This window comes from Nansenia antarctica (genome assembly GCF_963989245.1).
Source record: "Nansenia antarctica genome assembly, chromosome: 9".
Classification (NCBI taxonomy): Eukaryota; Metazoa; Chordata; class Actinopteri; order Argentiniformes; family Microstomatidae; genus Nansenia; species Nansenia antarctica.
Genome location: NC_137679.1, coordinates 20,199,630 through 20,271,718, shown reverse-complemented (window position 1 = coordinate 20,271,718; position 72,089 = coordinate 20,199,630). Strand labels below are relative to the sequence as shown.

The 72,089-nt window shown below is 43.6% G+C and overlaps 2 protein-coding genes across 2 annotated transcripts; both read left to right on the top strand.

Moving 5' to 3' along the window:
• Positions 1 to 19,412: 19,412 nt before the first annotated feature.
• Positions 19,413 to 45,183, top strand: sema4ba (sema domain, immunoglobulin domain (Ig), transmembrane domain (TM) and short cytoplasmic domain, (semaphorin) 4Ba; the record flags this gene model as incomplete). The annotated part of the gene is made up of 14 exons (XM_080539239.1): positions 19,413 to 19,533; positions 32,324 to 32,484; positions 32,612 to 32,674; positions 33,280 to 33,378; positions 35,340 to 35,451; positions 36,049 to 36,165; positions 36,495 to 36,652; positions 40,602 to 40,783; positions 41,259 to 41,409; positions 41,874 to 42,084; positions 42,216 to 42,331; positions 42,667 to 42,824; positions 43,299 to 43,390; positions 44,411 to 45,183. The coding sequence occupies 14 exons, from the start codon at positions 19,413 to 19,415 to the stop codon at positions 45,181 to 45,183; spliced, it is 2,514 nt and encodes an 837-aa protein (XP_080395365.1).
• Positions 45,184 to 49,715: 4,532 nt separating this feature from the next.
• On the top strand, positions 49,716 to 59,772 carry rasef2 (RAS and EF-hand domain containing 2; the record flags this gene model as incomplete). The annotated part of the gene is made up of 17 exons (XM_080538759.1): positions 49,716 to 50,023; positions 50,384 to 50,533; positions 53,759 to 53,849; positions 54,323 to 54,418; positions 54,531 to 54,608; positions 54,735 to 54,850; positions 55,227 to 55,295; positions 55,525 to 55,606; positions 55,800 to 55,870; positions 55,954 to 56,155; positions 56,345 to 56,440; positions 56,573 to 56,723; positions 56,858 to 56,939; positions 57,853 to 57,967; positions 58,292 to 58,405; positions 58,492 to 58,568; positions 58,842 to 59,772. 17 exons carry the CDS (start codon positions 49,716 to 49,718, stop codon positions 58,939 to 58,941), a joined length of 1,998 nt encoding a protein of 665 aa, XP_080394885.1. The 3' UTR covers positions 58,942 to 59,772.
• Between the last annotated feature and the right edge of the window lie 12,317 nt (positions 59,773 to 72,089).

The window sequence follows — 72,089 nt, the reverse complement described above, 5'->3', positions numbered from 1 at the left end:
TCTCTCTCTCTCTCTCTCTCTCTCTCTCTCTCTTCTCTCACCCTCTCTCTCTCTCTCCTCTCTCTCTCTCTCTCTCTCTCTCCCTCTCTCTCTCTCTCTCTCTCTCTCCTCTCTCTCTCTCTCTCTCTCTCTCTCTCTCCTTCTCTCTCCTTCTCTCTCCTATCTAAGTACATGGGGTAGAGTGGGTGTGTGCTGACACGAGACAGACTCTCTCCACAGTACGTTTTTATCACAAGGTGATAGCAGGGCAAGGGGGTCGTTAAAGAGCCGTCTCTGCATTTCCTCTGTGCATGTGTGTGTTTAGATACTGGTGCTTAAAGACAAGCCGCCTTAGTATTTCCTCTGGAAACACAGCTATTTACCTGGGTGTGTTCACATTTAAAGGGCTGCCCGGCTTGTGCGTGATTGTCCATAGTAGAGCAGAGGGTTTTCACAGTGGAGCTGCCCGGCTCAAAGTCTCCACCTCTTTGAGCCAATGAACAACTCTGGAACACAGTTGAGCGTGTGACTGGGGATGACTGGGCCTCTCTCTCTCTGCAGATAGGAGTGAGTGAAGTGAATGTGGCAGTTCAGTGCAGTTAAGTCCTCTCCCTGCCCTGGAACTTTCCATGAACTCGGTGGCGTGTGGTAAAGTTGGCTGTGTAAATGAGGAGGGAAAGAAGAAAAGAGAGAGAAAAAAAAAAACAAGAGACATGAGGTCTCATTTGAAAGTGTGTTGGGGTGATTATGGCTTTCCTGTGTGTGTGTGTGTGTGTGGGTGGGTGGGAGGGCTCTGTACCAGGGTTGTTGTGGTGGCTGCGAGCTGCGGTGCCAGTCAGGGGTAGATGATGTGGGGCTGGCAGAGCCATGGGCGGGCCAGAGTGTGCAGGTGTTAGTGTGTGAAATTCAACCCTCTCACCCACACTCTAGCTGGCAACAGTGTCGTGTGACTAATGCCTGCCAATGTGCCAGAGGTGTGTTCCTGACAACAAGAAATGGAAAGTAAATCCAGCCTACGAAGGAGTCGACAAACCAGCCTTTGTTATCGTGATTGCTACAACTTTCTTTGGAAAGTGAGGGTTTTTTGCAAGCACTTAAGTACCGCTATGATAGGCCCGAGTAATATGTGCCGTTAATTCGGGGATGTGCGTGTTCATTTGATCCTGTGCTGTACTGTTGTGGAGACGGATTAACAGACAGGTGGGCATTGGAGATGCAGCCATCCAAACCACAGCCATGAAGCCATGATTTAACAGACATAAACTAATAATAATAATAATAATAATAATAATAAACTAATAACTAAAACAGTTTCATAATGCAGTATAAAGTAGCATTCATGTATTTATATATATATTTTTTTTTACAAATAGAGGCCGGGAGTTCCTCTCACAGTGAGTGGGTAGAATGATGGATATCTTCTTTGAAACAGAGCACATTTAGTTTTCTAAACTTCTATCCTGGTTGGAAACATGTTGATTTGTGTGTGTGATGCAGCTTTGCGAGGAAGAAGAAAAGCCTGCCTGTGCTGATGACCTTGCCCCGGTGTTTTCTTTTGGTCTGATCCGTAAAGACAACAGCTGGCAATAGCATTCAGGGTACTGAAGCCTTGACAATGAGCTGCCTGTATGACACTGTCAGAAAGAGTTTGGCTCGTTGGTAGAGGACGGTGCCTGTTATATCAATACCTCAAATCCAGACTCCAGCTAGTCACTTCTAGCAGCCCGAAAGGGAGATGGAAATTTCATTATGTGTAAAAGTCTATATACTTTTGCAGTAATGCAGGGGGCATAACCTACAGGGTAGACTATCAACAACAAATTGACTTGCTACAAAGGTAAAGAGTTAGGAAATGACATTAGAATACTGAAATAAATTGTTTGGAAGTTGTGAATGTAAACATTTATGAAATGTGTGAAGTCATTTACATGTTTGCATTACATTTTGCACATACTTTCATCCAAAGCGACATTTAATGTAGCACTAGGCCTACTAGCAGAATATCCACCTCTCTCTCTCTCTCTCTCTCTCTCTCTCTCTCTCTCTCTCTCTCTCTCTCTCTCTCTCTCTCTCTCTCTCTCTCTCTCTCTCTCTCTCTCTCTGTGTGCGGTGGAGGGGCTTTTTTTGCTATTCCAAATAGGGGGGGCACAGAGGGGGCACAGAGGTAAGAAAGAAAAACAGTGCTTCTGTGCAGTGAAGCCTCTCAATGTGAGTGCACTGGACAACCTGTTACAGATTAGGCCTGGTGAAAAAAAAGAGAAGAAATAGACCAGACTGTAGTATCTCTGCTCTGAGTAAGCCCCTTCCTCGGCCCCACTGGAGCACATGCTTCCAATCACAGTCATCTTATCCCAAGGGCATTTTCTTCAGTATTAGGCTTACTCTGATGCCCCCTCTTCATTTAGCTTAGCGCTACCCCAGTGTGTGTGTGTGTGTGTGTGTGTGTGTGTGTGTGTGTGTGTGTGTGTGTGAGTGTGTGTGTGTGTGTGTGGTGTGAGTGTGTGTGTGTGTGTGTGTGTGTGTGTCTGTCTCTATGAGTGTGCTTGTGTGTGTCTCTCTCTCTCTGTGTGAGTGTGTGTGTGTGTGTGTGTGGATCCCAAATTAGGTCAGGCAATTTTCTCTGATCGTAAAACAACAAGGAATGCAAATAAACGTCCGACCTCAGAGCACATCCCCCTCGCAAGTGCCGCGATCCTAGCTCAGTGCTACAGTACAGTAAACTGAGGATCCTAGCTCAGTGCAGTGCTACAGTACAGCAAACTGACGATCCTAGCTCAGTGCAGTGCTACAGTACAGCAAACTGACGTGAGTGAGATAAAACACTGTCTCTGTTTGGTCTCATCAATCATCGTCATGGCTGCCATGTCTGTTTGTGAAACCCAGCTGTGGTAGAGGTGCTCTGATAACTGCTGCCCTGCTGCAGGGGTGGATACTGTAGTATCAGTGTGAGAAGGGTTAACAGTAGGCAGGAGTGAGGGGAGGGAGGGGGCTGTGTGGACTGTGGAGTGGCCTGCCACTTGTAACCTAAAGGTTAAACTTGGGCCTTCAGGGAGTCCTATTACTGTGTACTCACTGATGGGAACTCTGCAAACATGCATTTCTGGGATCACAGCGGTCTCCTCTGTTTCCCCAGTCCGGCGCTGTTGGCATGACGTGGGAAATGTGCCGTGGACATGGATCCTAGCCAGGAAAGCTCTGTTTGCACGTCTGTCTCCGAGACCCTCCGATTTGCCTTTTAACCCCTGGGAGACATGAAGGAAAACACGGCTAACATGCGTAAGCGGGTGCCTCAGGGTTTCACATCGTTCGCCAGGGGGGCCGTATTTTAACTGTACTTAAAAGTCTGTGGAATTACCTCTGGAAAGACATGTGGAATATGTTTACATGGGTGTCAGCGTTTCTCATGTGTCTCTCGCGTGAGAACCGCAAAATCGTCTTTTTCAGGGGACGCTCTGTCCGTCACCCTCGGCTTCCCACCTGTTCTCCTTGCGTGTCCATGTTACAAGCATTATACAGTTCTATTTAAAACATTGGCGAGATGTGGAATGTAGAGGTCTGTACCTCTCTGGCTACGGCTCGACCTTGTAAGGTGGGTGGGGGGGCAGCTAGCTAAATGTGTTGGTGTGTGTAAATGGTGCGTACTGCAAATGTGTCTGTGGTCGGTGTTTTGTTGTGGTGGGGTGTGTCTGTGCGCTCCTCTGACACCCATGTAGGAGCTGGGATGATGAATAGAATCAGCCCGGGCGAGCCGCCCCTCCCCCACTGCAGTGATCCGATATCTCGGAGCATTCCAGGTTGTGCCCTTTCCTCCTCTAATGGAGCTCGCCGACTGACCCTCCCAGACATTCCAACTGCAGCCCGCTGATCAGACACTTTTAATTGCCTTTTTACACTATAAACAAGTCCTTTTTTTAAGACCCTACGTTCTTATCAATTAGGCGTAGTCAATATTTAACTTGGACGTTTAATTGCAGGATTGTGTTGTTGTTGTTGTTGTTGTTGTTGTTGTTGTTGGACAGTGTTGTCCTCCTATAACCTTGGTCGTCCCTAATGGAGATCGTTGGGTCACATGTTGTTCTGTTAGCGGTTGGAATCCCGGCAGATAGTTAGGAGTGGGAGACCTGCACAGAAGAGGACAGAGAGGGAGGAGAGATGCTGGTGTTTGGTCGTTTCATGCATAGCTGGAATTCACAAACGGGAGTGAGTGGGTAAGGGGAGAGTGAGTGAGTGAGTGGGTGAGTAAGGGGAGAGTGCTGGTTTCATCCCCCCAGTGCATATCTTTATCTCTCTCTCTCTCTCTGGCTGTCTGCAGGCATGAAAGAAGACCAGCACTGCTCCCTGTGTCGCGTCTCGCTCTGTGAGCATGACGCAGACCAGAGCTGTAACATTTTACAACCCCTCGCCGAAAGTCAAAGTCTCTGCCAGCTTTGCCTTTCTTATTGTAATGCTGGCGAGCCCTGACTTAAGTTAGCCTTGTGTTAGGTTAGCACATGACAGCTCATGACCCACTTAGCAACACTTTTGCTCAAACAGTATATAAAAAGAGACATAGTTCACTTTTTGCACACCCATTTAATATAGAAGTTAGAAAACAAACGAATTGTACGACGTGATCTTTTTCGCAATTATGATAACACACGGTGCTCTCATGCTTTTCTGCACAGCCTGTGTGTGTTTAGCACTGCAGATACAGAGCGAGGTGAAGCGGAGGCGGCTGTCTAAAAGCGTCTTGTAGCAGAGTCGAAGCTATCTGAGGGCAAGCGGTCCGTGCAGGTGCTCCAGGTGAGAGCCACAGAAGGGACTGTGTACAGGGACAGTGTACAGTGCAGTCTGAATAATTGATTGGACTGGATCGAAGATGTGATATATTAAGACACAGGGTAAGACATCTTGTGCCCTTTTAAAATACTAACATCGTACCCTGTGGTGTGAGTGAGCGCAAGGCTCAGATCCCCCCCCCCCCCCCCCCCCCCCCCCTCCAACCCCGTCTGGCATCTGTCCACCAGTGTCTGGGCAGTCTGGGAGACAGTTATAGATACGGTGCTGCTGGGTCCAGCAGGCCTCTTAGACATCTGGGGAAGTGAAGCTGCTTAGCATGCAGGTAGCAGCTCACAGGAACTAACACTGTTGATGCTTTGATGCTCATTTTACCCCCACGGCTGCCAGCGATGTAGAGGACGGGGGAAGCAGCGTCTGGTCTAATTGGTTCAGGTCACAGAGATGTCTTCATGCTTCCTGCTCCATAATACAGCATTGCTTTAGTCTGTCAAACACTTTTTACATGCTCATTTTGAATTGATGTTCTTTAGAAAGGGTTATCTTTTTTTATTATTGTTATGGAATCTCCAAAAGAAATAGCTATGACATGTATCTATTTTTCTAGTGAACAAAAGTATTATTTATTTTTTAACAGATTACCCTGAAGTTGAAGGATGTTTTAGGAGATTGGGATGTTTTTTAAATGGCCTTAAATGGCTTCAGCTATATATGCTCATTGTCTGAATTATGTCTTCTTGAAATTAATGTTTGTCTTCCTTTGCCCTCTAATCAGCTGTCTTGACTTTAGCTTACAGGCAGAAAAACTTTTGTTTATTCAGACACCGCTCTAAGGTCAAGGAAATCTCATAACCGGATTACTACAGTATCTAGTCTACCTGATAAAATTACCAAAAATTAGCATACAACATGTTTTTCGTACTCCTCAAGCCTATGCAGAGGAGCCAGTTCTGTCAGAGTACAATTATAGTTTGACATGCCTCGACCTCTGTGTTGTGAAAGTAGGTGAAGATGTCTGAGGACGTGTGATGTGGGTTCTTATACCGTCCTGAAGAGGCTTGTCTTCCCTAGAACACATCATTTCACTGCCATCTCTCCATGACATCAGCTCCCACCTCCATGCTGCCAGATGCAGGGCCCAGAGTGTTGTGTGGACGTGTCAGGACTCTGATTGGATCTCCCACCGCACGCACTCTCTACTGAAGGCCCTTCACTGCAAACAAAGGCCACAAGAACTTCAAGGGTCTTTTTGAAGTTCATTCCACTCCGTACTGCATTAGCTAACAATCCACTGCAGAATCAGTGAAAGTTTGCTACCAAGCAACACCCACTGGCAGCAATGTAATACCATGGCTATGGGTTCTAATGATTTTAATTAAATATTGTTGGCCCTTTGGTAGATCTTGGAGAAACTGAATTTCTACAGCCTCTTTTCACATTTCCAAGTTTCAAGTAGGCCATTTCACGTATTCTACACTGTTATAGTTGACCACACCATGTGACTAAAGAGATCTGCCCGTATTTACCTGCAACCAGCTGCACTGTCAGCTGATAATCCCCTTATTATGCTTCTCTGGTTAAATAGAGCAGCCAGTCAACCTTTAAAAGTGCAATCAGGTATTAGTACATTGATTCTGGGACTTTTAAATTAAATATTTATAACCATTGGACTTTGAAGAATGCAACTTATACTGTAAATTCCTCATGAACTTAGTTCAACTGTCTTACCCATATCATTTCGATCTCATGGATGGATTGCATCCATTGCTCTGTTTATTAAATTGAGAGTGGTAACATTATCCAGCCCCTTCCCTAAACAGTTTACCAAAAAAGTGTCAGGGAAATCGCTTTTTGTTGTTTGAATCCCAGATTGACCCTTTAAACCATCTGATCGCCAATGGATCAATGTGACCCCTCATAACCTTTTTACTGTGGAATGTGAACCGAAAATAGTGAAGAAATGCGACGGCCCATTTTGGATATTATTTTCAATTTTGCCTAAAACTGAACATTGTAGGGCCAGCCATTGGCTGGGTTGTTATTACGCTATAGCATTGCATGACTAACATGTTGACACTTTGAGTGACAGGACCTCATCTCCTCCAGATGGATTGCCAACCAGGCCCTGTGGGGTCAAAGACGGTTGTCTAGGATGCATAATGCCACTGAGTGGAATTTACCCGAAATATCTGTGTTGTAAAGGATTCACAAGATAGCAGAGATGACTGGGATACCAAGGCCTTGGTGACCACTGGAGTCTGTGGGCTAAGGAATGAACAGCATGCTATTGATCTCTCCCAAAGTGAGGTCACTTCACATGGGGGGCCCAGCACCCCACACATGGACCTCACAAATGAGGTGAAACACCCTAGACACAGACTTCGCCAAAAGGGACGTCTGTCTGCCAGATAAAGACAACCAAGGGGCTTTGGCTGGTGCTTGATATCATCTCCCACACATGTCAAGGCTACAGTGCAGACAAAGCAGAGCAGCAGAGGAAGGAGAAGAACCTCAGACGTCAGCAAGTCAGAGTGTCTGCATGTTGCTGTTTCCCCAGTATCAGTTGACTTCCCATTTGCATATCTCTGTAAATGGATTTAGTCAACCTGATTGGAAAAGAATATCTGACAGTCAATCTTTGCAGTGTAACAGGGTTTGGAGTTCTTCCTCAAAATGCTTAGAGAGCATTTTAGGCCATCAGCAGCCAGCCCAAAGAGAAACCTCTTATCATATTGAGCACAGCCTGAGTACAAAGGTAGAGCAGTATGCGTATTATAGTAACTTTAGGATTCAGCTTAAACATGATTTTTATATGACTGGTTTCAGGGTCAGCTTTTCTTGAACATGATGCCATTCACCGTCCACACAATTTGCAAACTCGTCCTATATCTAATAAGGAACAACTAGGAGTGCATTGTTTTGATAATATTGTATTATAGTATTATTGTATGCAACTTGCACCTTTCAGACATGATGAATAATCAATCGTATCCTCACTGTTCCAGTATATTGCTCATATTGAGTCAGTTTCTTTCACTGTACATCATATATGGGTATTAACAACACACATGCAGTGGGAGGGGCATGTCATTGGCAGATACGGTACCGCCCCCGTAGGGGCGCAGGCATATGTCGGTAACAGTCGGTGGGTGGAGGAGGAGGGAGGTGGAGAAGGAGGTAGAGGAGGGAGAGGAGGCGGGGGGGTGTCTGAGGGCTGTGTCAGTGATGGGCATGTGGAGGAGCAGTGTTGTCCTGAACCCTTTATCAGCCTTCCACAGTGATGGATGGGCTAAGCACACTGCCCATTGCCCAGTAGCCTGAGCATCTGTCTAAGCCTCTAAGCCACTGGAATGTGTGCAACCGCTCTCTTTGGACATCAAGAGAGGACAGCCACGCTGCTTTTGTTTACTGCATTTCAAGAATGCCACACCACATTTTTGATTTCATAGTGGACAACAAAAGATTAAATTCCAGTTGTTTGAATGATGTCTATGATCTCATAGCTGAGGTGCACATGCCCTCACTGCCTCAGTGCTGTGATATCATTAAGCCTAAATGACAAATCTGTGATATCATTAAGCCTAAATGACAAATCTGTGATATCATTAAGCCTGAATTACAAATCTGTGATATCATTAAGCCTACATTACAAATCTGTGATATCATTAAGCCTAAATTACAAACCGGTGATATCATTAAGCCTACATTACAACTCTGTGATATCATTAAGCCTACATTACAAATCTGTGATATCATTAAGCCTGAATTACAAATCTGTGATATCATTAAGCCTACATTACACATCTGTGATATCATTAAGCCTACATTACAAATCTGTGATATCATTAAGCCTGAATTACAAATCTGTGATATCATTAAGCCTACATTACAAAGCTGTGATATCATTAAGCCTACATTACAAAGATGTGATATCATTAAGCCTACATTACAAAGCTGTGATATCATTAAGCCTACATTACAAAGCTGTGATATCATTAAGCCTACATTACAAAGCTGTGATATCATTAAGCCTACATTACAAATCTGGGATATCATTAAGCCTACATTACAAATCTGGGATATCATTAAGCCTACATTACACATCTGGGATATCATTAAGCCTAGGCTACATTACAAATAGTGAAGTGAAGTGAGAGTCACATTGAGAGTGGGTCAGAGAGTGATCAGCCCTCATTGATTCACATTCTGAAATGCTTTTTAGTCTATCTTTTGTTTACTCTTCTATCTATCTATTTACTCAACATGTCACCTAATCTCTAATCACCTAATCACCTAAACTAAGGGTGTTTTATTAGAGATTCATTTGAATATGCAATATGAATATTATTTATGTTTGTTCCATCTAGTGATCAATAACTATTGATTGTTTGAGTGATTATCCTATTATAAAATTGCTAAATTGAACATTGAATTATGTATGTGCTTGTATATGTTGTAAAATCTTGATTTGTTATTTTAAAGGCAATAATTGCAATAAACCTTTACAGCAATAATGAAACGGGGTCCTGCCATGATTAGGTCAACTGTCATAAAGTCAGTCAGGACTGAAAGAAAACAGGAACTAGTACATTAGCAGGCTTATCAGCGCTTCGTCCGGCAGGGTCAATATTGCCCCCACAGTGAATGCAGAGAGACAGATATGGGGAGATAATTCCAAACAATTGGAGACATTTAGAACGGGAGCAAGTGTTTAAACAGGCCTGACCTACTTACTGCAGCCAGGACTTTAACAGCTCCTCACCTGTGTCCCGCAGACGCCATGACCCCTCATAAAAAACAGCAGGGCTTGATATCTTTAACAGCTCACTCAGAACGCTATGGAAATGTAGCACTGAGCACACTTTGTGAGAGGTTGTTGTATAGTTGAATGGATACCTTTTACTGCTATTTCTATATTTATTTCCTATTTATTTTCTCTGGCAGACTTTGATAAGATATACATTGTATCATAATAATAATATCTAACAGTGTAGGTCTATGGTATTATTATTTTTTTTATTTTTTATTATTTTCTGAGTGGGGTAGTCCCACTCATATTTTTCATTTTTTTTATTGATAGATAAAGTGGAGAATTAGACAGGAAGGATGGGTGAGAGAGAGAGGAGGGATGACATGCAGAATATGTCCCCGGCCGGATTCGAACCAGGGACCCTGCGGTTACATGGTCGACGCTTAACCCTCTACGCTACCTAAGCGCCCCAGGTCTATGGTATTTAACAATAATCTATGTATTTAAGATTGCTCAGCTTCCCAGATCTAGTTCTCCTTTAATCTTGAGGCTTCATGAAGACCGTGGCCCTGTTTGCCATTCTGAAATCCCACGCCCTCAGTCTTGTATAGTGTATGAGAATGTCATCACTGGATACCCAGAGACATTTAGCCATGCTCTATCCCCACCCAGCACAAGAGGCCTGCACCAGGGGCCAGTTAATACTAGAGTCAGAGAGGAGAGCTGTGACCTCAGCCAGCACTTAACTCCTGTCCCACTACTGCTTGTTAAACTCATCTGAGATGATAATTGCTCAGACTGCATGTTGAGCATCCCTGTGAGCGTTGAACGCCAGGAGGCTCAACAGATTCTCTCGGAGAAAAGTGTTTTGACTTTTCTAACAGCTGCTGATGAGGACGGAGAAAGGGGAATACAACTTTGATTCAGTTAAATATATCATAATCACAGCAGCACACTTAGGAAAAAGACGATCATCTGTGACTTGTGCATGTATTCGTAAAGTACAATTTGTGAAAAGTGCACCCGTTGGAGCCCAATCATTGCGAGCTTTGACGGAGTATGAGAGAAGATACTGTAACATGATTGCAATAGGCAAACCCTTCGTTCAGTCATTTCAAAGGATTGAGATTCGCAGCCGAGTCGTTTTATAGCTCAGCGAATACACTTCCTTATCTGGGTCTGAACACCTCCTCCGGACTCATTCATGCCTCAGATCCCATCCCCCCCTGTGTGGACAAACAATAAAGTTATAAACCATATAATTGTATTATCATCACAGTCAGTGTGTACCATTAAAACAAAGGTCAGCATTAATTATTGATCCAGGTGATTAAATACAGGAAGGCTTTTATTTCAGCCATCTAAAAATGTCTCTGGTGGACACATATTATACACACATTATACATTGTATATTATTGTATTCAATAAAAAGGAAAAGGGAATATAATGGCGAAGGTGTTGGGCATACCAATGGGGAATATCTGTTGCTCGTGAAGGGCAGACAATTATACATCTTTTGTTGAATGATTTTGAATATGTTTGATATACCCTTTTGAGTGGACCTGGAGGATCCATTGAATTCAGCCTTCGATGTGCTCTCAGAATCTCTTTATTATTAATACTACTTGATCTTTTCAGTTTGTAAAGTGTCTTTGAGTGTCTAGAAAAGCGCTATATAAGTCTAATGTATTATTATTATTATTATTATTATTATTATTATAGAATCACTTACCATAAACTCACTGGGGAACACACCATGGAGAACACGTGGGAGTGCATATCAAATAGCAAGCGGTCCCACATACATATTATGTGATACACTGAAGCGGAAGTACAGTTGTCTCTATGCACAATACTGGGTGTGACAAGTGGGAAATATGGATAAAAGAATTAGGCCACTTCCGCAGAATCAACAAGGTACCTTCCAAAAGTAGATCAGCTCTCAGTACAATTCCTGTAAGAGTATGTGATCATACAGAAAATGGGTCCTTCTCTTACCTTTTCTCAGTTTCCCTCAGCATTAAACGTGTTTTGAAACTTTATTCATGACAACACACAAAAGGTTTTAAGCCGCATTTAGACCCTGTCTGATGTGTTTTGACAGGGAGGCCTCCGTGCCAGGAAAAAAAAAGTCTTGGCTGCAAGGGGAAGGGAGGTTATGAGTGCCGACTCTGTCTCGACTCAGTTCATCCAACACTGCTCACAGGACAAAACTGCCCACAGCACAGATTCTTAATGGGCATACACAGTAATTAGGTTATTTCTTCGAGTTAGGATTTTTAAGATCCCCTGATATCATGCTGTCTTTACCCACAGAACCTCTGATAAAGAATCAATATGGTATAATAGATGCAGGCAGCAAAATAGTTAGATAGGATGCCATATGCGTGCATACTCTCTAAGATAGATCAGGTGGAGTTCTCCTTTCCCAGTAATATCAATGTACTGGCCCCTCTATAGAGACGAGCCCCTGCTGGTCACCCCTCACCCTCCACAGCCCTGATAGTGATAGCAGGCCTGCCTACAGATACAGCAGCATAGCTACTTTACATTTCATCAATGAGCTGCTTCTGCTGGCTCCACATCTGTTATGGAAATTTGCACAGGGGGGGAATTGGAATGAAATGGAATCCCATCTCCAATATTTTCACTTCTGAGAGCTGGTTGATTCAGGCACTTGTGCAGGTTTCAAAGACAGAGGTGATGAAATATTCTCATCCACTTTCACAGTCATATATTACATTAACCCTATCAATACACTTGCAGTGGCTATCCTCAAATTTGAGCCTTTTTTTCCTTTTTCTAGTCAGCAGTTGTAATAAAATTAACATCTACTGACCATGTGTCAAAAGTCCCGGTGGTAGAGGAAGCTTGATGAATTCTACACTCCCTAACCTTAAGTTCAAAATGTCCCCTATCTCTGTTCGATAGTTTAATAAGATTTTAATTAGGCAATTAAAGGCCTTTGAAATAGCATATGGTCATAATTACTGCTGGATAGTTCACTCAGGAATGAAGGAGCCATTAATTACTCTAAGCTGGGCCTGGGGATTGGACTTGAAGTGGGCCAAGCAGGGATGACGTGGCCTTTTTCAGACCCCTCAGTCACCTCATCACAGAGACTGGCTGCAGACTTTCCACTCAATACAGGAACTGGAGAAGAGTTCCAACAGGAACGACGATGTGCGTAATGGGAGTAGTATCCGGAAGACAATGTGATGATATCTGCTCCTCCGTGGAAATTTCCGGAATTGCTTTGTCAGCCGCTATGTCGCCGATGCTGCGACTCCTGTCTGAAATGCTTCTTCCATTCCGTATCTCTTATCTCCCCCCAGCGGTATCTTCCGATCTGTGTGACTGGTTGGGAAAGACGCTGGGAGTGTTGCCGTAGGACTGTGTCAACGCTCCTCTCCCACAGGGCCGTGATTCAGCCTCTCCATACGTCCATATGTGCTGTCCTCTACACGTTAAAGCCCCTCCTGACAGATGACACATCCTCCACATCACACATCTGCTCCTTCCCTTCCCCGTCCCTCCCTCTCTCCCTCCCTCACACATCTGAGGCTCCTTCACCAGCGTGGAGAAGCAGAGGTGTTGATCCCAGGCCGAAGGCCACATCTGGCAACATGAGACCGGTCCGACCCAGGTGGTGTGACTGACGCAGATGGCCCGTGCTTGTGTTTACAGATGTGTTTATAGATGATAGGCATGCCGGAAGCGGGGGGAGGGAGGGAGGAGGGTGGCTTATTTATCAATCAAGTTTTTTGGACAACAGTCTTCACAGAGTGGAATTCAGGAAGCCTTGACCCCTCCCTCCCGACTGGAATTGTAAACCTGATAGTCATACCACCTGTTTCAGCAGTAGGCTCTAAGCACTGCTATTTATACGACTCACAGAGTTTATATGGAGTGCTAGAGTATCCTGTGAGAGACTTGTGTGCAACACAGTGATATACACTGAGTTTAACTGAAGGCACTGTACTCCAGGAAATGACTGGTACTGTAAATGATATGGGGAGTTTCCCAGTTTGGTAAATATAAATCTTATTTCCTCTCAAGTCAGCCCCTTCTATGAGGTATTCTGATACTGTGAGAAAGTAATTATTCACATTACTCTGATCTTTTCATAGAACTATATACCATAAACATTTGATGGAGTTAATCTATCAAATTTGGCTGAAGGCTTTCACTCTGTTTTGAATGAACTCACGTCACTCAACCACTACATTGGCTTTCTGGAAAGGCAACGGAAACATTCATGTTTCTAAAGATAATATCATTAAGACACTCCACCATGCTGGCTGACAAGCTGTCAGTTGAGCCTCCCTCATAAGCACTCCTCTCCATTGATTTGCTGCTTTGTTGGCCTTTGTTTTATTTTCATCTCAGCCTTGTGAATGAATCAGTTCTCATGTGTCTGTCTGGTTACAGTATTGACTTGCTTCTAGTAGACAGAGCACTACACAGTGATGCTGACAGTGACTGAGAAAGGACCGCTTGATTTATGGGTCACCTCCTCCCCCAATGAATCCCTTAGAGTGAATGGACAGTCGAAACTGTTTCCATTGCTCATACTGTGGTACTCTATGCAGTGTCAGTCTGGAAAGAAAGCCTCTTTGTGCCATAATGTAGACACTTCCCTCCTACCACTTAATATGAATCATTATCTGTATACAAGAGGAAGTAAGATGTTTATTTTGCTAAAGAATAACGTCAAACACTATTAGGTAAGACAATTAAGTATCTCTCCACAATTGTATCCAAAAAGGAATGTATCCTGCTGAATGGGAAACCAAATGTTTTTTTTTTTACTTTGACATTTACTAGCTCAAAGGAATCCTCAAACGTGATTGTGTTTTAATGAAAAAGCACTCGAAAAGATAAGGTATCATGACCTCAAAGAGATTATAGTGAGACAATGGGATGATTCAGTATTACCTTCAGATAAACCATAGTGGAGAGATAAGGACAATACATAGTTGCATATGAATCTCTGCTATCAGAGTTGCTTTCTCACTCATGTCGAGTTCAGCTTTCCTCACGTTTTCGGCTAAACTCATGTTGATACATACGATACACTGATCCACGTATCACTGTCAAACAAATAGGAAGATAAATGGAGCCAATATTGCTCATTGGTCAGTTGGGATTTGCTCCTCACTAAGGGCTAATGATGCTAGTGGCTGGCTCCCCTGCTGGTGTAGCTTCACTACAGCCTTGCCTACTGCACGCACCCAGCCACACACCGCTCAAAGGCACTTGGCAGGAGGTCCTGTACAGCCAGACTAGGTCTCTGAAAGGGGGATACAGCCAGGGCCAAGGTAGGATTATGGGTTTTTAAAAATCCTTCACATTTGCATTAGACTTATTTAGACGTATTTGTATACACGTTTCTGTCTTTGTTGCAGTCGGGTGACAAGTAAGTAAGTGTCTTTTGAAATGGGACACCAGCGGCAGTGTTGACAGAGTAAAAACATGTATCCCATCTCATCCAGATGCTCCTGATTAATTCATTAGGAACCCGATATGAGGGGCTCCATGTGTGGGCATGTACAGGTGGCAAGGCTCTCTCTACCTGAGGGGCTTTCTGACATTGATACATTCATATCATTTGTTATTCATTATTACCTGTAAATAAAGCCTCTCAAGGCTATATCGACAATAAAACAAAAAACTGTTCAACACAATAAAGAAGATGACAAATACCTCTCTGGGGAAAACTAACTTGTAACTTAATTTGTCCGTCTATTCATAGTCAGTGTTATTCCAAAATAAGTGCACTTTGAGAGTCAAGCGACAGAATCCATAATGAGTTTCAGAGTCAATTCCCCAGTGGGATTCTCAAGTGTGTTATCACAGGTGTAAAAGTAACCCCTTTTTGTCTCTCCCTCTTTATTCGGTGTCTGCCTCAGCATTCTACCTCCTATCCTAACTGTGCCTCTACAGTTTCACACAGAGAGGTGCTTTGGCCCCCCGACTAGTATCAGGCAGTGTTGCCAGATTGGGCATATTCCCGCCCAATTGGGCTACTTATGATCACACTGGGTGGCTTTTAGACTGTGGTTAGGCTGGAAAACAATCCCATCTGGCAACACTGGCATCAGGTTGATTATTGACTGGAGTCATGATAGAAACCAGAAATAGCTTTGCTAGTTTTTGATATTGACTTGCAAACTGCAATGTAACAGAACCTCCTCTTGGTTGTATTTAAAGGACTGCCCCCTGGGGCAGCAGTCATGGAAACCACTTCAGTGAGCTGCCTGTGTAGATGTAATGTGTCTGTATCAAGTTACATACTGTCACTAAAGAAGCCATGCCCTTTTCCACACTGTTGTTAATCTATGTCACATTGTTGACGTTATTATACAATTATTACATACAAAGTGCCCTTTTGGTTTTGTCTTCATGCTTTCATGTGTCTTATTGTGGACTACCTGGGCAGAAGGGTCATCAGTCAGTTTCTTCTCTGGCACATAAAAGAGTGGCTATCACTGATCCATTAGTCAGTAGAGAAGTGCCGAAGCTGTGTGCAAACATATTTAATCACTGAAGCTTATCCTGTGGGCATTTGGCCCTTTCATTTCCATCAAACCCCACCACAAATAGCTGGCAAACAACCTTAACTCACTTGTTCCAATTTCCTCTAATACGCTTTCAAGAGGACATAATTGAAAGCATACAGGACCAGAAACGCTTTTATGTACCATGAAAACAAGATGTCTTATAAGAAGATCAATTATGAATAAACACATGATCGCTTTTCTCTTCTCTCGCTGCAACAGAATGGAAACAGGGCATACTGTGTCAACATTTTGCAGCTAACATAACCCTGTTTCCTTGTGTATTTGTGTTACTGCTTACTTCATGTATGCTACTGTATGAAATGGAAAAAAAGTTAAGTAAAAGTAGAGTAAAAGTAGAGTAAAATCTCAAAGCTACAGCACAGTGGGACCGTGCCTCGACAGCCTCTGCAATAGGAGCCGTTATCTGAGAGGGACACTCCTTTTCATTGTCTTGGAGTCGAAACAACAGCAACTAATGGCTCCAAGAAATGCTCTTGTTGCATTTCTGTGCCACACAGACACACATCCAGCAGATAAAGACAGCAGCTGTCAGGGCTTGAGGGTGTTTTGTCATAAAACGACACTATCAAATTAACCTGACCTTCGTAGGCTACCTCACACAGGGAAATGTTTGCCCTTAAGAGCCAAGCTAATTTATGGCTCACTATGTTGTGACTCATTACTAAATGATATCTCTTTTTGCGCTCATGATGTGTTTACCCTTGGAGACGGAAACTGAAAGCAGAGCCATAGTACAGTACCCGGCGTCTGATGTTAACATGTAGTGAAAAGGGCAGCCTGAGCCCCCTATCGCTAAGCCGTGCCCCAAAATAGAAATTGTCCAATCATATCACAGCAAAAGTCACTACAGGCAGAAAACTCGTTAATATCTGATGGTGAAAAGCTTCTAGACAAAATATTCTTGTCATCTTTAAAAATCATGTGTATTACTTGCTGTGGTAAATCAGAAATGTGCCCGCCAAACTCCCGCCATTGTAAGTCATTGAATGTCATTGAGTCAGAAGGCCTTCGACACAGTAGATCACCACATACTGTTAGATAAACTGAAAGCAATTGGGTTCGATAGAACATCGGTGGGCTGGATGCAATCCTACTTAGAGGGGAGGGAACAGGTGGTTAGTGTGAACGGAACACTGTCCCCCCCCCTCCCAGTGACCTGCGGCGTTCCATAAGGAAGCATATTGGGACCTTTACTGTTCCTAATATATGTGAATGACATGTCATCAGCATGTGATTGCAATTTGTTCCTGTTCGCGGATGACTCGGCTCTGCTGGTCTCTGACAGGGACATATTGCAGGTGGAAAAAGCGCTAAGCACTGAACTGAGTAGAATCTGCATCTGGCTAGCTGACAATAAACTATCAATACACCTAGGTAAAACTGAAACCATCCTATACGGATCCCCATCTAAACTCAGAAAGGCTGAAAATTTTAAAATAAAAGTGGGTAACATTAATATCACAAGAAAAGAGGATATTACATACCTGGGCTCCATCTTAGAGGCAAATCTTTCCGGAGATAAAATGGCAGCAAAAGTAATCAAAAAAGTGAACCATAGAACTAGATTCTTGTACAGGATATCCTCACTTGTCAGTAAAAACACACTGAGGACCCTATCAGGAGCTCTCATTCAATGTCACTTCGACTATGCCGTAACATCATGGTACTATAGAACCACAAAGGCCCATAAAACAAGACTCCAGACAGCCCAAAATAAACTGGTTAGGCTTCTGCTAGGCCTCAACCCTAGGACACATCTAACCGCTGCTCATTTTTTGAGCCTTGATTGGCTACGAGTAGTTGACAGAGTGCAGCAGCTTGCACTGGGCCTGGTCTTCAAGATACGCTACACCACAAAGACACCCAAGTACCTGTCAACATACTTCCAAAAAGTGAACAACGTCCACACATACAACACCAGAGGAAGCTCCACGAACCACGTTCAACCGCGTTGCGCCACAAACAAGGGGTTAAACTCGTTTGCAAACTATGCAGTAAAAATGTGGAACGCCCTTCCTATAATCTTAAAGGAGTGCAAAACACTGCCCACCTTCAAAACCACTCTCAAAAAACATTTACAGGAGGCTGCAATCCGTAACTGGACCCTCTAAATCAAAAATCAGATTAAAAGACCCGAACTACCCACTGTACATACTTTGTGTTTTGTCCCCCGCCCCCACCTGTGGTGTATGTCCCCACCTGTCCTACCCGCTGTACATACCTGATGTTTTGTTGTATTGTATATCTAGTATTGTTCTTCCCATGATGGATGTATTTTTATCTTGTAGATAGTAATAGTTATTTGTCTGTATTATCGTGTAGATAGTACTAGTTGTTTTTTTTTTCCCTGTCTGTCTTACATGTAACGATGAATTGAAAATCAAGGACCCCAATTGAAATAAGCCAGTGGCTTTCTTGGGTTTTTATCCTTTTAGTTGACCTTGTATGTAATATGTACTTTCATGTACCTACTTCTGCAAATCTTCTAATAAAGTTTTCAATCAATCAATCAAGTCACGGTCAGTCAGTCACTGTCAGTGAAGCGTTGTTTGTTTGTCCGAGTTTTCAAAGGGGGCGTGGCTTAGGGACAGGTCCATAGAGAAGGGAGGCTTTTTGTCTCTGTCCTGTTGCACTCTGTTTCTGTCTATCTGTCAAGTATGATCTGATATGAGCGTTAACAGGACAGATGATGTGTTTGTTTTCCTCCAGGTATAGAGTGCACTCTGCCAATCTACTAACAACAGACGTGGCCATAGGCTAGGAAATGAATACACATCCACTCAGTTACGTAAAAAAAAAAAAAGAGGAAAATTACACTCAACCTGTCCTGCCATGTAGCCAGTAGCCTTTATGTCTGAAACCGTTGTGGATACTGAAACGTGTGTGCTATGGGCAACTGAATGTTTTTTTTTGTTTTTCTTTACAAAGAAATGTGCCATGATTCCAGGAGAGAAACCCTGCACACTGTACCCCAATCTGAATGAATGTTCTTTTGTGTGTGTGCAGATCTCAGCCGAGACCCAGGGGTGGTGTGTGTGCATGGAGGCTGATTTGAGAAGGCTGGCTGCCCTGGGAGGCTCGTTCTGAAGGTCAGAGGTCGTCATTCCGAGCCCAGCGGCCGTCTGCAGCCGCGGGAGGAACTCCTCTGCTTCATTTTCACAACAGTGCACAGGTCTCCCATTCAGGAGCGGAGTGCAGCCCTACAGGAAGAGAGGGAGAGGGGGGAAAAATAAACACAGGGGAGAGAAAAAGACACTCTTCATGAATTCCCCAAAATCCTGAAAGGCAAACACTGCGCTGTTGGCTGGCAGTCCCGAGGAGCCATGTGGACAATAAGTATGGCCTCGCTCTGTCTCCCCGCCCTCACTCTGCTACTACTGGCCGGCTTTGTTCAAGCAGCCGCCACCGAAGACGACGTCACTCCACGCCTCAGCTTCTCCTACAGTAAGTGACGTCACCTCCGTAACTCCATAATAACAAGGACCCTGGGTCCTTAGGGTCATGTGTCTATGTCTGTCTCGTCCTCCTGTTGTGTGTCTTCGGTTCTCCTTCTGGATCAGTCACAGTGAGAAACCTCTCTCTGCATTCCTTGGAACATTAGTGAAACAAAGAGAGAGAGAGAGAGAGAGGCCACCGTGTCTACCCTGCCGCCGTGCCCTCCTCGCTGACCCGTGTAGGTAGATCATCCATTTAGTGAAGAGCGTGTAAGGGAGCTGGCCTCCTGGCTCCTAGGGCCTGTGTTATTCATCTATAAATAAGTGTCGGCGCAGGGGTTTGTCGACTTGTCGTACACGGCTCGTCCAGGGTGCTGAGAGCTCTGGAGGTTCCTGCGGGCTCAGGCAGGGCTTTGTGGGATACTTTCCATGGACAGTACTAGTAGGTGTTGATGTTCATACACAGACAAACAAGAGCAGGGCTGGTTCCTTTCTTAGACTCTGGCTCTGTGGGCTCAGGGGTGAGGATCGGTGTTCACAGCGGGACGGAGCTGGAACACAACATTTACATAACTGGACTGCTGCTGGAAAGCCTCTGATATTTCAGGATAGGGCTGCCCTGACGATGAACGGTCTCCTTCTGAAAGAGAGAGCATGCTCTGCAAGGTTTCTTTGTAACACATATTGTAACTTGATTGTATTATGTCATTTATTCTCAGTATTATAGGCTCCTGTCAGTTATAATACACACATGTGGTGTCTGGTTCCCATTGATTGACTTCTGCTATCATTGTAAGACATTTCAATGCCTTTGCAAAAAGCTAAAGGAACATTCACAACTGAATGCTCAATTGTGTGAAATGTTTCAAATCCATACGGTTTAGACTGTGCATTGCCCCATGTCTAAACCTTAATGGTTGTAAAGCCAGCTTAATCCCATGCAATGAATGGCAGTTCCCATCAGTGTGGGTCTGTCAAGTTTCAGCAGGTCAGAGGTAATTACAAAATGAACCACGGCCTTCTACTGGGACTTAGTCAGGACAATGTAACACGGTCTCCACAGACATAGGGGGTTGGTCTTGCACTTTTCTAACGCTCCTATCTCTCTTACACGCGCTACTAATGGTTTGTTTAAACAGTTGACTGTCTTAAGCACTATGATTTGTTTATACATATCAACACACTCCTGCTGTCAGTGCAGATGTATTTCTCTTCATATTCACCTGAGCATGAGAATCATGAATGACATGACTAAGTGCTTTTCCATTCTCACAATCTAAAAGTGCTCCCTGATTATTAATCTGTATGAAGTTTGACGGATTGCGGAAGAAAAAATAAGGAAGAAAAAGAGATATAACGGCAGTACAGAGGATGTTAGCTTAGTGACGCTCCGCCAGGCTTGATAACACATAATGTTAAAGTTTAGCTTTATGTTCACATAAAGCTAAAGCAATGGATGACTCTCATGCACATTGATGTGAACCACATTGATTATTTGATTTGACACCCAATTAATTAAATACAGCAAATGGTGTTTGGAGGGCAGGGGCTCAAGCCTGAAACGAGGACACCCCTTTAAATCCAGCAATAGATTGTTTTGTTGTTGCCCCAAAGCATCCTGTAGCATCTCTGTGTTTATAGAGGAGCCTAATTTATTTGGGAGCGGGGGCACCAACAGTGATGCAAATCCACTGTGCCGCTATTAGGGATATAGCTTGTAACTACAGCTCCCCCATGACTCAGCTACTGGGATCAGTTGTAGTTCTTTCAGCACGACTCTGGCAGAGAAACCGTCTGCTCAGACTACATTGTCAAACGATCTGCATCTACCTTAAGCCCAGTGTGGTTCATGTGAGCCCTGGCATGGATTAAAGTGGGTCACCTAACCCTCAGGTGTGTGCCCTGGCTGCCTGTCTGAGCCTGCATCCCCTCTCCTGCAGGACCTCCATAGTAACAGGTAATCTCTCTCACCTGCCAGCCTCCACAAAGCCCACAGCACTGCCCTGACGGAGCGTTTCACAACAGCACACACCATCAATCACACACTGAAAAGGCCCTTCAGCTTCACACTTCTCCTTTTCTGACAGAGAGACACACTTTTTTTCGGGTGAAGCACGGATCTTGAACACTACCATAAAACACGTCAAACCAAAATGTCATTGTTCTGCTCAGTGGTACCCATGAGAGATGTACAGTACAGAACAGCTCAGGCCAATCATTTCTTTTATTTTCCCTTGTGTTGGCAGGTCATGTTCTGTTCAGAATCGTTTTGTGAATTGTTTCTCAGAAGATTCAATGGTTCAATTAGGTATCCCCGTAAGCACATTGAGTGGTTGTATAGAGCTGTAACGCAAAGAGGATCACGTTACACTACCACTTGCCATTGTTTTTGGAGCAATGCTTTCTTCCCAACGGGGTCAACCTAAGGAAACATACTGGTTTAACTCTAGTGGGACTCACACACAGCTCTTAAACTCGGAGAGGGTCAGCAGTAAAAGGGAACGGGCTTCCCACTCATGATAAAGTCATACAGTTACGCTCATATAACTGTTTACTAGCTGGAGCACTAAAACTGACAAGAAAGGGCTCAGGTTCCCATGGCAATTGCCATTTAAACAAAAATAAAACTAAACTAAACTAACTAAACCTTTTAAACCAAAACATTTTTGCCAGTTAATCGCATTGATTGATTCATCCTAAAGAAAACATAGGTTTTTGTCCAATTTAGACCTACAGTAAATAAAGATGTTTTCATTGGTTTCATTTACATTGATTTACATTGGGTTGGAGTATGTGACAAAAAAAAACACACAAAATAATCTGCATCAGATTATTTGATTTGTTCTTTTTTTAAATTTGGCAGCCCTAATTTAAACATATAAACAAATACAGTCCACATAGATTCAGGAGAGATCACGAGAGAGTGCTTGGGAATAGGCAGTGAGTGGTGTACACCACACTATATGAGTGCCCGGTGGTGACAGTGTCCTGTGTAAGGAAACACCCTCATGAGGAGTAAACAAAGCCTGATGTTTATGACCATAGAGAGGCGGATTGCTCCTGGCTTGGCCATGGGAGCTGGGGTTGCATGCTAACGTCAGTACCGGTGCTCCACCATTCTCCCACCTGTCACACGGTGTTACTGTATCAAGGCAACATTCCGTGCTACGAGCCTCAGAGATGCAGGCCCTGCAGAACTCACTGGGCTCTCTTTGATATCTGCTCCTTCCTCTCTGCCCCTCTCCCCCGTCAGTGGAGGCTGGTGGAGGTAGACATCGGAGGACGGGGCTCATTGTAATGCACAGAATAGAATGAGGAATGGTATCAAACACACAGAATAGAATGAGGAATGGTATCAAACACACAGAATAGAATGAGGAACGGTATCAAACACACAGAATAGAATGAGGAACGATATCAAACACACATTCCTCATTCCATTCCGTGCATTACAATGAGTCTGTGATCCCCCCCTACCTCCCCCAGCCTCCCCCTGCTGCCCTTCCACCCTTTTACCCCCCCGCCTCTTTGCCTCCTGGTCCTATCTGGCCGTCCGTATGTGAGCATGACTGCCTGCCAGCCTGCCAGCATGCCCATGGAGAGGACAGGCCAGTCCCCGCTCAGCCCCAGCGGCAACAACATTTTCCTGGACAGACTCAACCCCCCCCCCCCTCCATCCCCCCCCTGTCCGTCCCCCTCCATCCCTCCCTCCGCCTTTAATGAAGAGTCTAATCTGCCATGAATAATGAATGGGGATTTGTGTGTGTTATGGTGTGAACATTCGTCTGGTTCTCATTATGCGCCTATCAGGACGGATCATGGGTCCAGCCTACATCTGCTTCCCGCTCCTCTTTTGTTCCTGCCTTCTAATGCGGACCATGCTGGAGAGCTTAGTGTGCTAGAATCCCATTTAAAGGGACACCTATAAGTGGTTTATGTAGGCTCTCTCTGCACGGCGATCTATTCAACCCTCTGTTAACAGTAGAACAGCCATGAGGGGTCATTTGACCCCTGTGAGTAAAGAAAAATGTTAGATCTTTGCACTCGATCAAGTTTCAGGACCCTCCTTTCATGACTTTTCCTAGATATGTGCCCTACCACCTAGTATCCTTACATTTTCAAAATCACATCAGGAAAAGCTGGTATAAAGCTATTTTGCCATTTTTCTGTGTAGGAAGCATGCTAATTTACAAGCGGCCAACTAGTGGTCGTTGTGTGTTAATAGCAGCTTGAGCATTGTAAAGAGGGGGTCATTTGGCCCCCAAGGCGGCTCTTTTAGTAGATAAAAAAGGCACGGCTGTTCGAGTGTTAATGCGGACCATGCCGGAGAGCTTAGTGTGCTAGAATGCCATTTAAAGGGACACCTATAAGTGGTTTATGTAGGCTCTCTCTGCACGTCGATCTATTCAACCCTCTGTTAAACACCATGCGTGCAGTCGCAGTCTACTTCAACACAAGGGCTTTGCCCTCAGCGCTATTAAGAAAGATCATCATTAATTGTGAAGCACGTAGACAGAATGCTCTTTGTTCTCGACCCATAGGACAACGTTTAGGCCAGTGGAGTCACTCACGTTGAAGTAATTCGAAATGACAATCTTGTCAAGTGAGATAACCACCAAATCTACCAAGCGGAGATACTGTATATGGTAGAATGGCACAGAGTAATCTATTGCCTATATGATCTACTTTCCTTTATGCGTGAGCTGGGATCCATGCCTGTGTAATGTGTTGCAATGGGAGAGGTCCGGCCTTGGGTGCTTAGACCTGCTCTACTAGACCACAACTCCTTGGCAAAGGCGTACTGGCCATCAAAGGCAGTAAGTACAGCTTCCTGGGCCACTGTCTAGATGAGTTGTGCTCTTTGAAAGAACAACACTATCCAATTAGACTGTAGAGTACATTCTGAAAATGTTTGTATACATATGTATCCAGTATAATGACAAGGCACATAGATATGTGATTGAGGTTTGAGTCTTATATCAGAGATGACAATATGTGGTGACATGTTATAGGCTTCCTTAGACCTAAAGGTCTAACATTGCAGCAGTATCATCCATCTGTATCTAGCCTGAAAATCCAAGAGCATTGATCTTAATATCGTCAGTGTTTACGAGACCCACCTTCTCCAACTCACGAGGGAGCGTTTCATAAATCACACGTTGACAGGCCCTGTGAAAACACCCTCAGTGCTCCCAGACTCTGGTCTCCGTGGTGTTGTGGTAGGGGACATCCCGACTGTGGTCCTGAACTCAGCCTGCCCTCACGCCAGCCCGGCTGAACCCCCACTGTGCTGTCAGACTGAGGGGACTGACTACACCAGGTCATGGCATGTTACCGATGCTCCGCTTCTCCCTACGGGGGTGAAGGAGGGGGCTCATGGAGAGGTCCCCAGTCGACGTCTGGTTAACGTTGCGGAGCACCATATTGAGGTTAAACCGAAGGTCAGCAACATGCAGCTTTCTGACCAGCAGCAGACCCAGGATGGCAGTGGAACATTCTTTCCCCTCTGGGAACGGGTTTAATTATCGCCGAGGTGCTAAGTTATGTTGTTTGCGAATTGCAGAGGTTTACGACTTTTGGAAAACTTTTCTGTGTAAATGAGCAATTTCATTTCATTCCTTTTCCTAATAAAATATTACAACGGGCAATGGTTTGCAATGAAAACTTCCCTGCATGGTGAATACCTACAGTGTTCAATTAGATGTTCTTTTTCCTGTTGACACTAAACACAACTCCCTCAAAGCTGGGATTCGACGCTGTTCACATCATTAGTATGCAACTTCAGAGTTCACCCTCTGATCTTGTGGCAAACAGCCTCCTCAGCCTCTGTTGACAGAGCTCATGTTTAAACTGGCCCGAGTTCTCAGCATCACCATGGTGCTCACTTAGCGCTACCATTCGTGAGCTAGCTACCTCGTGCTAACAAGAGGGACCGCAAGCCGTTCCCTACACAAACAGCAGCCTCACAGGCACAGCTTGCCTAATGAATCTCCTGGTGGCCTGATGTCTTAATGGGCTCCAGATGCTATCTAGAGTCTCTGTCTCTATCTCTGTCACTGTCCCTTCTCTACCCGTATCCTGCAGCAGCTCCAACAGTCATTGATGATCATAGTTCATGCTTCTTCTTTCTCACCTCCACACCATTACACTGATAGCAGCTGCTCAATAAGGTTCAAATTCAGTTAGCGCCGTTGATAGCCTTGTGCCTAATGTTAGCATTTCCGATGGATCCCGGGACTGTGGCCTGCTTTCTCCTTAGAGGATTACAAGGATGTCGTCTTTAGAGGATTACATGGTTCTGACCTTGCTCTGTGGTCGGTCCCCTCTGGGAGAGTGGTTTCTGTCAGGCTGGAAGAGCCTCTTAGTGCAAACTGTGTCAGTGACTACAGAACTTTCTCAGGAGTTGGGTGGCTTGGGTGTGTTGACCACTTCCTCAAATAATAGTCCTGTAAGAAGAAGTATGTTGCTGACATTTATGCATTACGTGTGCGTGTGCGTGTGTTAGTGCGCATGTGTTTGTGTGCGCGTGTGTGTGTGTGACATCTGCCTGCCGATAGTGACATGAGACAGGTGTGGAACTGAGATGAAAGGCGAACATGAGGGTATCTGGCATAGCTGGAGCAGAAAGACCCGCAGGAATATCAAACATCACTTAGCCCCTTAGGATACTGTGTCTCCTATGGTCTGGCTGTGGTTGGTACGGGTGAGCCTGCCAACCACAGCCAGGGTTGTTCAGGTTATTGTTCTCTTCCCGCTCCCTGTGTCCCAACCATGACCTCACCTCTCCAAGCTTAAACTCAATTAACCTGACTCATCTCTCACCCCACCCCATTCAAAACTGTGCACATTTTGACTGTGTTTTTACAGCTCTCTCAGATGTCTGTGTTTGTTTGGCTTGCCCTAACCCTGTTATTTCATTCCACTTCCTGGACACCTTTCATGCATTTGTTTAACAGTGTCAGTTTCTTTCTCTTGCTCCCACAGCACAGAAACACAATAGTGATTTTTTTTATTGTTTCGACATCATCAAAGAAAAAGCTCAAGTTCATTATTTTATGAGAGGGCGCTGTTGATATATAAAACCATGAGAAAATGGTGCTGGTCAGAAATGGTACTTTGGCCTGGTCATTATTGTTCCAGCCAGATGTTACTGAGAGATTGAGCCTACATTACAACCTCATGGATGGACTTACTAGAAACACCATAAGCTCTTTGAATCTGGTTAGTTAGTTTATGGAGCTCAACATGTAGGGTGTGTGCAGAGATTTGTGCTACCGTATGTTTTGGTTGTGAAGGTGTGCTCTGTGAGTGAGCGATAGGCAGCGCTCCATCATAGATTACCATCTGCAGTGCTAGGCTGTGCCCAGCTCTCTCTCTCTCTCTCTCTCTCTCTCTCTCTCTCTCTCTCTCTCTCTCTCTCTCTCTCTCTCTCTCTCTCTCTCTCTCTCCCGGATGATACGCTTGTTCTGCCCTGCTTAGCGCTTATCCCCTTTGTCCAGGGTGGCCTCTTGCCATGTGAGTCCCTTCATCTGGGGCATGTTTATGGACAGACAGCTGGAAATGGGGCATTAGACAGACCTCCTTCATGATCCTATAGCATGTCCTCAGTCTCAATACACATACAGTATATGAGACATAGAATCCAATTAAAAGGCTGTTGTAAACAGACAGCATATTTCGTCACTTTATTTTATACTTGGTTATGATGTCATTCATCCTCTTAATAAGGACAGTGCATGGGCCTTGTAAGTGGGAGAAAAGAACTGAAATAGAACGTATTTCTCTTGCTTCTCTCGTTTGCCTCTCCTGTTTGCCCCCTCCAACTCAGACTGCAACATAGACAGAATGTAACCCTGTGTTAAAGGAGAAAGAAAGCTGCTCTCTATTGCCCCATTGGCACACAATCAGTGATGTGTACTAGAGATACATGAGGTTCATCACTGTGTCCTTGTAGTTCTGCATCGTTTACGTAGACGAGAACAATGTGCGTCTCTAATGAAGAAAGCAAACTTCAAACCCCTGCACACACAGCTGTGAAAGCTGATACCTCCCTTCCAGAAGAGAAGGCACTGAATGAATCAGGCTGCTGCTGCCGTAGTTGGATGCCCTACAAAATGAAGCACTTTGATCTCCCCCACTGAAGGACAGATTACTCCACATTCGCCTTTTAGAGGGGGATGTTCCATGCTTCTAATTAACTTTGTGCTTTTTGGACTATGACCCGTTGGGAAATTCACTGCAACAAAATGTAGAGAGTTCCCTAAAAGCCCCACATAATTAATTCCCCCCCCCCCCCCTAAATGGATTAGTGAGCCAGGCAGGGTGGATATTACCATCCATTTAGCAGTGTCATTTGCAAAAATGACATTTAATTACATAATGATGGTAATGATCTCATATTGCTTACAGCTGCCCCTAGTATGAGCTATCCATTCACTAGCTTCTATTGTGTGTTGTTTTTCTAAGGCACTTGTGTTGTCAATGCAGTGCGGGGTCACACAGGAAGTGCTCTCAGCAGAGGGGTGGTAGCGTAGTTTTTGATTGACGGGTGGTAGCTTGCACTAAATCGATGGCGATGCGGTAGATGGCGAAGTTTTTTGTTTTGTTTGTTTTTTTCCCAGGATCCGGAGATCCAGGGCTATTCAGAAAACATTCAGGGCTCGAGCCCTGGATGCCCAGGCCTAACAACGTCACTGGCTCTGGGCCATACAAAGCTCCCCTCTATCTCTCTCTCCCTCTCTCTCTCTCTCTTTCTCTTTCTGTCTCTCGCTGTCTCTGTCTCTCTCTGTCTCTGTCTCTCTCTCTCTCTGTCTCTGAGGGTGTGGATCAGGGGCATGGGAATGGTGATACGGTGAGAGAGCTGGCACACAGAGACAGGAAGGCCAAGGTGCGATTGGCAGGAGTGGCAGGAGGACGCAGCAGGTTAAATAGGACTGTGATGAATGCCTCCAAGCCTGTCTGTGAAACAGAGAGACTAGGAGCTGTGATCGTCACAACGTTTTCTGTATGGACAGACTCTTAATTCAAGTGAATGTTCAAAACAGTTACAGAACAATCCCTGTGGGGACATGGGGGAAAACTGTGGCGAGGTCATTTTCAAAGCTTGCGTCGATGCACTCCCCTTTGCATACAGAATTGTCAGGCAAATCTCCCGATAAACCCCCAAAAACTATTTTAGAAATCCAGGTTTGTAGTAATTTTTTTAGATGAGCCATCTGTCCAGTGTGAGTGTAATACTGGACTTAGTAGCCTCTATTGGCTTGGTTTCCCCAGTTTGCTTTTGGCATTGTTGGGGCTCAATAATGAGATGTCCTTTTGATAATACTGTAGCACAGTGGAGCCTGAGAACTGCGGGCAGGACACTTAAAGCACAGACCCCCTGGGTGGAGGGGAGGGGAGGGGGAGGGGCCTCAACAAGGTCAGGGCAAACGAGTGATGATATGTTGGGCCTCTTCAGTCGTTACATAGTGCCCACTTGCCTGCCCTTCCTGACACCTCCCCTCTCCCTGGCCCCAGTAGACACTAGAAGCACAGCTCTCTCTCCCTCTCTTGAGTGCTTCCTCTTAACAGGCCAGGCTCTTCTCAGAGTACCACCACAGCGTTTCCAGGACTGCGTCGTCATGGAATGGCCCCCGGGAGTCAACCTCAGACTCTCTCACAACAATAGAGTGGAGTCTGAGACTGAGAGTGTGGGACTGTGTGTGTGTGTGTGTGTGTGTGTGTGTGTGTGTGTGTGTGTGCGTGCGTGTGCGTGTGTGTCTGTGTGTCTGTGTGTTACCGAGCCCTGTAATAATGACCTGAATGAAGCAGTCTGTGCTGTTGTTGACTGACCTACAGTATTCCATTGCAGTGTTGGTTTGTGGCCCCAGGGCTTGAATGGGCTTTATTGACAAATCATATGTTGTCTCCCTGAGGTCAGGGGGTCAGACTGGGTCAAGTGCTATCACATGTTGTGGTACTCACATTGCCATCTATTTGCAGTGCCTGATAAATGCTGGAAAGGTTTAGTTTTTTTCTCACACTCATTTTTACAAGTGAACTAAAAAATGTCTTTATATAAATCTAGATCCTTCACTTGACATGTCTTGATCATTCTGTGCCAAGTGAATAGGTACTCACAATCACAAAATAAGAACAGCTTCTACAGCTCTACTGGCAACTGCACGGCTTCTACCAACGCCTGAGATTCCATAATGTTACAATAGTCCTCTCGCTACGCCACGCCCCAAAATAGAAACTGTCCAATCATATCACAGCAAAAGTCACTCCAGGCAGAAAACTCGGATAAAACAACTCGCTAATATCTGTTGGTGAAAAGCTTCTAGAGGAAATATTCTTGTCATCTTTAAAAAAAAAAAAAAAATCTACGTCTATTACGTGCTGTGGTAAATCAGAAATTTGCCAACTCCCGCCATTGTAAGTCATTGAATGTCATTCAGTCACGGTCGGTCAGTCAGTCACTAACAGTGAAGCGTTGTTTGTTTGTCCGAGTTTTCAAAGGGGCCGTGGCTTAGCGATAGGTCCATTTCCTGGAAACACGTTGAATCGCTCAAACCACTGATACTTTTATTGGGACTTTTATAGGATCATTTTAGTGGATCAGTACACATTATTATCTTGGGTTGCAATCAAGTTATCAGCATGAAAATGATTTGAAGCACATGAATTCTTGAAATGCCATAATATTTTCTCAACATAATCTTGTGGAACATGGCTAAATATGGGGCATCAGTGAAAGCCCATGCTCACTAGCACAACAATACACTTTCAGTCTATTTTCAGTGGTGAGACACAATGCATGGAGGGAAGTGATTAATGGTTTCCTGCAATTATGAATGTAATGTAAAGCATCACACTATTCATAATCCACATGGATTCCCTTAATGGTACACAATTACCAGCCTCATTGTGTCTCCCTCGGCGGTGGTTGGAGCATATGACAGTGGTGATCTGACTCCTGGGAGTAATTGTCTAGATATCCTTCTCTGTGAAAAGCACACTAAGCCCTTGTTTGGGTTCAAGCTCTCTAAGCCCTTGTTTTGGTTTAAGCTCTAGCCTTTGTCTTTGCCTCTGTGTAAATCACCATTAAATTTGCCCAAAGCTCTAGGGGAGGGGAGGAGAGGAGAGGAGGAGATGGGAGGGGAGGGGAGAGGAGGAAATGGCCCAAGCGTGGAACAGCCCTCCATTTCATCCTGTAATCACACAGAGAGAGCAGCCCCGGTGGACTTTGCTATGTAGAGAAGATCCTCTTGTGGTTTTGTAGAGGGATTTTGCGGCCCCCCCTAGCCCGATGTTACTGCAGTGATGCACTGCTATTATTGTATAGTTACCCCGGGGGACAGGAGTCTCTACCAACCTCCTGCCCTGTAAGTTGGGGTTATATCAGGTTGAGAGGGCAACCACACACACACACACACACACACACACACACACACACACACACACACACACACACACACACACACACACACAGACACACTGTTTCTTCTCTCATAAACTAGTGTGGAACCAACTAAAGGGTAAAACTCTAAATTATGTATGGGACTCCTCTGTACTTTTAAGTTTCTACATAAGTCCATGTCCATTTTTACACTCTTAATGGATGTTGCTTTAGCGTCCTCAGAGCATCACAAAGCAGGCTTTTATATCTACACGTGGATTATGTTTGCATCACAGCACGTTCTCCACTTTGTTTAGAACGGAGGGGGAGTCAAGATACATTTGTGACCCGGGCCGGCTCAGAACCTCAGACCTCTAGCCTGCAATCGTGTGCTGAATGTGGAGCTTTGACACCAGTGTGGAGGGCTCAGGGCGAGAGTCAGTCATTTGACATGTGGCCGCAGGCCAGAGTGAGGGGTTATGAAGGGGAGTGAGCGCAGGCCCTCCCTCTGCAGCCCTCCTCCAGAGCGGAGGAGAGAGGGTGACAGGACTGGAGGCTGCTGACACACACTCTATTGACTGATCTCTATTGACACACACACACACACACACACACAGACATCACACACACACACACACACACACACACACACACACACACCACACACACACACACACACACCACACACACCATACACACACACCATACACACACACCATACACACACACACACACACACACACACACACACTCACTCACACCACACACACACACACACACATACACATACACGGACATCCTGGGGGCCAAGTCATCTTTATTCAAGCGTATCAGGTGAGGACGAGTCCTGGCTCTTTCTCTGCATCTCCCCCTGTAACACTGCAGTCAGCACAGACAAGACAGCATGCAACGCCAGACAGGGGGGTTGTCATGGGAACGGCACAAACAGCCTGGAGGAGCTCTGTCAGTAATGGCACGGTGTGCCGGCGTCTCTGATTAAGAGACAACGTCTGTCTCCGTGCTGCACATGATGTTTTGTGACCACACACAGATACTGTACAGACGACCGTACATATTGGAGCGTGTTTGCACACACCGCACACACACAAACATTACAGTAACACGGAGACATTGCAGTTTTGAACAGGTTTCTCATGGCAATTCAGTTGTGTACTGTACATAACACTCTCTGTTGCCATTCATATCCTAACTACTACTACTACTACTACTACTACTACTACTACTACTACTACTACTACTACTAATACAGTGCATGAGTGAGTGAATACTGCAGGTTGATTTTGTCATAACACTTTTTTTCTTCTTTCCTCTCTCTCTCTCTCTCTCTCTCTCTCTCTCTCTCTCTCTCTCTCTCTCTCTCTCTCTCTCTCTCTCTCTCTCTCTCTCTGTCTCTCTCCAGATGCAAAAGAGAGGTCAGCCAAAAGATTCACAGTAGACGGGGTCTTCAATTACACCTCTCTCCTCCTCAGCAAGGAAGATAACATGCTCTATGTCGGAGCCCGAGAGACTCTCTTCGCCCTCAACCTCACTGATATCAGCAGAGCCAAGCTACAAAGGAATGTGAGTATACACATGTGCGTGCCTGTGTGTGAACGGTCAAGTACATGTTGTTTATTTGTTTCCGGAGGTTACAGACAATGCCTTTGTGTGTTTTGCGTTACTGACTGACACCTGTGCTCTCCTGCAGCTGACATGGAGCACTCCTGAGGGGAAGAGAGAAGAGTGCAGTTTCAAAGGAAAAGACCTGCAGGTGAGAACACTGTTGATGTGTGACTCAAGTGGTATAGTGTTTACACTTCCGCGCCAACGATCAGCCATGCACAGTACTGACAATGGACTCAATAGCACACCTTAACCAGTGGAAGTTTCCATCGATGTTGAACTTTTTAAATTCAGCAAATGATGGCCTGAGTGATTTTTCGTTTGTTTCTAATTCGACAGATAGAGTACCACCTCCCAGGCTTCACCCTCTTTTTAATTTCAGTCAAATCATGACGTGGTTTTTGGATGTCTATTATCTAGTATGACTCAATGATGACTTGATTGATTGGTTGGGGGGGGGGGGGGGGGGGGACAAAGGCTTGTGGACTGGGGATCATGATGAAGATACTCTAATCAGCTCTCCGTTCTTGGACAGTTACTCAGACGTATGCCACGCGGCTGCCAAATGTCCTCCCAGGCTATTTGGAAGCAATTAAGTCCGGCCAAGTAATGTGGAGATATGCTTGGATGGTAGCCCAACGAGCCGCTGTCTCTTCTTCCTATCTGAGTTACCCTCCGGACTGTCTTCTGTAGGGGACTGGAGGAACATATGAATCATAATAACGATGCTCTCTCCTGTGCTCTTTAATGCAGACTGATTGCTTCAATTACATCAAGATATTACTGCGTGTGAACAGCACCCACCTGTACGTGTGCGGAACCTACGCCTTCAGCCCCATCTGCGCATACATAGTAAGTGATTTCCAGGGCACAATTCCTCTCTATGCCTGTGTGTGTGCAGTAGGGAGATTAAATGAACCGTGTCATTCAACCTGTCAATCAAGTTGATTCTCCACTGCATGGGATTCACCCCCCTGCAGGGCTGACTTATATTTGTATCCAAATCAGTGTACTCATCACTTCTATCTGTCACAGGTGTATTTTAGAGGAAGTCATGTTTCTCTGGGGGGCAATGAAGCATAATATTGATATTTCCATTTTGGAATAGTGACAGTTAGCGAACATTTGGAATATCTGTCGCTATATGCTCCGCTCCACTCAATACATGTGAGAGGAAACACTGACGCAACAGAATGTGTGTCTCTTCTCTTAGCAGAACTCTAGGTTCTGACCCAGGAGGGCCTCCTCCTCCGTCTCTCTTTATCAGAATAACTGAAGTCTCAGCCCACACATAGAGACGTACTGTATACACACTGTCCCCTCTCTGAGCAGCGCTCCCCATCAGCCCCATCATCTGCACGGGCTCCCCGCAGGGCTGCGTCCTGTCTCCAGCACTATTCTCCCTCTACACCAACAGCTGTGTCTCCCGCCACCCCTCGGTCAAGCTCCTGAAGTTTGCAGACGACACCACCCTGGTGGGCCTCATCTCCGGGGGGGACGAATCTGCCTACAGGGGTGAGATCGAGGGGCTGCAGAGATGGTGCAGTTTAAACAATCTGGAGCTAAATGCTCTAAAAACAGTGGAGATGGTGGTGGACTTCCGAAGGAAAGCAGCCCTGCCCCCTCCCATCACGCTGGGAGGTACCCCGGTGGCCTCCGTGGAGTCATGCCGCTTTCTAGGCATGACCATCTCCCGGGACCTAAAGTGGGAGCAGAACACCGAGGTCCTCACAAAGAAGGCCCAGAAGAGGATGTTCTTCCTCCGGCAGCTGAGGAAACTCAGGCTGCCGAGGTCCATGATGGTCCAGTTCTACACGGCCATCATAGAATCCATCCTCACCCACTCCATCATCACCTGGTTCCCTGCTGCAACGACCAAGGACAAGGCCAAGTTGCAGCGGGTGCGACGTTCAGCAGAGAGGGTGATCGGCTGTCCCTTGCCCTCCCTCAACTCCCTGCATGACACCAGGGCTCTGAGGAGGGCAAGGAAGATCATGGCTGACCCCTTCCACCCCGGCCACGGCCTCCTCACCCTGCTTCCCTCTGGAAGAAGGTTGCGGCTGCCTAAGGCACTTAAGGCCCGCCACAGGCTCAGCTTCTACCCCTCAGCCGCCAGGCTGTTAAATGACTCTGGCTTCCCCCCCCCCCCCCGCCCCCAAGTCTGCCCAGGACTGAACTGGACTCAAAAAAAAAACTCTGCACTGCACTTTACTTTATACCGCACTATCCAATGCACTGTTGTCTGTCCTGTGTTGTTGTTGTGTTGTCCTGTTTTTTGATATGTGAAAAAAGTATAAACGCACTTGCTGTGGTGACGAAGCAAATTCCTATATGTGTAATGCATAGTGGCAATAAACGTTATCTCAATCTCAATCAATCTCAATCTCAATCTGATCAGCTCCAAATGGAATTGTATAATAACATTTACATCATAGAGATACTAATAGAGATATCAGACTTAAGAGTCTGTATAGCAATGGCTCCCAAGGTTTTGTGGTGATTTTCCACTGACCCACCCAAAAAAGACAACCCAGACTTGGACTGTGTGACTCGGGGGGGGACTGTCTGTCGTCTCTATAGACTGTGTGACTCGGGGGGGACTGTCTGTCGTCTCTATAGACTGTGTGACTCGGGGGGGACTGTCTGTCGTCTCTATCCATCATTTGAGAAACACTGCTGTAGAGAACTGAGTGGCTGGCAGGCAGTGGTCAGTGTCAGTGTAGATTACAGCCCTGCTTTTTCTCATGCCGGTGTGTGTGTGTGTGTGTGTGTGTGTGTGTGTGTGTGTGTGTGTGTGTGTGTGCTCTCTCCAGGACACTGCAGACTTCTCCCTGGTGAAGAGTCAGACTGGGGAGATTGTAACAGAGGACGGACGCAGCCGCTGCCCATTCAACCCTGCTTACAAGTCCACAGCTATCATGGCTGGTAGGTTCACAATGTGGGCCAGTCGCTGTCAGGGAAATATGTGTTTGGCTTTCGTAACATTCCACACATATACTGTACAAAACAGTACACAAAAACACAATTACACAGACTGTGGCTTTATACAAAAAAACAATTGGGCCGTACAAAAACCTTGTTGAGGTAGTGCTGGCCTACGGGATAGTGAGTTGGACTGGTGATCAGAAGGTCATGAGTTCAAATCCCACCTGGGTACACCACCACTAGTGTGCCCTTGAGTAAGACAATTATGTGTTTGTAAGTAAGTAAGTAAGACACTAAATTACTCCAGGGAGACTGTAATCTCTAATTGTAAGTCGCTTTGGATAAAAGTGTCTGCTAAATGGTAAAAATATAAATATTATTACTTGGGCTGTTGATAGTTCCTTTCAAGAGTTTTAGCGCAAAGTATACTCAAATGTTTAGGCCTATTTATCTTTGTTGGTTTAATCAAGTGCTGATTTACTGTACCAGAGAGTACCCTTTTGTTTTACAGAAACAGAAACTGATCTTTCAGATACGATTTAAGCTTGTCTGTTAGTCTTGATTTTGTATGTCTTCTCATCCTTCCTGGTGTTGTAGATGGAGAACTGTATGCTGGTACAGTCAGTAATTTTCAAGGAAATGAACCTATCATTTACAAGAGCCTTGGCCAAGGTGCTGCCCTAAAAACAGAGAACTCACTGAACTGGCTTCAAGGTAAGGGTCAATGCGGACCGCCAACTGGTAGCTGTTTAATGTCCTGTCCTACTATTTGTAAACATAGGAGATAAGATAAACTTAACATACATAAACAGTTTACCCTAAACATATACAATTATTATTTCAGGCTGGAGTATGAAACTGACCGTAGTTCTGAAAGGGTTGCACAAAAGTGTTTGCGAATGTATGCCAATTTGGTTTACGTACAAAAGATACCGATATTCCTCATCACCAAATTCCATAGATATTTATGGACGTAAAATTGTATTTATGCATGGGTATGGGTTGACATTTAAAACCTATGTTTTTCTTTGTTGTTGTTCCAGACCCAGCCTTTGTGGGCTCTGCCTACATCCAGGAGAGCCTGCCTAAAGGCAACCCAGTGGGTGATGACGATAAGATTTACTTCTTCTTCAGTGAAGCGGGAAAGGAGTTTGATTTCTTTGACAACACCATTGTGTCGCGCATCGCTCGCGTGTGTAAGGTGGGTGACGCTTCAGTGGAGATGGCCTATCTAAAGGGGGTCCTTTCCCCTTGAGCAACAGACCACCCCCCCGCCCATCTCCACTCACTATAGTGCAATCTATCAGAGCGGGAAAGGGGCGTGTGTTTGTGTGTGTGTTTGTGTGTGTGTGTGTGTGGTTGTGTGTCCGTGTGTACGTGTGTCTGCGTGGGCGTGTGTGTGTGAGAGAGTGTGTGTGTGTGTGTGTGTGTGTGTGTGTGTGTGCGTGTGTGTGTGTGTGTGTGTGCGTGCGTGTGTGTGTGTGTGTGTGTGTGTGTGTGTGGTTGTGTGTCCGTGTGTACGTGTGTCTGCGTGGGCGTGTGTCTGCGTGGGCGTGTGTGTGTGAGAGAGTGTGTGTGTGTGTGTGTGCGTGTGTGTGTGTGTGTGTGTGTGTGTGTACGTGTGTACGTGTGTCTGTGTGGGCGTGTGTGTGTGAGAGAGTGTGTGTGTGAGTGTGTGTGTGTGTGTGTGTGTGTGTGTCTGGGTGTGTGTGTGCGCGTGTGTGCCTCCTGTGTGTATTTGTACGTGTGTGTGAGGTGAGGGATTTAAGGGTGGGAGCAGTTCACAGGCTTGCCTGGGTGGGACAGAGGGCCTCGTGTTACAGAAAAACATTCTTCCTCTGTGAGTCTCCCCCTATTCAGGCCCTCCTCTCCAGATATCCTCTTCCCTCCACTCTTACCACATTTCAGTAAAGAAGTACTCATCCATGAGGATTCACAGCCAATCTGAAATGGCTCCTCCTGTTTCCATGCCTTTTCCACATAGACGGTAGAAATGCACTTAAAGCAGCTGAAGTTCTTCATGGGAGTTTAAGAATCTAGGTTGAAAGGTCATTTATGTGAGTGTTTTTGCAATCATCTAAACATTTAACCTCATCTAGAGAAGCCCCATAACTACACACAGTCTGTTTACTGGATCGGATCATGTTCTCTGCAGCTGTGATATGACCAATCAAGAAATACTAGATGGCAATGTAATGGCCCCGACCCCTACTCCCAGGATTTGGATTTCTAGCCATCAATCTTCATGGTGTAGCTGGCTACTGATTTGAATCTTGTTACATCAAATATTTCTTTGGTCTTGGAATGTAAGGGACAAGAAGGAACTGTGTAACTCAGCCAGCAATACTTTGTCCTCCCCATACAGCAAACACACGTAATGAATCCACCAAAGCCCATTATCAAACTTAATTAGAAAACATTATGATTATATTATAACCATGATGAGATGCGATATTGAGCTTTGCTTTGGGGCCAGCTCACGAGTCATTTTCAATTGCGTCTGTGGCTTTTTAATTTAATTTCCTCAGCTGCCCTCTCGCTAAACTCATTTAAGCAGTCTACACTTAGCAGTGCAAAGCATGTTTTGCATTTTAAGAGCCCCCATACGATGCAGTTTCAACTGAGGGATATTTTCCCCTGTTGATGTTTTTCCACACAGGTAGCAGGCAGCCAATAGTAATGGCATTTTGAATGCGTTTCCCAGGCTCTGCAGGCTGAAAGCAGGATGATTGGGATGCAGAGAGGCTTTCTTCAGCTGTCTGCAGGTTGTCCTGACTCTCAGTGGCAGTAAAATGGCCACCTGTCTGTATGCCACTGTCAGACGCAGGCAGGCCACAGGACACACCCTCTACCCTCTTGTCAAATCAAACTTGGAATGGAAGGCAAGGCAGCCAAGCTGTCACTCACAGGGAACACAGACACACAGCTCTGAGCGTCCCTCAGAGTCCCTCTTATTCTCACAGTGCATGAGACATACGCCACTTTCTCAAAGTAGCTTAACTCTGAATGACATAAATGTTCATGTAGAGGTAGACATAGGGCCCTCCTATGGCCAGAGGATGAATATACAGATGACTGAGAGGGAGTTAGAGTTTGTGCCACTTCTTGTGTGCATTAGACATTAGTTGCTATGTCACTGCTCTGGTGCTGTACACATCACTACAGCAGCAAAGCCCAGTTTCACTGAGAAAGTAGTGTGTCCCAGTTTCAGAGTTCCCCTTGAAAAGTGGTTGGTCTGAGCGATGCAGAATTAGTTGGTTGTATAGTGGTGAAACTAAAGTCAAGGCATCCGAAAAAAGAAAAAAATATATTAATAAAACCTTATTAATAATACGGTAAAGAACACTTTGTCATGGAGAAGCGTTGTGGATAGAGGTTAATGGTTTCATATTAATGTATTGCGAGTAGTAGTACACGGTACTAGTACTACACCATTAAATCATGTGCTTTAATCTAAGCCCATTTCTCTTCTCTCTGTCCTCCTCCTCCTATCTCTCCTCATGTTCTCTCTTCCCGTTGGTCCGTGTCCCTGTTGTTTTTTCAGGTGTTTCAAATACAGGTTCCTCTTCAGTGAAGCAAGCTATTGAATAATACACAGTGCTTTGCTGCAAGCAACCAAACACAGCAATTGCTCTATTTTGTGCTAGCATTCTCTGTTAATGAGCTATTGCATTTAATCAGCATTTAAAATGAATTATTTTCTAAGTTCACAAATGTGTTGCTTTTGGTACAATATGCAGGAGTGACTTTAAGTACATACTCTGGTATTAAATAATACCTATATACAGCCAGGGGGAGCAGAGAATATATGTTGCTTATTATCTGGCTGGGTTACTGCAGCAAGTAATTGCTTCAGAAACTCAGCATTAGTCACGTGTCATTTCCCTTTCCCATTCAGCGATGTCATTTCCTCTGATTAATGCTGAGGGGGCCTCAGATGAAGGCACATGTTAAAGGACTCTGGGTTATGTACTGTAGACTAGCCTCCATGTTGTTTCCCTCCCAGAACTGCGTTCTGTGAAAACAACTTATTGCTACTTTTGAATCTCCTCAGATCTATGTCTATGGCAGGAATTGGAATAATTGCTGCCTTCTGCACAGGAGATTCAAGTGAAAGTAAACAGATAATTGACTCTGGAGAATGATCCCTTTTTTTCTATGACATGTCCTTACCCAACCCCTAAACAGCCAGCTATTTGTGACAAGTATCGGCATAACGCTCATAGCTATAATGCTCAAAATGACTTTCACATCAGGTTTGGAGTGACATAATTGTATTAAGTATTCCTTCATGTAAAGGTTGTCTAGCTATTGTTGTTTTTTTGACATATCATGCCACCTCAGTGTCTCCCTCACATAGATGACCACAGACCACAAGGGAGGGGTAGGGCCACGGGCACAGATTTAGAGTGGTAGTGTCAGTGAAGAGGTATTGTGAGAGAGCAGTGCCCTTTTCTCTCTCTCATTGAAAAGCATTTGGCCTCCCCATTGCCCCCAGTGTTTGTATCCTATCCAGTTGTGATGTTGTGGATTGTTTTCTTGACCTAGAACTCTGTTGCCCGAGGGATGATGTGTGTTATGGGCACAATCTGTTGTACTCTGTTTGATTCTACTAAGGGATGCTAATGCTTCTCATTTAAGTCAATTCAAGCAGTTACTTGTCTGTGTACAGAGTTGGTATCAATTATGGTAACTCATGGAATGGATGGGAAGATAGGGAGAATTGCCTTTGAGATATAACGGTTTGAACAGGTAGAATTCTAACTTTTTACATTTTTTTAAGCAAGTTATGACAATCTTCATGTATCAGACAGACAGAATTGTATCATAGCTAAATTGGGTTATTGCCATTGAGCTACAGTATATACCTTTCAGATTCAGATTCAGATTCAGATAACGTTTATTGCCATTATGCATACACATATAGGAATTTGCTTCGACATTACAGTAAGTGCGTTTATACTTTTTTCACGTGTCAAAAAACAGGACAACACAGGACAGGATCTATCTATAGTAGATCAGTGGTTTTTACCATTGACAATGGTCATTGCGGAGTAGAGCAGCTGTAAACTTGCATGCTTGCACCCTCTACTGGACACTGGTGTACTACCACAGGAGCTCCATGTAACAGAACCCTCCTTGTATCCCAGGGTGACAAAGGAGGAGAGAGAGTACTGCAGAAGAAATGGACCACCTTCCTGAAAGCCCAGCTCATGTGCTCACTGCCCGACGATGGCTTTCCTTTCAACATCATCCAGGACATGTTCGTGTTGACACCCAGTTCAGAAGACTGGAAGAACACTGTGTTCTATGGAGTGTTCACTTCACAGTGGTAAGAAGAGCACCAGTGTGACATACATACTGAATATGAATATGCAATGGCGCATTGATACATTCGATTTTCTATTATATTACTATTACTATTATATGGCTAGTGGGGACCTTGCCACAGTTGGCATTGTGATGTGGTGAATTGACGATTCACTTGCTTAGTCAAATGTATCGATTGTAAGTCGCTTTGGAGGCGTCTGCTAAATGCCAAAAATGTAAATGCATTGCAATCATCTACTCATACAAGCATGCTAGTCCAACAAGAACAGCTCTCTCTCAGTTTATAGCGGATTGATGTTGACTCATTCATTGGCAAACAGCCACCTCCTTCCTCCTCGTTGTGGTGTAGTTGAGGAGTTATGGATCAAGTACTGCATGTTATACATGTAGCACAACAGCCCGAATCAAGGGGAGAAGAGAGGGATGATACGATGTATATGAATTTTGAGAAGAAGTCCTTTGTGTTCCCATCCCAGGTACAAAGGAGCCTCGGGGAGCTCTGCTGTGTGTGCCTTCACCATGGACCAGGTGGAGAAAGCCTTCGACGGCCGCTACCGAGAGGTCAACAGAGAGACCCAGCAGTGGTACACCTACAACCACCCTACCCCTGAGCCACGGCCTGGAGCGGTGAGTAGCTACTGCCCTCTGCTGGAGGCCAGACGCAGTGCGGTGCTATATCGGCGCATAAGCTGCAGTATGCAAAGCCAGACACGTGTGCAGGTTTGATGTGTTCTAGCCTGCTCCTCAGTCACATCTCCAATCTCGACTGAACATCAGTGCTTAAGCAGCTATCTGTCTCACTGCTGTCACTGTCAGTCCTCTTCCCAGAAGACCTGATTCCTATCAGGGAGCTGCTGCTGCTTTCATTTCCTGGCAAGCTTATCACCGCCTGATCAATGGAAGGCTACAAACACATATTGATGAGGCTGGGTCGGGGGAGCAGTATGACATTGTAGCTCGGTGTGTGGGTGTGTGTGTGTGTGTGTGTGTGGGTGTGTGGGTGTGTGTGTGTGTGTGTCTGTAGTGTGGTGCGTGTGCGTGTGCACGTGTACTCGTGTGCTCAAAGAGATTCCCCTCTGTCGCCTCCACAGTGCATCACTAATTCCGCCAGAGAGCAGGGCATCCCCTCCTCCCTGCACATGCCCGATAAGGTGCTGAACTTCGTCAAGGATCACTTCCTGATGGACAACGTGATCCGCAGTCAGCCCCTCCTGCTGAAACGCAGCGTACGCTACACCCAGATAGCTGTCCACCGGGTACAGGCTACCCACAAGGCCTACAACGTGCTCTTCATCGGCACAGGTACTGGTACTACAGGCCGGCATGCTCATCTGACAGAATCCATTCTCCTCTTCCCCCCCTATGAGAGGCTGGGCTGTAGCCTATAGCTAGCAGACGCTAACCCTGTTTTATCGTATACGTGTCTTTGCCAGATGACGGAAGACTTCACAAAGCCATCAATGTCAACAACAAGATGCACATCATCGAGGAGATGGTGCTTTTCACAGACCCCCAGCCGGTACAACACATTGAGCTGGACTCTGAGAAGGTACGGTACAGCAGAGGGTCCTGAAAAACGGAACTCAAATTGATTTCTGTCCGCTTTCTCATAGTGAGAGTTGATAACGAGCGTACTAAACGTCAGCGCTGGCTAGCTTAGGGATCCCATAAGCCGTGGGAAGCCTAAAGGGGAGCTCACGTTCATTGAGATAATTACATGCCACTTCCTCTCGGGTGAGCTGGAAACAGATGGGTTGTAAAACAGTGGGTGACACATCATGAATCCCCATCCTCTGTACTACTGTAGTGTGCCCCTGTTTTGCTTCTGAGGATTTTATTTCTTCAGGGGTACGATGTTGATGTTCGGTCGTCTCACCTTCACAGGGCCTGCTGTTTGTGTCCTCCTACTCTGGGCTGGTGGAGATCCCAGTGGCTAACTGCACCAACTACCAGAGCTGTGGGGAGTGTGTCCTGTCCAGGGATCCCTACTGTGCCTGGACAGGGAGGCAGTGTATGGATGTCAGACAGGCTCCACCAGAGAGGTAAAGAGACACTCTCAGACCAGCATACTTACACCTCCAGAGTGCACTCAGGATCCTCAGATATGATTCACCAGAGAGATGATGGCCCATTAGATCACAGCGGTAATGATACAGTGGTAAACTACGCGGAGGCTGGGCTCTCATTATACATTATCTCAGTATACTGCAGCATTGTACAATGTGGCTGGTACTTTTGTTTAGACTTATGTGGCCAGATGTTCTAAATGTTCTGCCTGTTTTTCAGAGGTAATTAATCAAAGTGAAATTAAAGCATAATCTCTCCATGCTCTTGGACGCATCTGTTTTTAATACCGTTTTATATTCTGGCTTGAAAAAAGTGCACCTGGTGCAAACACTTACAGTAGTCATTTGGGCCTGTAGCATCAGTTAAGTCCTTGTCTGTGTAGATTAATAGTGTCCGTTATATCTGCTTTTCCATGTTCCTTTCATCTCATTCACTTTCTCTGTCCTCAGCCACTGGCAGCAAGATGTGGATGAGGCAGACACATCATTAATCTGCAATAAGACGGTGGCCAGATCTCGGTTTGCTAAACCCCCACCCACACGTATGTACTTTATCATCAACTCCTGATTGTCCACTCCTGATTGTACTCTCCGGTCCATACAACAGCACTCTACTCAGGGACCTGCTGATCAATGCTCTGATTTAAGATGTGCATTTTGATTACAAATGTATTCTTCTGTCTCCTACCGTCATTATCTGTATTTGATCCCCTGCTGATTTTGTAAGTTTGCCTACTGTCAAAGAAATGAACGGTCTGTAATTTTAATGGTAGGTTTATTTTAACAGTGAGAGACAGAATATCAACAAAGAAATCCAGAAAAACATGGTATATAAAAGTTCTGAATTGATTTGCATTTGATCGAGGGAAATAAGTATTTATTAGCAAAAGATGACTCTGAAAATGGGTCGTGGACGGGTCTTCCAGCACGACAATGACCCAAAACATACGGCCAATGCAACAAAGGAGTGGCTGAAGAAGAAGCACATTAAGGTCAAGGAGTGGCCTAGCCAGTCTACGGACCTTAATCCTATAAAAAAATCTGTGGAGGGACCTGAAGCTTTGAGTTGCCAAGTGACAGCCTCGAAACCTTAAAGAGGACTGGACCAAAATCCCACCTGAGATGTGCGCAAACCAGGTGACCAACTACAAGAAATGTCTGACCTCTGTGCTGCCAACAACGGTTTCTCCTCCAAGTACTAAGTCATGTTTTGTTGGGGATCAAATACTTATTTCCCTCGATCAAATGCAAATCAATTTATAACTTTTATATAACGTGTTTTTCTTGATTTTTTTGTTGATATTCTGTCTCTCACTGTTAAAATAAACCTACCATTAAAATGATAGGCCGTTCATTTCTTTGTCAGCAGGCAAACTTACAAAATCTGCAAATCAGTTTCCCCCACTGTAGCTTGTTTGTCATTTGTTCTTTCTCATCACTTAGTCAGCTACTGTACCAGGGTGACTTAATGACACAGTTTATATCATAATGCCTGAGAGAAATGGACTGTTGCTTTTACCTGTATGAAAGCTGAAAAGGCTCTTTTCCCTTCTTATCCACAGGGATGTCCTCATGTCAGCTAATCATGATACCAGCCAACACATTCAAGGTGCTGCCCTGTAAGCTGCGCTCCAACCTGGCGGAGAGGAAGTGGGAGTACAGTGAGAGTGCAGGTCACTTCCTGTACCCCAGCCCTGAGGGCGGGCTAGTGGTGGTGGCCCAAGCTGACAGACAGGAGACCTATGAGTGTTGGTCGGTGGAGGAGGGCTTTAGGCAGCTTCTGGCCAATTACTGTGTGAGGGGTGAGGTGAGGCAGGAGAGCACCACTCTGTTGGGCCGATCACGCACCCCGCTGGTCCCTCAGGAGGAGCCCATCATTCTGCCAGGAGAGGCGCGCTCGCCGCAGATCAACACCAAGACTTACTGGAACGAACTCATCGTGGTCTGTGCCCTCCTGGGCTTCTCCCTGGTGGTCTTCTCTCTGTTTGTGGTCTATAGGAACCGTGACCGCATGAAGTCCATGCTGAAGGAGGGCGAGTGCACTAACATTCAGCAGAAGAAGCCCAGGATAGTGGGGAAGCCAGCAGAGAACTTACCCCTGAACGGCAACACAGTGCCGGCATCTGTCTCAGACCATAAGGGCTACCAGACCCTCAATGACAACTACATCTGCAATACGCCCCCGCATGAGTCCTCACCTGACAACACCAGCAAAAGCTTCTCTGAGTCAGAGAAGAGGCCTCTGAACTTGAAGGAGAGCCACGTAGAGATCTCTCCCACCTGCCCGCGGCCTCGGGTGAGACTGGGCTCAGAGATCAAAGACTCCATTGTGTGAGGAACAGCTTTGATGAACTGATGAGGAAGATGAAACAGTTCTGTGGAGTGACTAACTATAAAACTGTAAGGAAAGAGTGTACTTCTACAGAAGGAAAGAAAACACCAAATGAGGGAACACTGAAAGGCATCAAACTCTTCGCAGAGTGACATTTCATGACACAGATTTTTGCACTTTTCATTTTGTCCCTGTGGTCAGTTCTCATTTCCTGTTTTAGTCACTCCCCTTTCTCTAATGCACTCAAAGCACAGTGGAGAGGAAGCGTATCCGGACTTGCCTTCAGAAGCTGTGTTATGATGCCCATGGTGGGCACTGGACAAATACACAGCTGATATTGTCCTAGTATAATGGTTCACGCTATTTGTAAGCAATGCCACTAAATCCGTCCAAATTACCTACTGGCATTTCTTTGAAAAGCAGAGTCATGCTCCCCACCGGCATCAACTGAAAGTGAGCTTAGCCTTCATTGAGAGAAGGAGAACACACAATGTCTCACACACCAGAGAGAACACAAAAAAACTTCTTTAGTCATTTCACAGATGACTCATTTACAATATCTGTCCATCCATGGCAGTTTAAACTTTGTGACAACTTAAATGCAGCATAAGCAGATCAGACAGGCATCTGAGTGGACTCCACAGGTCCAGAGAAGGGCTGGTCGCTCTACAAGCAGGTGGAGCCAAAGAGCCAATGAGAGAGAAAGGAGGTTAGAGAGGGACCATCAGGAATGAATGAGACAAAGTGCACAAAACGGGACTGAGCTCGGTGGAGACTGAGAGGTGATGTTAAGGCCCTTTGCTCCTCCGAGAGCTTACAGGATTTAGTGAAGTAAGTCAATACTTAATCACTGACACCTCTGAAATGGAGAGTAACACTGATGGGATCTTGTACACCCAAGGTAGTAGAAGGTATGGTGTCTAGGATTAACAATCTGTGTGTGGTGGAGGACTGGGCGAGGAAGATTCAAGACCAGGTATTACTATTGTTCACTAAGGAGCAGGCTGACTATGCAAAGCACACAATGTCAAGAGGAGTGAAAAGTCACGCCAAGAGAATCTTACCTTGAAGCACAAAGGTGTCAGCACTCCATTCATTACTGATGATCAGAGGGATTATACTCACATACAATTAAGTATGCAAGTGATTTTGAGCCATTTTTGTGTCGTAGAGTCAGAGGATAGGTGAGTGGATACGGTTGATCAGTTGATGTAGGTCAGAGGTAGGTCAGAGGTCCAGGTTTGAATTGGTTACTGATTAAGAGAATGTCCACTATGAACTCACTCTTTTCTTTTTTTTCTTTTTTTTATCCAAATAGCTACTGAAGCAGGGCTGAAGTGCTGAGATAGTATAATAACCTGTGTCCCCAGTGGCTCTCCAGCCCCAGGGTCAGAGACCTAACTAACCCAGGACAGCAGCAGAGGTCCCAGGAACCACAGGGAATGTGTGGTAACCAAACAGACAGTGTAGTGTGTGATCAGCCAGTAGAATATGTTGTTGATTGTGACAAAAAAACACTGAACAAAGTTAACATTGCCTCTCTGTGTTCTTTTACAGTATGTAAACAAACAAATGTTATGTTGTGCCAAAAATAACGCTTTTTTAAATCATGTGTCTTATGTTTCCTTCCACCCAACACTCTAGTGTTGAATGGACCTGACTGACTCAGCATGGAACACTCTGTATATGCTTCGGCCATTATGAAAGCTTCGTATATGCTTTCATAAAGTAGCCTTTCAGATCAAGCTGCCATACTTAACTACCATCACCTCACCTCTGGTGTAATGACACTAAAGACTGTAGACTGGATTTTACTAATATGGAGTCTAGACTAGCTCTGCAGCACTGAACCAGTAAATGGAGGAAAGTGTTGCTGTTGTTGTTTTGTTGTTTTTATTTTTAAACCAAAAACAGAGATTGTTGTGACCTGACCTGACCTGTCCTTCGGAAATAAAAACAATCCATAAGAGATGCAAGGGCTTTCATACAGGCATTATAATACTTCATTACTGATCATAGCTGATTATGATTGGAAATAAATAATAACGTCCAAATTTACAATTTAATAATACCCATTTCATATTCCAAAGATGTATGTCATAGTGCAACATTGTAGTAAATACAAACTTTTGCAACATTATGTTGTGGAATGTAGTGATAAAAGTATTCCCAAACTATTTTTAAGTAAAACAATGCTGTGTCTTATTTAAGTTTGTTCTAGATGTTGAAATGTGTGCGAGGGACTTACAATAACTTTTGATAAAGTAGCTGTGCAAAAAGCATACTGCTGATGGACTGTCCTGATGGCTGAGTGTATATATGTACAGTACATTAGTGTTGAAATGGAGGGGACTCATGTAAAGTGTGTATCATTGTGGTCAATGTGCAAAACCAGCAAACACCTTAACTCAGAATGCGTTGTTGTTGCACAGAATGTTAGAATGCCTTCATTTGGAACAGGAAGAGGCAGTACGTAGCAAGTTTGGGACAGCTTTTTTAATGCCTTCAAGCTAAATTGAAGAATCAAGAGTTGTGCCTCTTGGGATACTAAACGTATTCTCCTTGACCATTGGATATTAGATTATCAGTTGGACAACCAGGTAACAGCAAACACACCTGCATGCTACCAAAGTTATAACAAGACATAAGGTAGAACTCTACTGGGCATCGTATACAACAACAATCGTATACAAACAAAATATGAGTGATCACCTTTAGATTATGACCAGTACAGTATCTGCACAAATAGCTCTGTTTGAATGGCTTTGACCTCAGCCAGATTGTATTTTGTGTTGACAGTGTATTACACTCTTGCAAACCACTGCATTTTGAATTATAGTCTCAACCTGTACATAATTCCAATAATCTCTAGGCTATATATAACGCTTTTGGGATCCATCAGGGTTTCAGACATGCCAGTTGTCACACACACACACACACACACACACAAGGGGGGGCGAAGCTGAACATGTGTCTTTACAACTGAAACATGTGTAATTTTCATTTTGTGACTCTTAATTCATACAACATGAAAGACAACGGTTGTATTGAACGTGAAAAAATGGCAGCTTGAGTCTCAACAATGTGTTGAATGCAGAACAAAAACAACATTGTAGAATTAGTGAACAAGTGAACTAGATTCAGACTGGCAACATACAAGGTTTGATCACGGCTCCCATTCATTTAGCCTTCTAACTTACCTGTAAGATTTATACAATATATGAGTTGCAGTATCACACCTCTGTTTATTGTCTGTTGAAGAACCACTCCAGTCAAGCCTTCTATTTGTGACAGTTTGTCAGACTCATGTCAACATGACATGTAAGTTTGTATGTAAAGGTGTTTTGTAAATTGAGCTGCCAATGTAAAAAGCTGTTGTGAATTGTATTTTTTGTATTATACATCACTACTGTTTCAGTTGTTTTTATTGTACTGTATATAAAAGCACTTTATTTAAATTTTTCAAATAAAGATAAATGGATACATTTTGATGGTTCATGACCTCTATAAACATCTTACATATATTTTTTTGTAATATTAATATTAGGTTGCAATATATAAAAATTGTCAGTCATTTTAATACTAGTAGCACAAAACCCTTTTCTACAGTTTGTTTACACGGCAATGAAATCTTGTCAGTTCATATATTTTGTATTAAGTTAATATCAGGACCAAATGTGGATAAAAAACAAAAAATGACTCAGGAGATAGATAGCTTATTACTGTCCTTGAAGACCACAACATTCTCTCACGTGTTTAGGTATATGTGGAAGACATTGTTATCTCCTCTATCCTTTACTCCATGAAAAGTGAACAGTGACTGTGTCCTCTGTCAATACATCAGTCATAGGTGTAGTCGAGTTTTTGACAGAGTTGTCTGTTACATAATACTGTAGAGAGAGACTGGTGGTAAATTAGGCATGGCTGTAAAGTACGTATGCCTATCTCATGCAGGGTGGGGTAAATAACTCTAGTGTACACATTGTGAAACAATAACAGGCAGGTAAGTGTTCTTGATAACGAGTGCAGTCCACACCCAAAAGTAAAACAGTCATTGGATTTCATAGGAATTCTGCCACATGACCCCATATTTCCTATACAAATTAATTTAATAAGCACTTTCATCATATTTCAACATTATACCATCTAATTTGAACATCAAAATGGCTAAGTATAACATGATTGGGGGGGCATAGCCGAAGCCACGCCTGCAGGCCCTTTAAGCCAATCAGTGGATTTTTATCCACGTTACCTTTGGAGGAGAGGGATGTTAATTAGCGTGGGAAAGTCACGTGTCAATACATTGTATCATGATGAAAGGCACCCTGAAACCTCTTTGCGAGATAAGATGAACTGATACAAGAAGTAGCCGTCAGAGAAGGGAATCATCGACTACCATTGAATGATGAACAAGTAGAGTTTATTGCATTTTTTTTTGAAGACTGCCTTAAATGTAGTTTTCTTTTTGGGAAGTGTTCTTGCGAAGTGTTGAGCGATAACAGTCGAACTGAACTGAATAATCGGAATACGCAGCTATGGACAGACCCAGCCTTCAGAGACTCTTCTCAGCCTGTGATGTTAATCAGTCTGGTATGATCGAGTATGAGGACTTCACAGTTGTTTGTCGAGAACTGAATGTACCTGAGGATGAGATTAAAGCTTTGTTCAACAAATTCGACGCGGATGCCGATGGATGTATCAATTACAGTACTTTTTCTTCGCGATTCCAAGAGGTTTCTGAAACATTGAATTTAGCCTCTTTCGGGGTGTCTCTTCAAGGACAGAGGACTCCATGGGACGAATTTGAGAGTAGGACGGATTGTGAAACGCTCCTCACAAAAAGGCAAGTTTGGGGCTAAATTGCACCTGTCAGACAGGAGACTTTAACCTAAAGGGTCTGGCTACAGTGGCTTTGTCTGTGCAGAATATAAACATCAAATGAATCAATGAAAGTTAGGGAGAGGTGAACAACATGATTTGTGGGAAATAATTATGTCTTACCTCCTGTTGCCCATTATGGCAGTGTCATCCATAAACATGTAAAATCATTACTATTGGTGACCTGAAATAGACGGACTACATACAAAGTGTTGTGATTTCTAAGTGGTAGTAGCCTATAGAGCAAAAAGAAGAAGAAACTGTCCCTTACTGTCCCATAACTTACATAGGGCACTTATCAATGGTAGTCTCACTCTTCTTTCAGGCTGCGGGATCAATTGGCTGATTTATACCAAGACCTCTATACCTCCTCAGAATTGCTGTTGCAGCAGTATGAGGCTGTCATCCTTGCTTTTGTAAGTGAAAGCAGGGAACACAAGCTTGAGAGTGAGCAGCTGGAAAGCAGTTTCAAGAGGTAAGGACTCTCACAGCACAGCATCATCTCTTGGCACAGATATGAGCAAGGTTGGAGAGAAGGCTGCATATGATGAATCCTAATTTGGACTGGCACTACAGAGGACTGACATCTAAAGTACTTACCTGAAGAAACACTTGTAGTGCTGCACTGTCCATAATGATGTAGTGCTGCCGTCCATAATAAAGTTCTATCAAGATAAGGCCTGTGCATTCTGTTTGAATCAGTTTGCACTATGAACACTTGACACTTTTGTTATGACCCAGCTCTTGGCCACAACAAAAATAGAGTCACACACAGACAATATAAGGAAATAATTATCAATAATTTATTGTTAAAAAGTATATAACTAAATAAACTCTTGTTTTGTTATCCAATAGGAAGTGACGATCAGTAATGTAGGTGAGCAGATGAAATGTAAAGTATTGTAACAACCCTGTATAAGGCTCATTGGCAGCTCCACCAAGGACGTAAACTCTCGGTGTTGCGGTTAGCAGGGCCTGTTGGTGAGTGGAAGGTCGCAAGTTCGATATCCACTTTGGACAAGTTACTCTACCCCGCCGTTCGCTACATTGGCGTTAGAAGTGGGATGGGGTCTGAGTCCATAAAGACAGGGTAGAAACACAGAAGAGTAATTTTACTCAAATGTATAGTTAACAACACTCCGCCGACCACATAATCACCATCTGCCCCTTATATAGACCACCCTCAGAAGCCAGCCTCTTCGACCTAGAACCAGAGATGCGGGCATGGCTACGCGACACCGAGTTGGACCTCTGACGTTACACGAAAGAAGTTAACAACACTAGCCTATTAAATCTAATGTCTCGTTCTTTCCAGTGTAAATAATTTTCCAATTTTCTCACATTTAATTTGTAACAGGAGCAATTATTTTTGTTGGTCAAAAGACTAGGAATTGTTGTTAGACAGAGACCACCCGTTGTCAACCAAACTGGGAGAAAACACCCCAGCGGTCTGTCAAAATGTACATTTTTACCAGATTGATTTTCAAACAGGGCTTAACCTTCAGTTTTTTGGCAAAAATATAGAAGACCTGACACTGACATCTCCAATGCTCACTAAAGCCTGGTACACACAAAGATAATCTGGCTGATTTTGGCCCGATTTCCCCCCTTCCGACCAAGGACAGCAAACCCCCGTTTATCGGATGGCTCTAAACGTTATCCTACAAGATTATCCTGTGGTGTGAGATGTGTTAATAACATTTCTCCTGACAATCTGCTCGGAAAATGGTCGGGCAATATTTACGATCAAAAGTCTTCTTGTTTGTGGTCGAAACTGACAACTCGCGAGTCCGATTGTGACGTGGAATGGAATGTAGCCAATCAAGAAGCGAGCTGACTGCCGCGTCTTCTTCTTTTCGTTCTTCGGCACTTTATTTGCCCTGTCGTACATGGCTGCCTCGTACAGGTCAGTCAGAGTACTACTACCCTGATCACGCGAGATTTCTGGCTTGGGCGACGAGACTCTACTGTCGTAGGACAGATCCTTATGTATGTGGTGTGCTCTATTGGGAATGTCGGAGCACACCACACACAATACGATCAAAACTGTTCAATCCATGATTTTTTAATCTTCATGTCTGAGGTCTCAGATAAAAAAAAATCTGTTAAGATTTAGAAAATCTTTGTGTGTACTAGGCTTAAGAGGCAATTGGCAGCCTCACAAACAGAGCAGTCCCTCTAGCTGACTGCCTAAGCAGATCTAACTAAGTAAACTCAACTCTGGTCTCTCTTATGTGCTAAAGCCCACTGGGACGGAAACACGCTACCAACACGCTGGCAATTCCCCCTAACCCACGGATGTGCCCCAGAGACCACTGCACTAACCACGGTCACCACAACACTACTAGAACAGCTCAGCAAAGCCCAAAGGTGAAAAGCCATTATCCCTACCAGGGTAGCCCCACAATTATGATAATGCACAACAGTTAGTCAGTGTATACACTCTCTTGCATAAGTGAAAGCTATAAGACAAACAACGCTGTCTCCACCCAAATCTCCTTACAAAATAGGAGGAAAAATACAAAGAAAAAAAATCAAGGCTTTGCACTTAAACTTATTCAAAATGTACTCCTTAAGTGTGTCTCCAAAAATGCTTAACAAATGCCAATCAAGGCTTTCAAACCACACACAGTAGACGCAAATGACTACAGGGAATTCCCAGCTGATGACGTAAGCTACGACGCCAGCATTCAGTTCATTCATATGAAATGTCCTCCTTGCTTTGAACAAGACAATGAAGAGAGACACATGGCCTATTTATCAATCATGTACAAGTGTGCCCCTTGCCAATCAAGGCAATGTCATGGGAGCCACACAATTATCAATGAACTGCAATTAAGTGTTCAAAACTATGAAAGCAGGTGCTTGGTAGAGAGTAGCCCCCCCCACAGAGGGACTAATGAGCCTTTTAAGGCCACTGGACAGGAGAAACCAGGCCAGGTGTCCTAGATCATTCTAATGGCTCTCCAGCCCCGCCCACCAGGTAATCTAAAAATACAGAACAAGGGTAAGACACACAAGCCTGCCCTGACAGACCAAGATTTTAATCACTTATGCTGCATTCCATGAGCTAGGGGTGACATTTCTGTCAAGGAAGAAGGAAGTCTCATGAGTTTGACTCATGTTACACCCATTCTCCCCAAGAATGGTAAACTGAGCTGCGCCCGTTTTATATTTCCATTTATATCCTGCACTTATTGTTGCAAATTAATGTAGCTGTACAGCTCAAGAGCGCTCCCAATAATGTTTGTTTACCAGTCTGTGAAAATATGTCGTTTTCTTTTCTTTTTTTTAATCTCACTCTTCGAGAGTCATAGGCACCTGTGGTATTCTCCTCCCAAGAGCCCTCCCTCCCCTGACTCCACTGCCTAGCTCAAGTGCCGTCACCTGATAATGACAGGGAGCATTTAACAGAGTAGCTTGAGAGAGATCCTGCTCAAAGTAGACCACTAGATAAAACACATGCGCAATGGATACAAAGGGACATGCTGTGATTGGACCCAGAAGGTGCAGGGCTTTATGGATTCTGATTGTCTGCTCTCTACCAAGCACCTGCTTACTTTGTTTTGGCTTTTTCTTTCTAGATTTGGAAAACGTCAACGTCATCTTAAAACTATCACTTTATTGACTGTTGTTTCTTCTGGGCTTTTTGCATTGTAGACATCCAAGGTAGAATTTAAAATGGTTTATATTCTTCCAGAACAGAGGAGCTCAACAACAGCCAGCTGGTGGAGCTGGACGAGGACCAGCAGCAGCAGCTTACCCATTTAGAGGAGAGGGTGAGAAATGAGGTGAGGCATTTACTTATGTGAGAGATTGATTAAACGGTGCATCGTTTCTAGTCTCTCGGTATCATAAAGTGTAAAGACTATGAATGGAATTGGAAGCAAAAATATGTTTTTAAGACGGGGAGATCTATATTGCATCTTTGACAATTAAAAAATAATTATTTATTTTAAAAAGAGTTGTATGGACTTATTTCAGCATGCCAGATGGGTATTTGAGGAATAAATAAATGCTGTAAGAATGTAAATATTTTTCAAGAGGCAGGGACATGCCCAACAGCATTCCTTTCCTGCTTCTGGGTGCACAGGTGGTTGGCTACCTGCATAGTTGTGGTAAAGGAAGTAGCTGCCAGCAGCTCCAACTCTCACAAAGGCTCCTCTGTCAAGTTTAGTGAAAGCCCCTCTTTAAGGCCTGAGCTAATGCAGTTCTCTCTCTCTCTTCCTCCCTCTCTTCCTCCCCTTGGGTTTCGTGGCTGTAGGAGCGTAAGAGAATGGAGAGAGCCATGGCGACACTGCAGAGAAGGCATGAGAATGAGGTAGCAGACCTGCATTCTGCTGTGGACAGGTTGTTAAAGGTACAGTAGGTGTAGCCACAGTACAATTATTCTCAGACAGCTCTGAATCTCAGTTGATGCTGAGTAAAGTATGTCATCAGCTATATTTATTGAACATGTTTCTACGTCCTAGTGCCGAGAGGAATCTGAACTCGACACTTCCAGAGAGGATGTTGACAGACTACATAACCAAATTAGTGAGCTGACGCAGGTGTGTTGGTATAAATGGAGGGTTCAGAGGTTATTCTGTGTCTTGACTGATGTACTACATTATTCTGTTCACATTTGAGCAATATTCCACATATTCTATCAGACATTCACACATTATTCTCCTCAGGAAAATGAACAGTTGCGGGGCTCTCTCTTGAAGGCACAGACAAACATATCCATTCTGCAGGTAGAGATGGACAAGCTGAAGAACATGTATGCAGACCAGAAAGTTCAACATGTGAGGTGAGAGCAGAACACTGAATCTATGCTCAAATCTAATGGGTAAAGTCCACATGACTCAGCAAACCCACACCAGTTATTTGCAGGGCACAGATGAGGGGCGGCTGTGGCACAGGAGGTAGAGTTGGCGTCTAATGATCGCAAGGTTGGCAGATCGGCGGTTCGAGCCCAGACTGGCCACATGTCGAAGTGTCCTTGGGCAAGACACTGAACCCCAAATTGCTCTCAATGAGTGGGCTGGTGCCTTGCATGGTAGCTTGCCGCCATTGGTGCGTGAATGTGAGTGTAAATGGGTGAATGAGAGGCAATTGTAAAGCGCTTTGGAATAAGGCGCTATAATAAGTTAAAAAATGATGTATTTATCCGTTTGTATTCACAGAGAAAGTGATGACTTAAAAAAGATGGTGATAGAATACCAGTCTTACGCCAATCACATCGATATTCTCCAGTAAGTTGTCTGACACAATTGTTATCCTATTAGTGAGTCATGTTTTTGCTGCATGTCAGTCAAGTATAGGCCTACTGTTGGGTGTAGTACTATAAGCCATGCACGCACATCTGGGCCTGCCTTATGCTCATTGTATTGGGAAGAACATAGATGTCAGTCTGACGGCTGAAATGCTAAAGGATCAACAAAGCACCTGATATAATCTTTTACATTGACTCCTCCCTGTTAGGGAAATGAACAAAAAGCTGTATGACAGCAATGATGGATTGCGCTCTGCCTTGGCCAGTGATGTGCCATCAACTAAAAGGAGGGTAAGTCTCAACTGCTCACATTCAAAATAAGTTTCAGATGAATATGGCACCTCACTGAGTTTTTTTTTGTTTTACATTCTACATGCATCATTTCTGAAATCATGAAATGATTGTCAGCAATCAGATGCTTAATTTGGACTTTTGTTGATTGTCTCCTCACTTTTTGCTTTTTTGTGCATGCTCCTCTCCTCAGCTATCCCCCCAAAATGAAATTCCATCTCGAAGAATGAAGCCCATTCGACAAAGCACACTTAACCGAAACAGGTACACACATTCTCCCAGAAATAAGGATTTGTCATCGACTACTTTTAAGTCTTATCGATTTTTTTTTGCCTGTTTTGATGAAGTTCAGAGCAGGACGGCACTGGTGTGAACTCCAGTGAAGTGAATTACTGCCATGTGACCAGTTGGGCTGATAAATACCTGGACAGTGGTGTTTCCCTGCCTATAGACACTGTAATTTCAGGCAGCGACTATGACAGTGATGACAGCAGAGATTCTGTGGAGACTGTGCACCGCAGTTATTCATGTGTCCCATCCGAGGTTGAGGTAAGGGCAACTGCAAGGTTTGACCAACTACTATTGATGAATGAATGGACTTCAATGCCTCAGTACATCAGGATCAAAAGTCAATTGTTTAAAAACTGATCATTTACCCACTGACATCATCATGTCTGTGTTCTAATACTGTTGTATTTAGTTAAGATTTTCATGGTAATTTATCTATCCTCTCACCAGGTATCAGACATAAAATCTGAAGTAACCATGACTCCCAGCAGAGCTGGTTCCTTTGCCTCATCTATACGAAGACGCTTGTCTGCCTTCTCCATGAAGGTATAGCAATGGGACGGATATGATTTCCATGTATAGTAGGATATATAGTGAGTCTTATGTGAAATAGCTGATGACATTTTAAAATAATATTTGCCATTCTTTCATAACAAATTGATGTGTATTGGTCCTAAGCAAACAGACGAAGGCATTCTTGACATTGACACTGAGGGCCCTACTCCCATGTACCGGCTGGTTTTGGCTGGAGACGCAGGATCGGGGAAGTCCAGCTTCCTTCTGAGGTTGAGTCTCAATGAGTTCAGGGGAGATATTCAGACAACATTGGGTATGTGCATAGTACAGTAAAAAGAGTGTTGCTGTGTCATCACAAACTAGAGGTGTCTACCATTCTCTGAAATTAATGTTCTAGATAAAACATTTTACATATGCCTTTTGACCATTACATCATTTTGCTCAAAGGGGTTGATTTCCAAATCAAGAAGATGTTGGTGGATGGAGAAAGGACTAGCCTCCAGATATGGGACACTGCTGGGCAAGAGAGGTATGTTTATATGACACTTTATAGAAGCCTTATCTTTTATATGGTCTTAGCTACCACATTATAATGTGGTTATATAATATACAGTGCCCTCCACAATTATTGGCACCCCATGGTAAAGATGAGTAAAAAGGGTTATAAAAAATTCACCTTTTGGTGAATTAGCATAATGTCACTGAAAGAAATGTCCAATCTTTAATTGAAGTAAATTCATTCTGAGTTTTTGTTTTTGTGTTTGTTTTAGTTTTTGTGTTGTTGTGGTTTTGTTAGAAACAACATGTACTTTTTTTGAAGTTCATTGTTACGTCACATTACACAAGTGTAACAGAGTAAAATTCTTAGGCTTCGGTTCCTGACACTGCATTGCAGCACAAGACATAAGGCATAATAATTCAAGCATAATTCAAGATGTAAAAAAAGTATCAGTAGTAGAGGACACAAATAAGTGACAAAAAATACCATACTAGGCATAATACAAGATAAGCTGGCAATAGTACAGGTAAGACAAGACAGGATACACTAGTGGTGCCACTAGTGATAATAGAGAGTTCAGTAGTAAAGTGGCTTTGAGCTTAAGGTTACTGTAGTCAGTGTAGATGGGATGAGCTAGGGAAAATTGTTCAATTGTTGAAAATTGTCAACTGTTACAGTGGGCTTGTTCAAGAGCCTGTTTTGCCTGTTTTGACCCAGAGGCTCCTGAAGAACTCTGAGTGTGACATTAAGCTAATTCACTAAAAGATTAATTTTCTTTATAACCCTATTTACTCCTTTACCAGGGGGGTCAATAATTGTGGCGAGCACTGTATGTCCTCTGCTAGGTTCCTGCTGTAGTGATCTGAGATGCTGGACAGATTCCAAATGATGCAACTCTGTTGAGCTTCATCAAAAGCTTAATGTTTTCTTCCTGCTACTGAAGGTTCCGCAGTATTGCAAGGTCCTACTTCCGCAAAGCACATGGAGTCTTACTGCTATATGATGTAACTTCTGAGAGCAGTTTCCTTAATGTCAGAGAGTGGGTGGACCAGATTCAGGTACAAACCAAGGCTGTTTTTTTGTTAACAGAAGATTACAGAACAAGTTAGGGAACAATTCACAAACAGCATTCTACACACACAACACAATAAAATAAATAGAATGAACAAACTGATAAACAAGGGGCTTATGCCATGGCGCTCTTATGATCCTTGGCGTTAACAACACTTTTAATTGGATTTCTATAGGATCACATGTACAAAATGGCTAAATGGGTGTCTTATATTTCCATGAGAAAATTATCATTTGGGGTCTTTGCAATAACATGAGAATAATCATGGTTACACTTCAATCAGGAACAAACAGTGTTCTTCTTTTCCCAGGGATCTACAGATGAGAATATCCCAATGTGTGTGATTGGAAACAAAGTGGACCTGCGGTCAGAGCAGCCAGAGGGAAGCTGTGTGAGCACTAGTCATGGGGAGAAGCTGGCTAGGGTAGGACCTCCTGTTAGTGAATAGAACAAGGCCATCATGTGGGTCAATCAGGTAAATACTAATCACAAATTGCCTGATGTTTGCAGGCATACAGCGCCCTGTTCTGTGAAACCAGTGCCAAAGAAGGAACCAACGTAGTGGAAGCAGTACTGCACCTTGCAAGGTAGGAAATTAAATTGTAGAGCAGTGATTCTCAATCCTGGTCCTGGAGAACCTGTGGGTCCTTGTTTTTGTCCCAGCTTTGCAGCCTAGTGCTTATCACACCTGATTGAACTAATCAACTGATTTTCAAAATCCCTGCAGAGTTGGGACAAAAGCTTGTAGCATTGTGGCTCTCCAGGACCAGGGTTGAGTATCACTGTCCTGGAGCCTCATTCCATTCAGTGCACCATTCTCCACCATGAAAGTATGAAACATTTTCTTTCTTTCAACACAGAGAAGTAAAGAAAAACGTGAAACTGAGACGTGAGTCTGACTCACAGGTGAAGTTGACCACCAATCCAAAGAAAGCTCTACAAAACTGCTGTGGAGTATAACCATGGTGCCATTCACCTGATACAACCACATGGGAGGAATGCATACAGTATGGAGGCTTGAGAGGAAGGCTATGAGTTTTGTCATGTAATAGTTGTCATGTAATACTCCTTGTAAAGGAGTTAATATGTAAAATACAAATGTCTAGTGATTACTGTAAAGTTAGCAAATATATATTTTTAAACAGTTTGATCCAAGTCGTTTCCCAATTTTAGGATTTGCTTTAGTAGAAATGGAAGATTTTAGAATGTCAGAAAAGACTAGAGGCAGTTAAGTAACATCACTCAATAACTTACAACTGCTGTATTCACATATCCAGATGTTTACACTTAGTATTTATTTAATGTGTATGTTCAATTGTATCCATGTTTTTATTGAATAAACAATTTCTGTACAGATGTGCCTCAGTTTGTTCAAACACATTACTTTAATAGATAAAAGATGTACGGTAATCCAAATCTAATCTTGTCATTTGCTGTTCATCATACAGTACAGGTCTGTTATGCCCTTGATATAAAAGTATTAGAATAAACATGGTATCGACAACCATAAACAAAACATTTTATTGGGATATTTAGTCAATGAGGGAATACAAAAATACAAGATTGTTTTCCAATGCAATTCGTGGAGTTTGACATTCCTGCTCTTTACATTGTAAATACTGATTAATGTTGAGCCTGAGTCCTTGAAACCGTTAATTTTCCAAACTTGAAGAAGAGTAGAACTTCCATCACGAAAGGCTACTAGGGGTCTGAAAGCTAGAGCTTGGGGCAAAAACAACAGGTCGTCTTTGAATAAAAAGGTGTAGCCGTGACTGGCCACTCCTGTGGCTACTTGCTTTCTCCCGGCTTATCATTGGCCTTCTCATCTCCCGGCTTATCATCTCCCGGCTTACCGGCCTTTTTCTGTTTCTGTTGCATTATGTCCGCATCCCTACGGAAGAACAACACAAAACGATTAGCCCCCCAAAAATGTATACAGTTCATAAATGTTGTGTGGAAGAACACTCCAGAACACCTTACTGGCCTGGCCGCTTGGCACCTCCCTCTCAAGGACCTAGTGGTAGCTAAGCTCGGTTAAGGCTATCTGTTTTGGCACCCCAGTGGTGAAATGAGCTTCCCACCACTGTCAGGATGACAGTCACTACCTATCTTCCACCGGAGAGTAAAGACCCATCTCTCCTCCTCAGACCTCTCCCCTTCCTAGCACTTCCCAAAATACCTTGGGTTGGATTGAACATGAACATGAACCTGAACTTTGGCACACAACTTCACTGTCCTTAAACCTTGGATTTGCAGGTCTAGCTGAACTTGCGGCGCTCACCTCAGCTTCCTCGCGGCTGCAGACAAGCCATCGTCAGCTTTCTTGGAAGCACCTTGCTTCTTCGCATTTTTCGCACGGGCAAGATCACGTTGATTTCCCCCTGTAAAGGAATTGGTTGGAGACCCAGTTGTGAGCAGAATAATAATTAATATCAGTTGACATAATAGCATCTGTCTACTTAATGTTAATCTTAATTGACATGAATTGTTGAAGCCAGATTCAGCCAAATGTGCAAAGCCTTTAGGATTTTATTAGATTTATGTGTAAACTACATACCAGTGTCTAGCCACTAGACCAGCAAAAAACTAAATTGTCACAAAAGCAAACAGCACTCCAGGTTTGACATTCCAGAGCAGCATTGTCTTTAGCCCCACCCATCACTAGTATGACTGATTATATGAACACGTGGATGTTGTATAAATATAAAAATAATACTTTGTCACAGACGGAGCTACTTTGTCTACTGATGACACCATCAAAGCAATGATGCAGTAGGAGTCCTTCGTTTGTATTTACGGTAACAGTTCATCTACAAACTAATTTCCAGGAATAAAATATATATGCCAAATATATATGCCAAATGCCATAAATGTAAATGTAGAAATATCGGGTACATTTCATTATTTGAGGTTAGTGAAAACGCTTGGAGACTGTGGCCTAACTGAAGATCTCTGGCTGACCACGGCAGGATGGCTGGCGAGGATGTGTTATTGTGCGTGGCACTTTAGCCTCTACCAGAGCTGTGTGCTAACTAGTTGTACAATAATACATCATCTCATCATTTATTCAAGAAAGCTAGACAAATGAAAAGTAGACATGCGAGCCATATTCGTGTATGAAAACCTCGTATAATCATACAAAATCTATCGAATTATAAGTATTTTGTATTATAGCTATATTTATTGCATCCTCCCAAACTGGAGCTAACGTTAGCTACGGATTTGCGTTGTCTGCTAACGTTATATCTGCATGGTCTTACAGACCAGAATGATTAGCTTACTTAACTACCTACAAGTCTATGGTTAAGTAACATATAATATGAAAACTGAAACATGCTTCTGATATACTTACTGGTCATGTTTACTGATTGTAGTTCAGATCGGAGAGAGCTCTCAAACCTGCCAGCTGGGCACCATCAATATTCAGTCATGTACTACGTCACGGCCCCCTACATGTCACATGGCGATAGAAGTTCTGCAGAGGAGCCTTTCTATGATTGGCTAGTTTGGATACATGACGTTTAAGAAACAATGGAGCTGATTATACTGTTTGTAATACATTATTCAATGATCATACAATGTTTATATAGTTAAAATGATTGCTATAGCTATATATATATAGTGGGGGGAATAAATATCAGATCCCCTGCCGATTTTGTAGGTTTGCCCACTGACAAAGAAATGAACGGTCTATAAATGGCTAAATGGTTGTCTTGTATTTCTATGCGCACATTATCTTTTGAGGACATTAGGGTATTTGCAATAACATGACAACACTGATGGTTACACTTCAATCAGGAACAAACAACATCCTTGTTTACCAGGGATCCACAGATGAGCAAATCCCAATGTGTGTGATTGGAACTACTCTGAATGTATTTAACTAGATTACCAATTCCATTACAAGGAAATATGTTGAACTGTACTAAAGCTCCCCTTGAGAGAAATATAGTTTGGCAAACTAAAGCTACTTTTTAAAAAATTAATTTTTAAATAATAATAATCAGTTACTAAAGGATGACCAGTCCATGTGACAGAAAGCATGTGACTGACATTCTCTGAAACCACTGGGAGAGAAACAAATGGTGAGGTGGGGCAAAGTGGGGAGGCCAGAGGCAGTGAGGGAAAAAAAAGTAGGGACACAAATTCTGGAATAATTCTAATAGGGGTTTTGTTTTCTTTTGGAAATATGTAGTGAGTAGTGACAGTAGATTACTACACCGCTACATGGCAAAATGTAGTTAACTACAGGAAACACTAGTAGGAGTTTAATTTAGTTTAACTACCACCAAGCAAAATGTTGTCAATCTACTCCACAACACAGTGGCCCTGCAGTCAGAGAAAATTGGGCACTACTCATGGGGAGAAGCTGGCTAGTCAATAGAACAGTTTGTTCAAACACATTATTTTAATAGATAAAAGATACCCAAATGTAATCTTTTGTTATCTGCTGTTCATCATACAGTACAGATCCCTACAGTACAGATCCCTATACAAGTATAAGAATAAACATGGTATTGACAACCATAAACAAAACATTTTATTGGGATATTCATAGTCAATGAGGGAATACAAAAATACAAGATAGCTTTTTCAAAGCAAGTAGTGGAGTTTGACATTCCTGCTCTTTACATTGTAAATACTGATTAAAGTTGAGCCTGAGTCTTTAAAACCGTTAATTTTCCAAACTTATAGAGTAGAACTTCCACCACAAAAGACTACTAGGGGTCTGAAAGCTGGAGCTTGAGACAAAAACAACAGGTCGTCTTTGAATAAAAGGTAAAATCGTAGGGATCTGAGTGTCGGTGTGATTGGCCACTGCTCCTGTGGCTATTTGCTTTTCTCATCTCCCGGCTTTGGGCCATCATTGGCCTCTCCCGGCTTTGGGCCATCATTGGCCTTTTTCTGTTTCTGTTGCATTATGTCTGCATCCCTAAGGAAGAACAACGCAAAACGCTTTTATTACATCTTACTGTACACAGTACAGTACACAAGAGTAAAATGATTTGGCTTTGGTTCCTCAACATTGCAGCATTCAGATACAAAAAAACATTTTTAAACATTGATAAAGTATTATAAAGTGATGGATTTTACAGTGGCTTCAATCACGCAAGAATGCTGAGCAGAGTACGATGACATGAAACGTAATATAATACAATACAGTACAGTAGTAAATGAGTCCAATGGTATAATAGTAATCCAGTTGTGTGCAGTAGTCATCATATCATCACTTTAAATAAATGTGCAATAACACTATGTGCAATATGACAACCCTAGTCGTCTATCTGTACAGTATAGTATAGTGGATAGTGTACATAGCCTTTATTTATGTAAACCAGCTCCTTCCCTTCTTGTGTTTTTTTTTTCTTTCTTTTTTTTCTTTCCTAACACCAGGGGAGCCACCCCTCCTAAATTTCGTTGTTTGGTACCTGTACTGTAGCAATGACAATAAAGACCATTCATTCATTCATTCATTCATTCATAGTGTAATAAGTTCATTATCATACTGTAATACAGTTCATACATTTCCTGTGGAACTGTATGGGGGTAGTGGTGGTCTAGTGGATAGTGAGTTGGACTTGGGATCGGAAGGTTGTGAGTTCAAATCCCGCCTGAAGCCACACCACTACTAGTGTGCCCTTGGGTAAGGCACTTAGCCCTCAGTTACTCCAGGGGGAATGTCCCTGTAATTCGTAATTGTAAGTCGCTTTGGATAAAAGCGTCTGCTAAATGGCAAAATTATTAAATTAAGAACAATGATTCAATTATCTGCAAGGAATTGTCTGTCCCCTAACTTCAGCACGAACATTTCGTTCACCCACCTTACTGGCCGTTTGGCAACTCCATCTTTATGAGGACCTAGTGGTAGGTCAGCTAAGTCTATCTCTGTTTTGACACCCCAGTGGTGAAATGAGATTCCCACCTCTGTCAGGATGGCAGAGTCACTACCTATCTTCTACCGGAGACTAAAGACCCATCTCTCCTCCTCAGACCTCTCTCTTCCGAGCACCTCCCAAAATATAATTGAACCTAAACGTTTGCACATGACTCCTCTGTCAGCCCATGTTCCTGAAACCTTGAATTTGTCTAGTGTGTTGTAAAATATATACTTCCGTGAACTCATTCATGGTATGCAGCAGGTGAGATTAAACTGTGAGCACTACCATCCAATTAGAGCCTTGACATTGCAATTTAGTTGCTTTTTAAATAAATTGTAACTTTTGAGAACACACTGCCATAATAATAAACTGGGTAAGTTATGGCAAATCACTGACACGGCAAGAGGCCCTCCAAATCTAGTTAAGATGAACTTGCAGCACTCACCTCTGCTTCCTCGCAGCTGCAGACAAGCCATCGTCAGCTTTCTTGGAAGCACCTTGCTTCTTCGCATTTTTTGCACGGGCAAGATCACGTTGATTCCCTCCTGTGAAGGAATTGATTGGAGAGACCCAGTTATGAGCAGAATAATAATTAATATCAGTGCACAGTAGGCTATCTGTCTACTCCATGTTCATCTTATTTGACATGTTAAAGAGACATTCAGCAAAATGTGCCAAAACAAAAGCCTACTATTGTATGTGCAAACTGCATATCAGTGTCCAGCAACATTGGCACAATGTAAACAGTACTTAAGGTTTGACATTCCAGAGCAGCATTGCTTTGTCTTTAGCCCCACCCATCACTAGTATTATTGATTATATTAACATGTAAAAAGCTTTCCAGTTCTCTGTCCCATCTGCTTGGAATGAGCTTGAAATTACAGCTACGCTAATTACAAATAGTAAGATGAATGACGTGTGTGTGTGTGTGTGTGTGTGTGTGTGTGTGTGTGTGTGTGTGTGTGTGTGTGTGTGTGTGTGTGTGTGTGTGTGTGTGTGTGTGTGTGTGTGTATGAGACTAACTTGGTAAAATAAAAAAGAATAAATGCAGATATGTACATCCAAATGCAAATAATAAGTAAGTAAATATAAATACCAAAATAAGCATAGTCACAGATACTAGTTAGCCTACAGTTAGTAGGCTGTTGTCTCCCAATGACAACAAACCAAAGCAATGGAGTAGGCCTAAAGAGTATTTGCTTTGGATTTAGGGTAACACAGTTGTAAATAATCATCTCATTCAGGAATTTTCATTCAGTCCTTTTCATCAATATGAAAAGGTACATTTCATTATTCATATGTTACAGATTGTGGCTGAAACGGGGACGACTATGGCTCAACAACGATTTGTTATTGTGCGAGGCACTTTAATCAGCTAGCCTAGCCATGTGCTAAGTAGGCTAGTTGTAAAATCATCTTCTCCTCATGTATTCAAAGAAGCTAGCCAAATGTCCTCCGGCCACAAGAAAGTATAACACACATACATGTCATATTTCTATTTGAAAACTATGATTATGTTAAATCATACAAAGGATATTTTGTATTTACTGTTGGATCCTGCCAAACTGGAGCTAACGAGGCTAAACACTAGCATTGTCTGCTAACGTTATATAGACGGTCTTAGTCAGCTAACTAAAAATGTAAGGTTAAGTAGCCCAATATGAAAACTGAAATATATCCTTTTGACATACTTACGGGTCATTTTTGCTGATTATGGTTCAGGTGAAGAGAGCTCCTACCAGCTGTGCACCATCAATATTCGGTCGTGTAGTACGTCACGGCAAGAGTACCAAGGTGTGTCGTCACTTCTTCGTCACTACACACGAACGTTCCATATTATTATTTTTATTTTATTATTATTATTATTATTATTATTAATTATATTAATTAATATAATAATAATAATAATAATAATAATAATAATAATACATTAGACGTATATGGCGCTTTTCTAGACACCCAAAGACGCTTTACAAACTGAAAAGATTGAGTAGTAATAATTAAGGTAGTGCTGGGGACACATGGGAAGGGGAGGGGGAGAGGGTTAACTGGTGAAGGCAAGCTTGAAGAGGTGGGTTTTGAGGGCCTGTTTAAATGTTGGGAGGGTGTTGGCCTGTCTGATGTGATTGGGGAGGGCGTTCCAGAGGGATTATTTTAAGTAATTATTATGAATTCAGTTTTCAACGAATGCATACAAGAATTTCCCGAATTGTTATTCACAATAGAGTCAAAGATCATACAATCTTGATATAATAACAATTATTGCTATAATAATAATATTTCAGATATATCATGGCTCTGACTAGCCTTACTAGTTAAATTAACCAGATAGATAAATACATAATTCATTTAATATGAATACAACGAAAATGTAGTTTTTCAATGAAATATTAAATGAAATAACTTGCCATAAATTCACTCAACTGATTAAGTGCGGACGTTTGTACGATGTTGATTGGACATTTTGTGATTTTACTGATGTAAAATCACAATTTACTACATTAAAACAGTCAAATGTTTATTATTTATTTATTACTTATTTTTCCCTTTTTTTGTCCCCCACGAATGATGAAGCGCCTCTATAAGAGCGATGGAGAAACCTGTGAATGAAGGAAGGTAAACATTTGACTGTTTTAATGTCACTTTGGTTGTCTCTGTTTTACAATGCTGTGTCCCCATTGAGCACATGGAGGGCTTTTCTCTTGGTGCGATCACCTTCTGTGACCAAAGAGAAACTATTATTTGGGCACCATTAGGCTACTATCTACTACTCTGTATTGATCCGCCTTTACTTCAAACACAAATTTCACCAATAGGATAAGACAAAATATTTGCACATACAATATGTCTAGCAGTCTTGTTTCTTAAAGCTTTGTCTTGATTTGTCCCAAAATATTATTCCCAAATGTGTTAGATAAGCCAACATATTTTCACAAGCAAATTATTTGATTATAAATGCGACTGGCTATAAACCAAGGATACACAACTCTGGTTTCCAAAGCATAACAGACCTCACTCACAAAATATGATTCCCAAATTCGAACAGATGCTTATGGCACTCTCTCTTTGCGTTCTGATATCATTGGCTCCATCCCTCTGCCTGTCCAGACCTTGGTTGGTGAGTGGGAAGCCAATGAGGTTGTTTTCTCCCTGTACAGGCTCCGCTGACTTATGAGGGGCTGCAACAGATCTGACAACAGAATTGACGACGGTGTTGCACAGTGTGACCATCTGGCCTGATCCTGATGCCTTCAAACCTGAGAGGTGCGTACCACCTAATGTGCTAAGATCACATTTACTCTACTTCACCCTGCTCTCCTCTCTACTCTGATCTACAGTAGTCCCATTTACTTTTACACGTCTCTACTCTGCTCTGGCCAACTCTTACCATCTACAGCATACCCTAAACAGCTTCTCTTTACTCAAATTAACTTTAACTAGATTCAGTAAAGAAAACATTGACCCCTACGCATATATGCCGTTCGGCGTGGGGCCCAGGAGCTGTATTGCAATGCAATTCGCTGTCCCTCTCATCAAGCCGGCTGTAGTGGAGGTCCTCCGTAACATCAGCTTAGTCCCCAGCAGGAGACAGAGGTGAGACTATGATACAGTCTTTTATCCTTTAACAGCTCACTGATCATTTGAGTAGGATAGTGTTGGAAAAAGGAGGCCTGGTGAATTACTTAGACCTATGATCTGTGGGTTAGGCCTGTTCAGTAGCAAACGGGTAAGCAAAATAAACAAGAATGGAAACTGTCTCGAGTGGAGGCTTTGGTGTGTGGAGCATGGCGCGTTCTGGCCTGCAGGTGGAGCCAAACTGTGGTGGAGTGGGCATGGAGGAGCTGATTGACGCAGGTGTCCTCAATCAGACTCATCATCCCAGATGGTCTTTATAACTTGTGTGTGTTTGTTCCCTCGAGGCAGTGACTGGCGAGTGAGACGCGGGCAGACGGTCGGCTGAAAGGCTATAGCAGAGACACTGCAACGCCAAGGAGTGTGGGGATCAGTGATCCCCGGAGCACTGCATCACTATTATTATTATTATTATTATTATCATTATTATTTGTCCCGTGTCGGGGACTGGAGAATAAACGGGCAGTGCCCAGCAGAGACACTGCAACGGGCAGTGCCCAGCAGAGACACTGCAACGCCAAGGAGTGTGGGATCAGTGATCCCCGGAGCACTGCATCACTATTATTATTATTATTATTATCATTATTATTTGTCCCGTGTCGGGGACTGGTGAATAAACGGGCAGTGCCCAAACCCAAACCTCCATGTCGACCTCCCTCTGTGCCTTAATCTGCTACAGTTGGGTGACGAAGGGGCTGGATAAACAAAATGTCACAACAAGATGGCGGCTACTTCACTGGAAATTAGGATAATATCTTCCACTACAGTATCTGAAATAAGACTATTGTATGAAAAAAAAACTAGACACTCTCTAAACACGTTCTCTTCCTAGCCAGCTACTCTGATACTCTGATAATAGAATTGTCAGGCTTTTCCCGAGGCATAAGCAGTCTATGCGGTTGCTTAGGGCCACAACCGCTAGAGGGGGCCACACTTTTGCGCAAGCTACCATCTGTCAATCAAACAGTTTGCTACTGTAGTTAATTTCTCTTGCTGGTTAAGAATCAAAGAACAATTCTGAGTTTAAGACTGTTTATTTAAAGTATAAAAGTATACAGATATCAGAGGCTGGTAGATGTAGGTCTGGTCAACAGGCCTGGGTGAGTAAGAGAGACAGATTTTCAGAGATGCTGTCCTATTTGTAAACAGTCATATGCAAATACAAGGGATCAAAACAGGCCTATCACATCACCTAGAGATGGTCAAGGTGTGAAAAAAAGGCATGGCGAGTGAGACGCGGGCAGACGGTGGAAACTGTCTCGAGTGGAGGCTTTGGTGTGTGGAGCATGGCGCGTTCTGGCCTGCAGGTGGAGCCAAACTGGTGGAGTGGGCATGGAGGAGCTGATTGACGCAGGTGTCCTCAATCAGACTCATCATCCCAGATGGTCTTTATAACTTGTGTGTGTTTGTTCCCTCGAGGCAGTGACTGGCGAGTGAGACGCGGGCAGACGGTCGGCTGAAAGGCTATAGCAGAGACACTGCAACGCCAAGGAGTGTGGGATCAGTGATCCCCGGAGCACTGCATCACTATTATTATTATTATTATTATCATTATTATTTGTCCCGTGTCGGGGACTGGTGAATAAACGGGCAGTGCCCAAACCCAAACCTCCATGTCGACCTCCCTCTGTGCCTTAATCTGCTACAGTTGGGTGACGAAGGGGCTGGATAAACAAAAATGTCACAACAAGATGGCGGCTACTTCACTGGAAATTAGGATAATATCTTCCACTACAGTATCTGAAATAAGACTATTGTATGAAAAAAAACACTAGACACTCTCTAAACACGTTCTCTTCCTAGCCAGCTACTCTGATACTCTGATAATAGAATTGTCAGGCTTTTCCCGAGGCATAAGCAGTCTATGCGGTTGCTTAGGGCCACAACCGCTAGAGGGGGCCACACTTTTGCGCAAGCTACCATCTGTCAATCAAACAGTTTGCTACTGTAGTTAATTTCTCTTGCTGGTTAAGAATCAAAGAACAATTCTGAGTTCAAGACTGTTTATTTAAAGTATAAAAGTATACAGATATCAGAGGCTGGTAGATGTAGGTCTGGTCAACAGGCCTGGGTGAGTAAGAGAGACAGATTTTCAGAGATGCTGTCCTATTTGTAAACAGTCATATGCAAATACAAGGGATCAAAACAGGCCTATCACATCACCTAGAGATGGTCAAGGTGTGGAAAAAAAGGCATGGCGAGTGAGACGCGGGCAGACGGTGGAAACTGCCTCGAGTGGAGGCTTTGGTGTGTGGAGCATGGCTCGTTCTGGCCTGCAGGTGGAGCCAAACTGTGGTGGAGTGGGCATGGAGGAGCTGATTGACGCAGGTGTCCTCAATCAGACTCATCATCCCAGATGGTCTTTATAACTTGTGTGTGTTTGTTCCCTCGAGGCAGTGACTGGCGAGTGAGACGCGGGCAGACGGTCGGCTGAAAGGCTATAGCAGAGACACTGCAACGCCAAGGAGTGTGGGATCAGTGATCCCCGGAGCACTGCATCACTATTATTATTATTATCATTATTATCATTATTATTTGTCCCGTGTCGGGGACTGGTGAATAAACGGGCAGTGCCCAGCAGAGACACTGCAACGGGCAGTGCCCAGCAGAGACACTGCAACGCCAAGGAATGTGGGGATCAGTGATCCCCGGAGCACTGCATCACTATTATTATTATTATTATTATCATTATTATTTGTCCTGTGTCGGGGACTGGTGAATAAACGGGCAGTGCCCAAACCCAAACCTCCATGTCGACCTCCCTCTGTGCCTTAATCTGCTACAGTTGGGTGACGAAGGGGCTGGATAAACAAAAATGTCACAACAAGATGGCGGCTACTTCACTGGAAATTAGGATAATATCTTCCACTACAGTATCTGAAATAAGACTATTATATGAAAAAAAAACTAGACACTCTCTAAACACGTTCTCTTCCTAGCCAGCTACTCTGATACTCTGATAATAGAATTGTCAGGCTTTTCCCGAGGCATAAGCAGTCTATGCGGTTGCTTAGGGCCACAACCGCTAGAGGGGGCCACACTTTTGCGCAAGCTACCATCTGTCAATCAAACAGTTTGCTACTGTAGTTAATTTCTCTTGCTGGTTAAGAATCAAAGAACAATTCTGAGTTTAAGACTGTTTATTTAAAGTATAAAAGTATACAGATATCAGAGGCTGGTAGATGTAGGTCTGGTCAACAGGCCTGGGTGAGTAAGAGAGACAGATTTTCAGAGATGCTGTCCTATTTGTAAACAGTCATATGCAAATACAAGGGATCAAAACAGGCCTATCACATCACCTAGAGATGGTCAAGGTGTGAAAAAAAGGCATAGGCCAAGAGGTCATAAACCGCCATCTTAAAGTTATCTCCCAAGTCATCAGAGGTGTCAAAAGTATTCACATTCATTACTCAAGTAGAAGTATAGATACTATGGTTTAAAAAGACTTCTGTAGAAGTTGAAGTATCAACTCAAGCTTTTTACTCAAGTAAAAGTATAAAAGTACTGGTTTCAAAACTACTTAAAGTGTAAAAGTAATGTAAGGGGAAAAAAATGCCATTAAGGACAAAAGCTTAGGCCACGCCACAGGGGCCTATAGTGCACTAGCCCACCTCCCCCCCAAAAAACATTTTTCTAAAGGCCAAAATGACTTATGTTATTATTAAAATGTTAATGTTGAAAAATGTGGGATGCACTTGTTTTAGACGCATTTATGCCCATTGAAAATGAACACATTTTAGTACAATGCAAATACATTAAAGAACCATATATGTGTACTACTGAGCATTAACATGTGAACACGGAAGATATTATGACTAGTTGCCTAAGTATTGTAATGGTGCAAAAAGTCAAACGTCAAAAGTCAATAGCCTTTATTGGAACTGTGAGGGCAAAACCATACAAACCATAACAAAGCAGTGATTCAATATTTCCTGAAAACACACACACACACACACACACACACACAATCTACATCAGCATCAGAGTTACCAATAAGCTTTGTTCAGCCGCAAAAGCAGCAGGTTCTCAAAGTTCTTTGAGCCAATGCATGCTCTTTTTGGCCTGAAGATCAGCCCTGCGACACTAAACAGTCTTTCACAGGCTGCTGAGGCAGGGAGTCCCGTATTAAGTTTGAGTGATAGCTGGCACACAGCTGGGAAGGTCTTCAGTACATCTACTGTGTCTCCTGGGCACCCCAGGTACGCATCCAACTGCTGGGACGTTTCAAGAGGGCCGGTCTTCTTCAAGGAGGAAAATAAGTCCTCTTCCTCAGACGATTGGGAGCCCTCACTGAAGTGTTTCTCGGCCTGACAGTCCAAGTGGCTTCTGATATAGTGAAGGCCTGTGGAATAAAAAACAAAAATCATGACAATTTAGACTACGGTATATGGCAGTATTGTAACTGTGTATTGGATAGTGTTGTGTGTGTGTCATTAAATGTAATTTCAAACTAATTTCACTGTCTTCATAGAAATTACACATATTAAGCGGAAGTGAGACACTTACCAAGTTTGAGGATATTTTCGTCACTTGTCCAACAGGTCTTAAATTTGGGAACTAGAATGGCTGCGGCTATCAGTTCTGGATCTGCAAGCA